We start from the raw sequence: 72089 nt of genomic DNA on the forward strand, positions 1-72089 counted from the left end.
GGCATGGCACAGCTTCAGTCTAGAGGTGTCAGCATTGACTTGGCCATCAAGGGCACACATGACAGAGGAAGAAGGCAGGGAGACCCAGACTGAAGGAGTCCCTGGAGCTTAACTAGAGTTACCTGGATTGTAGATTGGTACGGGTGCTTGAAAATGCTGGATTCTGTCTTCCTCTCTGGAAATGCAGTACTCTGAAAACTAGGCTGCCCACCAGTTGTCTATAGGCCTTATGCAGAAATGAGTTTTGACTTGAGAAACTTTTCCCTGAGCAGCTTAGACTGCCTGTCCACATGGGAACACTCTAAGGAAAGGTAGGGGGTAAATCACTGCAGAATTAGAAGGAGCCGCCTATGCCAAGATGAGATGTTTGTGGCATATACATTATGGGATTACATTGTATCACAGTATAGTGGAATATATTTTAAGCTGATTCTTTTCAAAAGTTATTATTATTCTATTTTATATGTATGAGTGTCTTGCCCACTTGTATATCTGTATGCTATGATGCCCATGGAGGCCAAAAGAGGGTGTCAGATCTACTGGAAGTGGAGTTACAGTTGTGAGCTACCATGTGGATGCTGAGATCTGAACTTGGGTCCTTTGAAAAACAGCCTGTGCTCTTAATCCCTGAGTCATTTCTCCAGTTCCTAAGCTGATTGATCCTCTTTTGATTGAGTTAAAAATTCATGTGTATAGAGAAAAGTAGAAGAAATGATACATGGTAGAAACTTCTGAATGTGGCTTGTCATCAGGAAATTGTCATCTGGTACTCTGGTACTTTCTGATCCAGCACAATCTTTAGCATACCGTAATATTTAAATGAAAATTGGCAAACAAAGTTGTCTGTAGGCTGAAATATTATCTCTGGTGTTTATTTTCTCAGTAGCCTTGTTTATCTAGTTCCCCTCACTTAATCATTTGCCTCTTACTCATAGTGCGTAGCTAAATATGGGTTACCAGCTCAATACATGCAAAGCCAACTGCTGGGCTTCGTTGGAAAGGAGACACAATGGTGGGATGGGTGGAAAGATGGACTTTCTGCGGACCCATCTCTAACTGATCTTCCCATTCTTGTCAGGAACATCTGGTGGACCCTAGGACCTGAAAGTCATGAGATTTTATTTCCCGCTGATTACTTTTTTCTTCCTTTTGTGCCAGTGACTTTGGCAGATTGTCCCTTCTTGGGGCTCTTGGTTAGACTTAAGTAATGAGTAAATCCTGAAGTCCTTGATTATTTTTTAATGGCTGCAAAATGACTCTTCCTCTAAATGAATCCTACCCCACGTCACACTGATTGGGAACTAGTCCTCTCATGCTCGTCATCCTTACAGGCCACCAGATTCGGGCTGCGGCAGTGTGCTCTGCTCTCTACCCCTCCCACTTGGGCCCTCACTTCCTCTGTCACTTAGAGCCTGCCACCTCCAGCTCTGCTTCCTCCATCTCTTTGGAGGCCAGGCCTTGGCCCCAAGGCTCCCCCTGGCTCCTTTCTGCAGCCAGTTCAGAATCTGTTGGTCTTGTCTGACAAGCCCAAGGCTCTTGGATGACCCGCGGTGACTAGTAAGCAAATCCATTCAGCTACCTAATAGTTGGAAGTTTGCCAGAGGCCAAGAGGCTCCCCTTATTTTTGTTTTTTTAAATCTTTGAATAGTTGTTTTGTTGTTTGTTTGTTTTGTACAAAGTGGTGGCTTCATGAAATTTTCAAGTACAGCATGTTCTTAACTTCCCTTTACATCTCCCATCCTGTCCTGCTCCCTCTCCTGCACATCCCCCTCTTTCCCTTAGATTATCCTACTTTTATTTTCGTCTCATGCTCATATTATGTGTGCGTGCACAGGTGTGTGTAACCCAGGTTTCACAAATGCAAAAAAAAAAAAAATGCGCTTGCCTTCCTGAGTATGGCTTATGTCATTTAGCGTGATGCTCTCCAGTTGCTTACATTTCCAACTTAGTTTCACTCTTTATTGCTGAATAAAAGTCCATTGAGTATATACAAACAATATCTTCTTCTCCATTCATTGTGGGTAGACACCTTGGCTGGTTCCATAACTTGGTGATTGTGACCACTGCTTAATAAATAAGGTGAATAGTTATCCCTATGCCTCAGATTCCTCTGGGTATTTTCCCAGAAATGGAATAACCAGATCATACAGTGGATCTATTTTTAGTTTTCTGAAGGGCCTCCATTCTGACTTGCGTATTGGCTTTACCAGTTTATGTTCCCATCAACAATGTAAGAGTCTTCCCTTTCCCATAGCCTTACCAGTGTTTCTTTTGAGTAAATGCTTTCTGCCATCGGTAGAGCAGGAGAAGGACTGTCCGTCTACTGAGGACTTTCTATGGTGTTTCCTGGTGTAGCCTCACCAAAACTCCAAGATCTGGTGCTCCTCTGGCTTCCTGGACCAGAGGTTCTCTGTGTCCCCACTGTTTCCAGTGGTATCTAGGCACATCCATAATCTGCTTCTCTCAACATAGTGTTCAACTTCCCACTCTGTGACCTTGAAGGAGGCTCTCAAGTCAAAGGTATAGTTTTCTATGTCTTTTAAACATTTTAATGTTTATTTATTCACAGGTGTGTGTGTGTGTGTGTGTGTGTGTGTGTGTGTGTGTGTGTGTGTGTGTATACTCCTGTGCCACAGTGCCAAGAGGACAACTTGCTGAAGTTAGTTCTCTACTTCTGCTGTGTGGGTCCTGGGATGGATCCCAGGTCCCCAGGCTTGGCATTATCACAGAAATAAATCACCACCACTATCCCTTTTATATTTAGACTCTTTGATAAACTATCAGTGTTCTGATGGCTTCCTTGCCTTGGTGTTGCAGGATCCCCGTCTGTGGTGCCCATTCCTGATGTTCTCCAGCACTGCCTTCACCTCACAGAGTCCCCCACCATCCCTGTACCAGAGTGGCCACCCCCTGACACACTTCTGCCACCCCAGCCTTAGTCTTTGGAATAATCCTCAACTCCCTCGCCTCCTTTTGTTTCTGAAACTTGATTAGCCCAATCCTTTGTCACATCCCTGGGGATAAGTCATCTGGCCATGTAAACTGAACTCTTGTTAAAGCCATAACAAACCTAAAGGGAGGGCTCAGAACCTCCATATGATCCCGAGTCACTCTTGTTCTCTGATGACACTTTCAAATGTTATACCTTCCTATATCCTCCTTGTACCCCCAGATCATGGCCCCGTCTCACAGATCAGAGAGAAAAGTGGTTTTTCATTGCAAGTGACCTTGTTTTCCCCTCTAACAAACACTCACCCACTGCTGGAGTGACTTGTTTCAGGGAAGAAGGACTGAACTGAATCCATCGGCACCAGATCTTCTTTCTGCTCTTCCAAGACCTCTCCTCTACATGCCCCCTTTTCTTCCTCACTGCTTTCTCCTTCTTTGTAGACAAGGCTTCCTCTAAAAGTAGAGCCTTTGTCTTGACTCTGTCTCCTTCACCAGGCCACCATTTCTATGTCTCACACTGCACCTTCATGTTGCAATTTCACTGTGTCCGGTTCTAGACTCCACTTTCCCTTCAGCCTACACCATGAAGATTTTATCCTTGCATTTTATCCAATGGCTTTTTCAAGCCCATCATCTTATTGAAAGCTCTGGCTCCTCCTCAGTCCTCATAGCACATGGTCTCTCATCAGTACTTAGTGGGGCTGACCCTCTGGGGATGCCCACTCTTCCCTCAAGCTTCGAGACATCCTGCTCTTTGGGTCGCCCCTATATCAGTGATCTCAGTCCCTTTAGTCACTGTGCTCAGTCTTCACTCTCTGGTAGACTCTCATGCCAGAGACTCCAGGGCTTCTGAAGATCATCTGTGCTTTTTTATCTGTATTTGTAAGATGGTGTCCTATACCATCTTCAACATATGACTCCTGAAGTTATATCTCAAGCCATGATGATTGATCTGTTCTCTCTTGTAACATGAATTGCTAAACCATATTATTAAAAAAACAACAACCCAGAGCCAGATATTGGGGTGAAAGCTGAAAGATCAGAGTGATAGAACAAGCCAGCCACAAGTTCTTACCTCTAGGAAATCCTCAGCCCAAGAGAGAGCTACTTCCTGTATACTCACACCTTATATACCTGTCTGTGCCCTGCCATCTTACTTCCTCTCTCCACCCAGCTATATCACTTCCTCTTTCTGTCATTTCCTGTCTGTCTGTACAGACCTCCTGACCTCTATGGTTAACTAGTGCTGGGATTAAAAGCATGAGCCACCATACCTGGCTGTGTTCCTAGTGTGGCCTTGAACTCACAGAGATCCAGATGAATCTCTGCCTCCTGAATGCTAGGATTAAAGGTGTGTGCTACCATTGCCTGACTTCTATGTTTAATATAGTGGTTGGCTTTTTCTTCTGATTCCCCAGATAAACTTTATTGGGGTACACAAATTAAACATCACAAGACTCCCTACAGTGGAAGGCCTCTGTACCTTCATCAGAGCCTCCTGATTCTTGTCTTCTAAGCCCTCACTCCATTCATGCTCAGTCTCCATCCATTCAGTTCCTGAGTCTTCAGCATCCTTTTTGTCATCAGCAGTCAAAGGGATCAGTCATACAATAATTGTCTCTTATACCTTCAGGTGGCTTCCTAAAGTGATGGGAACAAATGTAGGGCTTCACCTGTCCTTGATGAATTACCCGAACTGTAGTGTTCACTAATCTGTAGATACGTAGCCTCTGGTGTTTTCCTCCACTATTCCAAATGGCTCCTCTGCCAGCTATGACCTGTGGGTTCATTTTCCTTCCCCTGAGAAGACCCTAACTCCAAGTGTTCCTTCTACAGATGGTACATGGAATGGCTAGCTTGAACTACCCATCTCCTCTTGCCCTTTCACTCTATTCTGTGTCCCCTTAACTGCTTTCTGGAAATGTCGCTTGATTGGGTTTTCATTAATCACTCCTTTCACTGAAATGTAGCCCCATGAGGGGCAGGTCTTTGTTATTTTGCTCATCTGCACATTGCATCCTTAAAGTTTGATATAGGACTTGGCATTGTTTAGGGACACAACAATGCACATTAACCCATGAACTATCTCTCCTTCATGATGATGACATTGGGTTTGAAGATTTGTAATAACCCTAGAAGGTATGGGGTGTTAATGGAGCTGAGAACTTTGCTAAATCACTAAACATGGACATTATTCTGAGATCAGTAGAAACACCATCTTCAAACAACAACAGAAATAACAGTTACAAATTACAAACAAACTTTAATTTGGAGAAAGTGTTCAATTCCTCCTATTTGTACTGGGAATGTGTAAATTTTAAATTTTGATAGCACCACTATAATTTTGATTAAAATTTACATAGATCCTTGGGACAGCTGCCTCTTAGAAGTCACTCAATGTTTTGAAGTTGGTTTTGACTCCAGGTCTTATTTTCTTATTTTGGAAGCTGAACGATATCATGTCTTGTCAATCTTTCCCAGACTGCCTTGTCCTATCAGTAGTGGCATTATTTACTTATAAAAGCACCTTGCAACACTCTGCTGTCAGCTTGACACTATAAAAGGGGCTCTGGAATTGAACAACGAATTCAGCAGAATGTCACAAACTAAAGGCACTGAGTTAGGCATGGCATTGTGTGGTACAACGTGCCCTTCCAATTTTAGCTAATTCTGTGACATCTGGTAAATTTCCAAGTTATTCTGTATCAGAGAAGCTACCTACAAACTGGAAAAGTATATAAAAATAAATATTTTTGTACCAGAGAGGGCAATAATATAGTTGCTTTATATGCCTGTAATGCCACCATATACATTTGGAAACTACTGTCATTTTCATTGAATTCTGTGTCTTTATAGGGCTTACTGCTGAATGAGTAGCATGTTCCTTATTCATATTTTTAAAAGATATTATAAATTTAGATTGATATGAAGAGCTACCGAGTTTTCTAAAACCTGGCTTGGTTTCAATATATAATGCATTGAGAAACCTCACCTGGTATAAACTTACATGTGTTGTGACTCATGTGGCCAACACCCCAGAGTCACCTCTGAGAAAAGGGGAGGAAGCCAGCTCACCCAATCATTCATTCAAGCTCTCGGTACTTTGTCATTTTTGTTTTTCTAACTTTAATAACAGCACCCACCTTTGTGTTTACCTATTTACCAAAAAAGTAAAATCCTTTTTTTAAAAAAAAAAGATTTCAATTTTGTGCATGTGTGTGCATCTGTGGAAGTGTTTGCCATGGGCTCAGGTGCCCACGGTGGCAAGAAGAAGGTGTTAGAGCTGCAGTTGTGGTAGCTCTGAGCCACCTTACTTGTGTGTCTGGGGCAGAACTAAGGTCCTCTGCAAGGGCAGCAAGTGTTCTTAACTCCTGAGCCAGCTCTCCAGCTCCAAAGAGAAACCGTTTGAGGTGTATATTTTATTTTTGTTTTTATATACATACATACATACATACATACATACATACATACATACATACATATGCATGTAAAATAGTGTTATTTTAATTGCTTTCAAGTGTAAACTCAGTGGCCATTTTTACAACCATGTACTAGGTTGTATACCCATCACTGTCTTCCAAGTCCAGAGCCTTTCACCTCCCAAACAGAGATTATTCTTTCACCACCACCATTTGTTGTCCTTGGCATCCACCCTTCTTCCCTCTGTCCAGTGGACCTGAATGTTCTGGGGGCCTCATGGCGATGGACTTACAGTGCCTCTCACTGTCTGCTTTCCCTCAGCAGCACGGTCCGCTCTGTGGAAGTGTTTATTTTTGTTGCTACGTTAAGAAGATAAGAGTGAAAGGACAGGAATACAGAATGAAGAATGACAGAGATTTAAATCCTCTCGGGGTTTGTGAAAGACTCTTCACAGCCCTTCCTCATGTGAGACATCAGGACAACAACTGAAGTCTCTGCTCCTCCTAACTTTCTCAAAACCTTCCTGTAGCTGTCAAGTGGCTTCACACAGCCCTTCAGCTGTGTGTTCCCAGGGTTGGCTACATCTTTTGTCCTCTTTGAGGGTTTGTTGGGAATGTAAGGTAGCCAGGGAAATCTTTTTTTTGGTTTTTTAAATTTTACAACACCATTCAGTTCCACATAATAGCCACAGATTCCCCTGTTCCCTGTTCTCCCCCTCTCGCCCCCCTCCCCCTCCCCCCAGCCCACCCCCCATTCCCACCTCCTCCAGATCAAGGTCTCCCCCGAGGACCGGGATCGACCTGATAGACTCAGTCCAGGCAGGTCCAGTCCCCTCCTCCCAGATTGAACCAAGCGTCGCTGCATAAGTCCCAGGATTCAAACAGCTAACTCATGCAACGAGCCCAGGACCCGGCACCAACGCACAGCTGCCTCCCAAACAGATCAAGCCAAATGACTGTCTCACCCGTTCAGAGGGCCTGATCCAATTGGGGCCCCTCAGCCTTTGGTTCATAGTTCATGTGTTTCCATTCATTTGGTTATTTGTCCCTGTGCTTTATCCAACCTTGACTTCAACAATTCTCGCTCATATAAACCCTCCTCTTTCTCACTAATTAGACTCCCAGTGCTCCACCAGGGGCCCAGCCGTGGATGTCTGCATCCAGATTCCTCAGTCCTTGGATGGGGTTTCTGGCACAACTATCAGGGTGTTTGGCCATCCCATCACCAGAGTAGGTCAGTTCCTGCCGTCTCTCTACCATTGCCAGCAGTCTTTTGCGGGGGTATCTTTGTGGATCTCCGTGGGCCTCCCTAGCTCTCTGCTTCTTCCCCTTCTCATGTGGTCTTCATTTACCATGGTCTCCTATTCCTTGTTCTCCCTCTCTTTTCTTGATCCAGCTAGGATCTCCCACTCTCTTTCCCTCGACCGACGCCCTTCATTGCTCCCACTCATGACCAGGCTGTTCATGTAGATCTCATCCATTTCTCCGTGTCTTTTTTGGGGTCCCGTTTTCCAGGTAGCCTCACTGGTGATGTGAGTAGCAGCAGTCCAGTCATCCTTGTTCCACATCTAGCATCTTCCTATGAGTGAGTACATACCATATTTGTCTTTTTGAGTCTGGGTTACCTCACTCAGGATGATTTTTTCTAGATCCATCCATTTGCCTGCAAACCACATGATGTCATTGTTTTTCTCTGCTGAGTAGTATTCCATTGTGTATATGTGCCACAATTTATTTATCCATTCTTCAGTTGAAGGGCATCTAGGTTGTTTCCAGGTTTTGGCTATTACAAACAATGCTGATATGAACATAGCTGAGCAAGTGCTCTTGTGGTATGATTGAGCATTTCTTGGGTATATGCCCAGGAGTGGTATAGCTGGATCTTGGGGGAGATTGATTCCCAATTTTCTAAGAAAGCGCCATATTGATTTCCAAAGTGGTTGTACAAGCTTGCATTCTCATCAGCAGTGGAGGAGAGTTCCCCTAGTTCCACATCCTCTCCAGCATAAAGTGTCTTCAGTGTTTTTGATCTTAGCCACTCTGACAGGCGTAAGGTGGTATCTCAGAGTTGTTTTGATTTGCATTTCCCTGATGATTAGGGATGTTGAGCAATTCCTTAAATGTCTTTCAGCCATTTGAGTTTCCTCTATTGAGAATTCTCTGTTTAGTTCTAAAGCCCATTTCTCAATTGGACTGTTGGTCGTTTTGATGTCTAATTTCTTGAGTTCCCTATATATTCTGGATATCAGTCCTCTGTCACATGTGGGGTTGGTGAAGATCTTTTCCCATTCTGTAGGCTGTCGCTTTGCCTTGTTGACCGTATCCTTTGCTCTACAAAGGCTTCTCAGTTTCAAGAGGTCCATTGATTGTTTGTTTGTCTCAGTGTCTGCGCGACTGGTGTTATATTTAGGAAGTGATCTCCTATGCCAATGCGTTCAAGACTACTTCCTACTTTCTCTTCTAGCAGAGCTCCAGTGGCACAATCGGTTAGCGCATGGTACTTATATGCCAGGGAAATCTTAATGCACACAACCTTCAGGCATTCTGGTCTCTACACTAGTCACACAGGTGTATTGTGGAACTCTGTATCTTTAGCTGGAGACTGGACACACAGGTCATAATGGACATGACCGAGCTTCTTGCCCCTGCCTCAGCGCAGTCACCATGACTTTACTGAGCCAACTGGCAGTGCCATTTTGCTCTTTTGGCTTTGCTGATACCAGCTCTCCAGGTGAAGCATCCCTCCCATCCCTCTTCTGGAGATGCACACATGGGACTGGGTTTCTACATCCTTTAAAGAATGAGTCCCTTTTTTCAGTCTGTGGGCTCAGATTCTCTTCCTTTCTTCCTCAACTCCCTGCATCCCCCAAACCGGAGACCCAAGAGTTTGTATTAGTGACTTTTCCGTTACTATGATAAAGCATCGTGGTCAAGGCAGTGAACAAAAGGAAGGGTTCACATGGCTTGCTGTTGTGGGGAGAGGCATGGAGGCTGCCAGCATGCATGGCGGCTGGGGCGGAAAGCTGAGAGCTCATTTCTTAAATCACAAGCAGGAAATGGAAAGAGAACTGGGAACAGCACAAATCTTTCACTCCCAATGCTGCCTCCAGGGACATGTCTCCTCCAACAAGTCCACACTTTCTAAACTTCCCCCAAACAACTGAGGACAGAGTGTTCAAGTGCCCAAGACGAGAGGGAATATTTCTTGTCAAATCACTGCAAGGTTCCTTCTTCCTTTCTATAAAGCAAGGGACAAAAGCCACCTCCAGACTCTCTTCCATCTCTGGTTCCTGGTAGGGCTACCTAGAGTTACCAGGTATATGTTGGGATCTGGCAGGGTAGGGTGGTAGACTCCAGAGAAAGGGAGTCTACTAAGCCCTTGGGTTCCCATGCTTTCCCATGTTCAGCCATTTTAGAAAATGAACCATAGCCAGCCTGCCTACAAGAGAACTCTCTAGAAATAGCACATAGCATCACAGACAGGGCAGATAGGGAAACAGACTGGTGGACTAGACCCAGAGACACGGTCACCAGAAGGCAGGTGGCAGGAATGCTGGACCACAGGATTCCAGACAACTCCTCTCTGATGTTGGGTTTTCAAAATTGATCTACAGAGCAATGCTGACAGTAGATTTTCTGCCAGCAATAAAGGTGGCCTGATTCACAGAATAATTACTGTATGCAAATGAGTGTGATTCTCCTCTCCCCTTTTATGGATGACTCTGCTCTGCCATTCATCAGGGCCACAAATTTCACTTGGGAGGAGATGGATTTAAAGAGACAGGCGCCCCTGGAGCTTTGTGGTGAACTTACTAAATCCACACTAAGTGTCTTCATAAATAGAAGCACATATGCTAGAGACAGGCTGCCAGGCTCTGACATTTTTATCTACGTATTGTTGCTTGGAAAATGGGGAAGCATGCTCCCCTGAGCCTGCTGGTGGAGCAGAATGTGGGGTTCTGTGGGCCCAGGGGGCTTTACCCTTCAGGGGAACCCTCGATGAGAAAAAACACCCAGAAAGAGAGTGTTTTTTCTAACATGGCCGTGGTCCTGACCCAAAAGCATACAGAAAGTTTGGAATAAGTGAGTTTTTCTTGACACTGAATTGTTGTAGATGGAAAACCCAGTAAAGCCAGAAGTGAAAATAAAGCTGTAAAAGCTGGGACTCACCGGGATCAACAATGAGAATTTTTTTTTGCTGCCCTTACATAGAACCAGAGTTCAGTTCACAGCACCCATACCAATCAGTTCCACAGCACCCAATAATCCAGTTCTAAGGGATCATAGGGACCTCTTTTGGAAGTACTAGGCACCTGCATGTACACCCTCCTAAGTACTAATAAAAATAAATCTTTAAAAAATTAAGAACTGGCCGGGCAGTGGTGGCGCACGCCTTTAATCCCAGCACTCGGGAGGCAGAGGCAGGCGGATCTCTGTGAGTTCGAGGCCAGCCTGGGCTACCAAGTGAGTTCCAGGAAAGGCGCAAAGCTACACAGAGAAACCCTGTCTCAAAAAACCAAAAAAAATAAATAAATAAATAAAAAAATAAGAACTGAAAACCATCCCTGAGTTTCTATTTTTGACCTTGACTCTCTGAGACTTCAAGATGACATAACAGATGGATTTCCCTCCAAAGGACTGTTTGCCTACTCCAGTACGCACAAAGCCTAGCCATCCTCGGTGATGGAGTGTACTGTCAGAGCTGATGAGATTGGAACACAGAGACCCCATCTTAGGAACCTGTAGTACATGGCATGTTGTCTTTTCACAGCAGCTTTGCTCCACACACGCCATGTGTACCCACACTTCCAAGGGTGGAAGAAGTATGACTCTCACGGACACATCAGTCCCATCTGTCAGCAGGCTGCCTCGTTACTCACACGGTAACGACATATTGATGTCAGTACATCCCCAACATACTCTCTTCTCCTGTCACTCCCGGAGTAAAGAAGGCACAGCAGTGTTTACATGCTCACATGAAGCGCATACCACTGAAGGCCAACACTCTTTTCCCCAAGTAAATGCCAATTAATATTGAAATTTTCTGAAAGTACCAAACACAGCAACTGAATTTCCAGGAGTTCCTCATGTTCGTGGATGCTTCAAGTCTTCCCCGTGGCTCACTTGAGGAGCGTGGGTTGCTTTGAGATCAAAGAAAACACTGACACTATTTCAATCTTGGCTCAATCCCCAGTTATAACTTTTCAAAGGAAAACTAATCTTCCCGCTCTTCAGAAATTACACAACATGACTAGGTGGCCATTTATTGTATCTCCCGACTTCTCCTCATCTATTGTGACAGAACACAAAAACCAGCATGTTCAAAGGAGAGCCGTTGTGTGAACACAGTGATTTCCAGTTCAGTTTCAAGCTTGTATGGGGCAATGATCATACTCACACATGGTTGATGGGTGAGCGCCTGGGTAAATACTCCCTTTAAGAAAGATCCTCAAGGGGCTTGTAAGCTGGTTCAGCACGTAAAGGTGCTTGACCACCTGAGTTTGATCCCCGAGACCCACAGGTGTGAGGGAAGAACCAACTCTCTCAAGTTGTCCAAACTCCACACTGTTCTTCTGGAGAACTGCTCCTGTCCAGCCAACAGCTGGTCACTGTGCATTAGATGAATACTGTCCATTGTTCTCCCATTTCCAGCCCATGGATGACAGGTATAGGCAGGTGGTATGCTGTTCCGAGAGCCAGTGAGAGCAGGGAAAGGGATGGAGACTTCAGAGCCGAGGGCTACGGACTGCAGCATGTTCTGGAGTTTGAAGGAAGCTGGTCTCCCCAGGAGTGGAAATAGCAGAAAGAAGGATTGATGGGAGAGAAGCTGGGAAACTGGTGGGGAGGAACCCATAGAGCTGCCCCCAACTCTGTTTACCTGTGACCCTCTTTGCTTTCAGGATCCCACACCAGCCCTGAGCTCGCTGCAACTCAACTCTTTCAGGTAAACAGCTCCATGTTTTCATGGCATTAGAAAACCTGTTTTATTTTAATGCTCCTATGGACTAAAAATGTATTTTGAGCAAGTACCTAATTCAGCACCACAAACTGAAGAAGAGTTTGAATGCAAGCCTCAGGGCTTTAGCATGGTACCCAGGGAAAGTTTCCTCTAGACAGGTTTCTGCTAGTTCAAGGTTTACCATCACGCAGGTGACCCAAGAAGTAGGAGTTCTGAAGATAACATTTTGTTTACTTTTACAAATGTGTGTATGTGAGTGTGTATGTTCACATGCATATATGTGGGTGTGTACCCGCCCCTGTATGTGGATGCCAAAGAACAACCTTCAGATTTATAATCCCTGGGTTTTTGTTTGTATGTTTGTCTTGGGAACTAGGTCTCTCCCTGGCCTGGAAGTCATCAAGTAGGCTAGGGTGGCTGGCCAGAAATGCCCAGGAATCCTCATGTCTCTGTTTCTCTGGCCAGCTGCCGTACATGGATCGTGGGTCCTGTCATAAGACAGGAACTTTACCAAATGATCCTTCTCCTGAGGCACAGTAACTTTTTAAAATAAACTCTAGGATGATCATGTGACATTTACTACATCTGTTTTTGTGTTTGACTGGACTGTTGACAAGTTACAGGACTTGTAAACCTTGGTGGCTCTCTTTGACTTCTGCTGCTCCCAAGCCTGGTCTGGCCTGTAGCAATCCTTTGCAAGCCAAGCTCACCACACTATCCTTCAGTTAGTGCAGTAAGCATGCAATGAGGCAGAACCCGAGGATTAAGCGATGGAGATGGCCTGAAATACGTGACTCCATTGCTAAAACTTCTGCAGATACCGGGAGATAGATTATAGCACAGAAGACAGCTGGCGGGCAGATCAGGGATGAGCACAGCTGCCAGAAAGCCTTGCGAATCAGCCCTGAGCCTGGCTCCTGGCTTCTGGGGCCTGGGTAAAGGTGGCGTTTTGATGGGCTAGAGAGGAAGAGAGAGCATGTGATTCTTCTCATCCTCGGAGAGCCAATCTCATGACCTAATGACTTCATCTAACTCTTTAGTCCACTAGTCCAAACCTAAAGTCAACTCATTCATGTGCTACATCAGTCAGAGGGCCCTGACCAGACACTCTAGGGGAGCAGTGTGGTTTACGCTCCTCGCAGTGAAGAATCCAAGAGTTCAGCTTCCCCTCTCAGCCAACAGGTGGCAGCACCAGCCACGCTGTTGCTCAGCTTCCCAGTCCAAGGACTGCCTTTGACATCCTTGGGTGTGTCTAACCCCTGGAGGCATAAGCATGAGAATCCAGCCTGGCACAAAAATCACAATTGTAGAGTGTGTGTGTGTGTGTGTGTGTGTGTGTGTGTGTGTGTGTGTGTGTGTGTGTGTGTGTGTGTGTGTGTGTGTATTTATTAACTCAGTTGTATTCTACAGTGTGTACTTCATAGGTGCAGAATCTTATCACAAAGTCAAAAGGTTGGACACACCTGTTAGATGCCATGTTCACCTCTACCCAGCTTCCCTCTGCCACGTTTGTAGAAAATAACAACATATATCCATCCCTTGATATTAGGTTTCTCCAAGTGACTTGTTTTGACCAGTGAGCCGTGAGCAGAGTAGTGGGCTTTGCTGAGTGTAGAGATGTATGATCCTTCAGGGTCTCCCAGCCCCCCTTTACTTGGCGACCAGCCACACTCCCAGCGAGAGCATCTTACCCCACAAAAGACAAGTTAGTCTTTCGGTGTGACACCAGTGAGAGACTCTCCAGCTGTTGTACAGTCTAGTGTATACCAAAAGACGGACTCCTCTACCCCCCACCCCACCCCACCCCCATGCCATGTCATCCACTTCCTGAACAGGATTTGTTGACTGTACCCCAAGACATGTCCTGACCCTGCCCATCTCTCATGATCTGTTACTCCCAACTCAGCCCTATACCAGTGTGTCTCTGTGTTATTCCAGTAGTCCGTCTCCAGTGCTGATCTCTTTGCTTTTAGTTTGGGCCTCTTCATAATTTTATGCGCATAGATGCCGGAATGACCATGTTAAAATTCAGATCAAGTCCAGTCATCTTGGTGCCCTCCTGTGGCTTCTTATTAAACTTAGACGAAGATTCAAACTTCTGCCCATGGTGCCTGGCACCCCACAGGACCCCCTCTGCCCACCTGTCTCAACTTCCCTTGTGTACTTTGACCCCGTTCGCTACACTCCAGAAATGCCAGCCTCTGTCACTTCCCAGAACCCCAAGCTGTCACCTCTGCCCTCGACCTCTTATCTGGTGGCTCTTAGGGTTCAAATATCTCCTTCTCTGAGAGACTTTTCTTGACCCAGGAACTGAAGGAACTCCCTGTTCATCAGCGTACTGTCACTGTGTTCTCTCAGCCCCATCTCTGTGTCCCTTGCTAGGTGGCTGTTTGTCTCCAGTCTGTTCACTCAAGGATGTCAGCGCAGCAGGTTCTTAGACTCTGTAGTTTATACCTGAGCCTGCCTGGAGCAAAAGAAAGCTGTTGCTGCTTTGATTCGTAGAAATAAAATATTTACCTAAATTTTCATGTTTGTACTCCGTTGCTTTTTTAAAGTATTTTCAAAACATGTAGGAAAATGCATTTAAATATAAGCCTCCATGGGAAGTTCTAAATGTTACTTTGGAAGAGTGGCGTTTCTTAGGATTTAAGTTATTGTTGGGATGTCACTTTGTTCATTGGTGAAGCCATTCATATGCTGCCCATGTTCAGGTAAACATCCTCATATCTGCGCAAACAACTCTAATTCAACTCACCGGGTCACACACAAAAAGAAAGTTATTGCTCAAAACTCGCAGACTGCCTTAATAAAGGAGAGAGTCGGTGTGTGAGTAGATGGGTGAGTCTAACTAGTCAGAAGTCCAGCAGGGCTCCCAGGGGACTCCTGGACAATGCTGGCTTCTGTTGACTTTTGTAGACATCTTTCTTCCTGCCCTAGTTAACTGGTCTTTGAAAACGAAAGCTGCATCAAGAGTTCGGGTCCCTTCCTGAACGGTGCTTTTGCCTTCTGTTTATACACAACGTTAGTGGCTTCTAAGTGTCCTCTGGGGGCAAAGAGCTCCAGGCCACTTTTGGGCACCATAAACCACCAATTCCTACAGGCTGAAGTTCCTCTGGGTTAATTTAAAATAAGATGAATTTATGTTTTGCTACCTTAAATTTCACAGCTTCTTTTTTTTTCTTTAAGTTTGTAATGGTTTGATAGTTCACAATATCTCGTAGTGGCCCGAGATTCTGGGCCCACCAGACTTTCACCTGCCAGCAAAATTACGTCTGAAAAGAAGGCACTGGAGTCGCTCACCCTCTCACTACCACAACCCCTACTGGCTTCTGACTTGGTCTTTGCTGGCACATTCCTGTAAGTTCCAGCACTTGGGAGCTGAGGGAAGGTGATTTGAAGATTACCGGGGAGGGGGAGGGGGGCAGTGAGCCAGAGAGACAGAGCGACACACACATACACAGAGACAGAGATAAAGAGAGATAGAGTAAGAGAGAAAGAGACAGAGAAACAGATAGAGAGGAGAGTTTTGTTGTTGTTATTATTCTTTAATAAAAATCTTCCAGCAAGTTTGAAATCGGAGGTTATTAACATGGAGCAAGATGTTGTCAAAAAGATACCCTAGGAGAAACTGGTTCATTGACTCTCCACCCTTTGTAGCCTGGTAATGCGTTTTATGGGCTACATGGAGATGGGAGGCTGTGAGGTGTGCACTGAGGCAATCATAAAATGCACTGATTAAACGAAGCTTGATCACTCGCAAGTTTATTAAAAGTGAGATTGCTGCTACCGGGACAGAAAACCATGAAGAAAATTATTAGACCCTTGAGACTGTTGGCATTCTACAAGCAAGGTAAACTGAGGCACTGGAAGGAATCCATCGAAAGTGAGCGGGTGTAGCAGGCACTAGTTTCCACGTTCACGTTCACAGGGCCGGCCGGGCTCACGGTCTTCCGGCCAGGTGGTCTAGCTTTCCAGTTTATTTTCCTTTGCTTCTTCCGTTTTGTTTTTAAGAGCAATTTGAAGTGGAGTGGCTGCTGTTTGCCTGAAACTTTCAGGCAAACTGCCAACGTTTTTCTTCACGAATTAGAACTGGCAAAAGCCAGAAGCCTGCTGGTTCTGCTTTGGTCCTGTGTCACATTTCCTCCCGCGGCTTTAGATTGTCTCTGCCTGATCTTTTGCCTTCAGCCTCTGCAACATATGCATTGAAATCCCAGGCCTTTGCACCGTGTAGGTATGCAGTTCCAAAGAATTCCAGGAAACGGAGGTAGAAGGAGATCCAGGAGAATGCTGCAAAAACCCGTGAAATTTCAGGGCTGGAAAACATCTGAGACAATAGATTTTCCCTCTACTGCAGCTCATCTGTCCACCCGGCTCTCCCTATTCTCCCCTCCCCAGTCAAGAAGCTTGCCTTCCGAGCCGGAGTTGCCCTGTCTCCAGTCAAAGATTCCCAGTGTTCCTTAAACTGGTCAAAGGATTTGAAATAAACAAACTGAGACATACCACTGGAGGACAGTTAAAGGGAAACAGAACGTCCCTTCAGTCAAAATCTCGGCAGTGTCTGGGCACACGGCTTCATGACACATGACAGGTAGGAGATGGCATTTCTTATAGCTAGTCAAAAATAAAATCCGTGCTGAGTGTGGACTGCCTTTGGAAAAGAAAGGAACACACACACGCACACGTACACACACACGTACACACACACACACACACACACACAAACATACACACACACACACACACACACACACACACACACGCACGCACGCACGCACGCACGCACGCACACACACATTCCACACAGGCACAAAGACAATACCAATGTCTATTTCAGAGCTACTGGACCTGGAATCCTTAAGACAGTGTCAGTTGGAAGTGGGAAGAGTCTTGGTGGTAGCAATTGTTATTTCTTAGAAATGTGGAATAAGGAACACGTTAAGAAGGGGGAAATCCCTTTGTCACTTTGCTAAACACAGTTTAGCACATTGTATCATTTGCTGAACAATAACTTCTCTTTGCTAGGGGGCCGGGTGCATGAGATTTCCACTGGACAGATGATTTTGCTCCCTTCAGTAGATTACAGAAAGATGTTTATGTGTTGAATGAAGAAATTTAATGAACATATGTTAACATACAAACTATAATCACTCAGCTAGTGATGTCTCCAGTGCAGTACAAGAAGTTTTCATGAAAGGACAATGTGTTAAAATGATGTCCACTATCCTAAAACAGGAAGTTCTGAGGGTGGAAGAAACCACAGAGCTCCTCAGTTCTCACCTCTGTTTGAGTAGTAGTCTTAACTTTTCATTTTTCTGTTTTACCTCTTAGCTTTCAAACACACACACACACACACACACACACACACACACACCTTATTTTTAGTTTTTCTTTTCTTTTTTTCTTTTTGATAGAAGTTGCCCCAAAAGAAACAGTCTCAGCTTGAGGTGGTGCCTGTCACTGCCTTCCCTCACATGCCTGGTAATTAAACTCTGACTGATTTATTGACTGACAGCCAACAAATCCCAACTCGGTTTTTATGATATACACACTTCTTAGGGCTAAATTCGCCCAACCGACGACCCAGTCCAAAAGAGGGAAGGACGGATGAGGGAAGGGGAGGAGGGATGAGGGGAGGGGAGGAGGGCAAAGTCCATGAAAACACACAGGGAAATCAGCCTTCCTCAGTGGAAAGGGAAAGAAAAAAAAGAGTGATGGGGTAGAAAGGACCACGGAAGGGAGGGGTGGGGGAGGGCAGAAGAGAGGAAGCAAGAATGGGAAAAACTCAGGGCAACATCTTTTTCAGATCCAGAGTTCTGGGCGGGCAGCAAAGCTGGTAAACATCATTTCTTCAGCTCTCCTCCCAGAGTCATTGGAAGCGCCTCACGTACAAAGGCGCTCTGAAGGGGAACACGAGACGAGCTTGCAGCTAATATTACAGTCGAGTTGCAATTTTACCTAAGGGAAAGCAGCTTTATTAAAAGTCATGACTGAATTGCATGACAGGTGCCAATATTCTGCACCCTGACAGATGTGTCAGCTTGCGAATGCCATTTCCTGTCAGCCGTCCCTGGATGGAGCTCCCCGCAGCACCATTTGTCTCTCTTCCAGGGAGATCACACATGCCCGCCGTTTGCCTCCAAGCTGCACCGCGCCGCTTGATATGTGGAATCCTCACAATGAGACTTATTAAAAGACAGTCCATTATTTTTATTTAGAGCATTTCCAAAACAAGCAGAGTGTGCGCACACAGATAATTTAAAAACCTCATGGCAGGTCATCTCCAGGCCAGTGTGGCTCAATTTGAAATGCATAAAATTGTGGCATCTCCTGTCTCACCCACAGCCACAGCCGCACACGTGCTCATGTGCGTGCACAACACACACACACACACACACACACACACACACACACACACACACACACACACACACACTGCAGCTCTCAGAGGCTGAATTTGAGTGACATTTAACCCTTGACTAATAGCCCTGGCAGAGCGACATGCTGGTTTTCTCTAAACCAGGGAGGGCTGTTTTCAGCATGAAGGATGAGCCCTGCTCCATCTCTCCCTAAATCTTTTTTCTTTTCTATTTCCTTCTCCCTCTCACTCCTTGCATCCTTCTGGGTCCTTACAGGTGGGCTTTCTCGCTGCAACCATAGATATAAATACTCATGATTGGCTGTATTTATGGGGCCTTTTCAGCCTTCTGTGGGTTCAAATACAAAGAAAAATGGTCTCTCTTGCCGTGCCTGGTCTGATCCGCCAGAGAAGCCATGGCAGACCCTCTCTGAACTCTGACGGAAAAGGATTCCTAGTGGATGTAGTAGGAGAGTTCTGGCTGAAAGAGGACGTTGGCAGCTGTGGCAGGTGGCGGCTTCCGTCACTGGGATCACGGAGGGAAGCACAGGAGAAAACAGCATTCGGGCTGCTGTGCTACATACCATGGTGGAGCCCAGATCTGCTGGCGCTGTCACATCTTTAGGTGGGCCAGGAAGTGGCCTCCTTGTGCCTTTAGCTTACAGAATGACATGACAATGAAATCCTAGCATCAACTTCCACAGCTTTATTCCAGCATATGTAGAGGTGTTCAGCCTCCTCAAGACAGAGGTGATGTGTGGTAGGCAGACTCGCCCTGTGTACTGGGTTCTGGGGAACACAGTGCATTGGAGAAAGAAGTGTTTCTGGTCAACCCAGGCCTGATACACACACCTCGGCAGACACCCAGTAGAGTGGCTGGGGGAAGTTTCCCATGGCCTGTGATTCTGTGTTCATAGATTTCTGGAGCAGCTAGTCTATTATTCCACGAGACCCCAACAATTGTAGCAATGATGAACAGAAAGATCCTCTGGCCTAGGGCTCTCGTCCTAAAACAGCGCATGGGCCTAAGCATGGTCATTAAGAGCAATAATAAAGAGGTCCACAACGTCCACAGGCCCTGGAACTGAAGATGCATCTGGAAAATTTTCTTGCCTTGCTGTGCACTTGTTGAGTGTCTGCTAAGGCGGAGTGCTGAGGGACTTGCAGCCTCAAAGAGGACACCACGATTGTTGAACTAGTAAGGGTACCTTCCATGGAATGACTAATCTTCATCATGAACTTGGCACATATGTGAAGAGGGACCCTCAGCTCCATCAGACTGGCCTGGGAGAATGTCTGGAGGAGCATTTTCTTGTCGCGAATTGATGTAGGAGGGCCCAGCTCACTATGGGCAGTACTATCCTTACGCTGACCAGGTTATATAAGAAAGGAAGCTGAACCAAAACCTGGGGTCAAGCCAGGAAGTATTGTTGCTCTATGGCTTTGGCTTCAGTTCTTGCTCAAATCCCTGCCCTGACTTTCTTTCAGAGTGTGACCTGGAAGTATAAGCCAAATAAACCATTTCTCCCCCTAGTGGCATTTTGTCTGGTGTTTATGACAGCCTCAGAAGGCAGACTAGAATATCCTCCATTGTTTTTCTTAATAGTTACTCTATTTACATGCGGCTTCTGCCAGACCTGTTACATAACTGTTCCATATTTATTCTGCCAGGGAGTCTGTTTCTCTGCTCTTCTCATCATTCTTACCGCACAGCCGTGATGAATCTATTCTCTACTTTTCAGTCTGGCCAATTATTGCAGCATCTCATTACCTCTTCACTCCTCCCTACTTGTGGCTTAACTTCTGTGGGCAGTTTCTAGGAAGTTTACAGCAGATCCTTTGCTGCCCGGGGCCGTGGTTGCACTTCCGGGGATGCATTCTCACATTAGCCGCTGCTTACTGAGGTCACCGGGGAAGAAAACTGCACAAAGCAGCGACCCCCACCTTTGTGTGAAGCGACCACCTTGTGTACGTCCTACCTCCCCTTGCAGCCCCGCTCGTGTACCTTTGGAAGTCCCCTCTCTTGCCCTCGCCACGTCTCTTCTCTGGGCTGTTTTCAAACGCCATGCCTCTCACACCACATCCAACAGGTTACCGCTCTGCTGTGCCATGTCAGCAAGCTCCCAGAGGCAAGGTCCATGTCTATTTAAAAAAAAATTTTTTTAAATATTAAAAAATATAGAGAAGACCTTGTGAGGTTTTGTCAACATTTCCCAACATGCCAGAATCTCCCCACCTCCTTGCCATGCCCAAGCATGAAGTCCACGGCCTTGTAATGACTTCTCAGTGAATTCTTACCCACAGAAGCCATGGCAATTCTCTAGAACTTAGTCTCTGAGTGGAAATTTCAGTTTCCACGTGAAGACTTTCCACTGTCCCCTAATTATATCTCCACTTTTCTTTTTAAAAACATATTTGTAGTTTGTTATGAGTGTTTGCCTGCATGTGTACATACATGTGTACCATGTACAGGCCTGATGCCCCTGGAGGTCAGAAGCGGGCATCAGAGTTACAGATGGTTGTGAGATGTCATGTGGGGGCTGGAAACAAACCTGCTTCCTTCGCAAGGGCAGCAAGTACTCTTGATCACTAAGTTATCCCTCTAATCCCAAGCCTTTTCATCTTAAAATCTTCATTTCTCTCTTTATCAGGGTGTTAGCTTCTGCTTTATAATAGAGTTATATGGGCACATGTTTGATTGTGCTGCTGGATGTAAAATACTGGAAGGTTCATCGTAACCCTTCCGTCTCTCTTGGCTCGCAGCACAACGGTACATCACCTGTCCCACGGCAGGTACACAACACACCTAATGGATAAGTGAATTCTTGAACCAATTGCCTCATTGAAAACAGGGCATTAACATTCCACATTACAGCAAGTGGGACCGCAATTTTTTCCCACTAAATCCCTCTCCTAAAGAAGAGAGAAAAGGTCTTAACTCATTCTCTGCAGCACCTTTCCTAGACTTTCAACAGATCCAAGTCTTTAATTATCCCCAAGTTCCTCCTTTGAGCAATGTGTGAGTACCTAGACCATCAGAGTTATGTAGTTGAAAATCTTAAAGAAAACAACCAATCTAAAAAAGCACTGAAGGAGCGGATCCCCGGGCTAACAGAGGTACACACCGTGGGCAGCCCTGTGGGCTAATTACAAGGGAGTTGTCAAGCAAAGAATTTATCTGAAAAGCTTATGGGCCATTCTGACAGGCTGGAAGCGTGTGAGGACTTACGCTCAGTTTAGCTCACTCAAGCCAATGGATACTATGAGCCAGACAGGCACCTGGGACCCCACTAAACATTGTGACCGAAAGCGAATGATTAACAGTATTTTTGAGCTCCTTCAGGAAGTCATTTTATTCATATTTCAAGAACCACAGGGCATTCAGAATCCACATTCTCTTCTTTCTGTAAGATTTATTCCTTGGCTCTATTTTTAAATCACCTAAAATACTTTTAACTGCTAAAAATGTCTCCTTGCAGGTCACTCACAGAGCTGCATTGGTCTGAAGTTTCTTAGAAGGGAGGAGCTTCGGAACACCCCGACACTTCCATCTCCCACCCAACTTTTCATTTTTCCTCTCCTCCTTCTCCTTCAGAATTTTGAGGAGTCGGTTCTCTTTCTTCTCTCAGAACTGAGAATCCCCATCTGTGTCTCTGTCACAGATGGTCAGGAGGAAGAAGCAATAAGTGGATAAAATTATCTAAAAAGGGAGAAGGTTATTTTCCCTCTGATTGTGTGAGACTTGTGTTCATGAACTAATTCCTAGATCTTATTCAATGTTTATAACATTCTGTGCCAAAGGGTTGGACAAGAGAGGGGCGGGGAGGAGGGAAGGAGAAGAGGCGGGGAGGAGGGAGCGGGAGAAGGAGGGAGGCAGAGAGACAGAAAGAGGCATGTCTGCCCAGGCCCACGAGGTAATCCGGCCCCTCTTGAGGGCCTTCCTACTGAGGACGGGCACAAACGCAGTTGCGTCTGCTCACAGAAATCTTCCGCCTCAGTCTCAGCTCTGACTTGGTGATAATGTGTTAGCAACTGTTGATGGAGCCGCTGCCATACTAGCTTTCACTGCTGAGCGCAGACCCACCATTTATCATCAAATCAAACGGTTCCGTTGCTTCAGCACTGTTCGTTCCTAGAGGCCCCAGTTGTTACCCCAAAGCCAACAAAAAGAACCATTTTTGCCCAGGTCGTTATTCCTTTGAACTGCGTCTGTTGGTAAACATCTTTCGCACTGACTTTGTGAAGTTATAACATATCTAGCACCGTGTTTGCCAACCGAGTTGGCAAAAAGCCGAAGCCTGAGTAATTCTCACACTTAGTTTTGAAAGGAGAAAGTTTGAAAGTTGAACGCAGCACCCCTTCCCCACCGCCGAAAGGCTACAGCACTGTGCTCGGTTATGACGCAGGCTCCTTTCATTTGGAAGGCTTAGCTGCCCCCCCCACTCCTCAGCCTACCCCCATTCCTGGAGGCTTCATCTAGAGCATAGCTCCATAGACTGTGGACTGTGATCCCCAAAGGGGTTTGCAGCTCAATATGGGGGTAGCTACACATTTGAAAACATTGAAAGATTTCTGACTTTGTGCTGACCAAAAATTAGTTCAAATTCAAATGCCTAATAAGCCTGAGGCATTTGTGTGTGTGTGTGTGTGTGTGTGTGTGTGTGTGTGTGTGTGTGTGTGTGTGTGTTACGTACATCTCACAACTTCACTGCTGCCTTGGGTCTAAATACAAAATGTATGTATGCACTTTGTGCTGTACATACCTCCACAACATGCAATATCAGCAAAGCCTGCCTGAAATGCCTAGGCTCAGAATCAAGACTCTGATGTGTCATGAATCGTATATGTACTGTACTCACAGTCTGCTCTTCTAGAAACATAATGCTTTAATTACCCTAAATAAAAACAATAATTTTTCATTTTTTATCAGTTCTCAGCATATGAGCATCAAGTTGGACCATATTTGAAAGTTTGATTTTAAGGACTGCTATTTTAATTGCTGGTTTGAGTTCCATTTTTTAAAAGTTAAGTGGAGTTCGCCTTGGGATTAGGCCAGAATTCCGAACAGTTTATGAAGTGATCCTAAATACACTTCTGCCATTTTGTGAAGTGTCACTCTCAGCGTTGAGAGTTATAAGATGAAAATATTGATCAAGGAGCTGGAGAGAGGACTCTTGCAGTGAGCACTCTTAACCACTGAGTCATCTCTCTAGCCAAATTAATTCTTTGTAAGAAAGTTGACAAGCACATCCATCTCAGCAGTATGTGCTCTAGTTTGCTTTCTGTTGCTGTGTTAAAGACCACGACCAGAAGCATCCTGGGAAGGAAAGGGTCTACTTCACTTGGCAGCTTATCTTCCACCATAAAGGAAAGTCAGGGCAAGAACCTAGAGGCAGGAACTGAAGCAGAGCCCATGGAGGAACTGTTTGCTGGCTTGTTCCCCATGGCTTGCTTAAATTTTTTCTTTACACAACCATTGACCATCTGTTCAGAGGAGGCACTGCCCACTGAGGCCAGGCCCTCCCACATCAGTCATGAATCGAGAAAAAATCCCTGTAGACTTGCCTACACCATGATCCAGATCTTTTCTCAGTTGAGGTTCCCTTTTCCCAGATGACCCTAGGTTGTATCAAGCTAACAAAAAAACTAACCAGAATAATATGCAAATTTGATTTTACCTTAGTAAGTTATAAAATTATATGTATACTTGTATTGGCTAGTTTAATGGCAACTTGACCACAAACTAGAATTATATGAAAGGAGAGAACCTCAGTTCAGAAAATGTTTCCCCAAGACCCAGCTGTAAGGCATTTTCTTAATTAGTGATCAATGGAGGAGGGCCCAGCCCATGGTATATGGTGCCATCCTTGGGGTTGTGGTCCTGGGTTCTATAAGAAAGCAGGCTGAACAAGACATGATGAGCAAGCCTGTAAGCAACACCCTCCATGGCCTCTGCATCAGCTCCTGCCTTCAGATTCCTGTCCTGTTTGAGTTCCTGTCCTGACTTCCCCCAATGATGAACAGTGATATGGGAGTGTAAGCCAAATAAATGCTTTCTTTTCTAACTTGCTTTTGGTCATGGTGTTTTATCACAACAACAGTAACCCTGGCTAGGACAATTATTTTACAGTGAATTTCTTTATAATTTATTTTGAGTAATTTTTACTTGCATACCTATTTTTTAGACCTTTGTACATAGAGTCATGGGAAATTTTCTTGGATGAACAAGAATTGTGAGTGGAAAAGGCTGAAAGCATGCATGCTTTTGAAGACAGGAATGGAAGATTCCCTGGGCATAATTTTCTGTTCCAGTAGAAATGAAGTCTGACTCTGTCCTGAATGCACTTGGTGGGGAAAAAAGAGTTTCATGGTGCCTTCATTGGAAAAAAAATTTCCTTACTTAATAATTATGGAGGCTAGGTAAGCCAGTCCACATGGGTGTATACTCATATTTCTGCAGATGTGCGCGTATGTTTGAACCCATGGTTTCTTTGACACATCTGGACTCATGAAGAGGAAACATCATCACTCCATATTATGATGAAGAACTCCAAATGGAGCAGCCTTGACTGGCGAAGAAGTCTCCAGATCCTCACTGGTCACACCGAGACGCCTCTAGGTTCAGTGGCCCTGGGAGATGCCATGTTTGAGGAAAGGACAAATGAATCCTCTGCAGTCTTTCTTGGAGCACCTTCTTGGAGAGTTACGATGTGAAGTTCTTCATAGTTAATCGTGGTCTTCTGCAAGAACTTTCTTAGTCTAGAATTTCTTCTTTTATGTCAGCTACTTTGGTTACCTGCAAAACCCATAGTGGAAGCCATGAGATCCACAACGTAAAGTAACGAGAAGGAAGTGGGACTATTCGTGGGTGGTAAAGTAGACAGTGTCAGACCAATGTCCTTCCCAGTGTGTCTTGATCTTGGGTCTTCAGAGATGCCACATAACAGAATATCAGTGGCCTTCAACCCTAGCCTTGTGGTCTGTGGAGAAACAGTGCAGAGAAAACTGAACTGAAGAGTAAGCAAGTAGATTAAGTGAAGTTTGAGCTAAACTAATGCTCTCCAGGTACCCAAGGAGTGCTTCAAGGGTGGGTTATGTCATGATAAGTAGAAAACTGCATTGTTGGATAAGGGCTTCTGTCATCTTTTACAAACTCATCTCCCATGTTCTTCCAAGCTTTCAAAGTCCTAAGGACCATGCACAGTTTATTAGAAAACCCCAGATCCTACCTCATGGTGGGAACACAGTGAGCATTTTTTGCCTGGGCCACTGAATCTTGCTTAAATAGGATAATTAAAATGCATACATGTTTTCAAGTAGTTTGATGCCTGGGAAAGAAGATGGCTTGCTTTCTAGATCAATTCTTGTAGATGGAACTGATTAGCATGACCATGATGACATTGACATTGGGTTTCTGCTCCATTCTCTATCTCCCTCCTCTAGCAGCCCTTTAGAAAGGATCCTGTTTAGTGATACACACAGGCATTCCTTGGACATCCTCACACGTTCATTATAGTTTAGGGGTCTAACTCGGGCCATCTGCTCTTTCATAAAAAGTGATAGCTTTTAGATTCCTTTAATGTAGCTACTTATGAAGGATCATAGGTCTGTATAATAATTAGTCTTTTCCTACTAATTGGTGACAACTTGAATCCCCTTTTATCTGAGCATCAAAATGTTTTAAATATTAACTAGGCTTCACAGCCTCTCACAGTGATTTGTGCCATGTATTTGTGGAAGAAACGGGTCAACTGGTCAACTGAAGCAGAACCAGAGAAGAGATTGTGCAGGATTATGGGACCTGTCACTGGCATCCACGTACACAGGTCAGCAGTGCCTAGACCCAAGGCCAACAGAAAGTAGCTGTTTCTAAACTTCAGGATTCTATTCTACAGGAAAATGGCTTGACTCTAAACATGGAAAGTGCTTCATTTGATTTTTAAAAGTCAAGTCATTTAAGCAACTCATTTGGCATTTTGCTGGTAGGATCACACAGTAGACTGTAGTGAGTAAACCACTTCAGTGCTGGGACAATGTTGAATATAGTCACATCATTTGCTTAATTTAAATTTTAAATGAGACACACATCAATTGGTTGAATTTATCAACACATATACCCATGTCTTTGCTTGTAGGAGTAGTTATTATCTTAATAAAACATACCCATGTGCTTATTATGTATATTTATACTCGATTATGTTAACAAGTTATAGTAAAACAATTGTTTAAATTATGTGAAATTAAAATATGATAATTATTAAAATTATATGCATTGAGTATGTAATTTCTATACAATTGTTAGTTGATATAACACATATTTTAAGATGAGGTCACTATTTGCTTAGTGTTTTGTTAACATTTATTGATTGTTTTCTGGTTCACAAGCTTGAGTGAAGTCAACACCAACCATGAATCAGTTTGGGGAAACGCAGAAATCAGCCTGAGAGGATCCACAGAGATGTGTGGATGATGCAAAATGACCCTGTGACATGCATGCTAGGGATGCTACTTCTAGCCTGAAGGTCAGGATACTTTTGCCCTTCTCACAGTACCATTTCAAGACAGGGAAATGTCTCTCCTTCAGGCCCTGGGTTAGCTATGGGATGCCAGGCTGGGTAGCACCTTGTTCTTCTTTTGTGATAGACAACAATAGATCTGCTGTTTGGTCACCTGGAGGGCAAGGCTGGCCTTGAGGTGAGGTTTGAATATACCTGCTGAGATGCAAATGTGTGGTCTGAAGGTGACCCTCTGAACTATCCTCATTAGTCCACAGTCAGTCTGTGAGGGAGGTTCCCAGGGTAGAATGGAAGGGAACTAGGAGAAGCAAGGGCTGATGGGTAGTAGGGTTAGGACAGATGAAAGGCGGAGGTCTCGCTGAGGAACGTCACAGTCAAACACAGGAAGTCAAAGGACAGAGACCACACAAAGCCAGGACATGGGGCAGCACAGAAGGAGCAGCAGGCCTCCTGTGTTGTCCTCACTGCGGAGTGAATGGGGTGTTGGGGTGCAGCTCACCCCCCCTGAGCTGCATAGCTACAGAGATGGACTCTGATACGTGTTTCAAAGGGCAGGCGCTCTTAGCATTGTGCCAAGTATGACTCGAATCACATGACCCCCTCACAGGAAAATAGTTTCAAGGTCTCTCACACCCAGCAAAGATAATTCTGTTACAGAAATGCCACTTCCCACAAAGGAGACATGAAGTGTTCCTAATGTGTGAGAAAACAAGTTCCCAAGAGGAAAGCAAAGGAACTGACAGAGAAGACAGAACCAAGAGGGACAGCAATCCCCACCCAGTTAGCATCACTGTCTTCACACACATCAGTCATGAGCAAAGCCACTTGACACCAAGCTCATGACCTGAGTTTGATTCCCAGGACCAACACGATGGAATGAGAAAACTGACTGCTGCAAACTGTCCTGTGACCTGTAGGTGAGGAATGATTCACAGCCAAAGGCACACACACACACACACACACACACACACACACACACACACACACACACACGCAAACATGCAAACATTCACATGCACACATGGGTACACAAGTAAATAAACAACTGTTTTAAAACATAAGGGAAAAGACCCTCTTGTGCTAAGTAGCTTAATTTTAGGCCACTTTGTCTATATTTCGGATAGGCAGATTTCACTTTGAAGTCTCTTCATTTCTTTCTGTGACTATTGCAATTTCTTTTAAAGTTTCCTCCCACCCTGGCTAGCCACAACTTCTTTTGGGTTGCATCTTGCCTTGTGTGTCTTCCATTTTGTATTTCTCTGGAGAGAAACTTGTCTCCATGCCCAGTTCATCCTCAGTTTTGAACTCTCTTCCCAGTATCAGTTTACACAGAACCAAAGTCAGACAGGAAGTAGTCCATCCAAGCAGTGTGTCTAAAAGGATGACTTCTAGATTCCTGGTGGTTCAGATTCTACCTCCCTGTCTCTCTTGGTTTGGGTTTCTGCAGGCTTTACAGCAAAGCTGATAATAGTATTTATGGGATTTTGTAAAGCATACAGCAAATGTATCTAATTAGGTCCTCTCCAGTCTCCAGGTCTGATGGTCACATGTCAGAGAACCATGCACATCAAGACAATGATGCTGGAAGAGAAATGGGTATGAGCATCCTTTAGACTGAATAAGGATAATGGATTGGTGAGGAAGCATGGTATTAATTTTTGAATGAGAACATATTGCCCATGTAACTGTTTTCTTATCTGACTGCAACCTTTGATAGTTTTATTAAAATCTGTAGGATAGCACTCTTGGACATGGTTGTAGCAAAAGGAAAGGGATATCAACTCAGAAATGGTTTCTGCCCAAGGTTTCAGCCAAGTACACAGGAGGGCCAAGAGAAATCTCCGAGACTCTCTAGAGGAGAGAAAGGCTTAGGGAAGGGAAGAGCCTCCATCCATGGTTGACTCAACTGTCTGCCATCACTATGTTGGTCTCCACAATGACTAGGCAAGGCCTATCTGTGCCAGGCTCCTACTGCAACTATAACACATTGATGGTGAACTCACCGGGTTAAACAGTATATAGCCTGTCTTAGTTAGGTTTCTATTACTGTGTTAAAACACCATAACCAAAGGCAACTTGGGGAGGAAAGAGTTTATTTCATCTTAAAACTCTCAGGTCAGGCCAGGAACTCAGGGCAGGAACTTAGGGGCAGGAACCATGGAGAAGCTCTCTTGGCTTGCTTCCTGTGGTTTGCTCAGCTTTCTTAAACATCCCAGGACCACCTTCCCAGGGATGGCACGGCCCACAGTGAGCCAAGTCCTCCAAATCAATTTTTAATCAAGAAAATGCTCGGTAGCTTGCCTATAGGCCAGTTTTATGGAAATACTCAATTGAGGTTCTCCCTTCCCAGATGTATTTTAGTTTGTATCATGTAAACAAAAACCAATTAGCGTACAGCCATTGACATAGATCCATGCTGTGAAGACTTGGATTCTTCTGTAGACTCTAGGAAGGAGTTCATTGTCCTGCCGCTTGAGTTTCTAAATCCATAGACACGCTTGGACCACGACTCTGCCTTCCATCTTCAAAGCAAGCCGAGTGGCTCCTCCAATTCTCTGTTTTCTTTCTCCTTTATCCTCTTTCTCTCTCTGTCCTTTGTGATGACAATAATCCCATGCACACGGTTTAGTGTGATCTTCCCATCATGGCTTCTTCATCACATCTGTATCCTTTTGATACACACACACAGGTGTCAAGGGTCCCTATGGAGTTCCTTGGGGCATTATTCTGATGATCACATGGTAGGTATCTTGGTGCAGAGTAAATAGGGGGCACTCATTGAGCCCACAGTGAGCCAGTTAGACTCTGAGAGACCCCTTAAAGGATTACACCAAAGAGCAGGAACACAGAAGGCAAGGAGAGGAGAAGGAAAGAAGGACCAGCAGCAAGAGGAGGAGGGACTTCCTCTTAGAGCAGAGCCAGTTTCCTGGCAAGGCTGCAGAACACGCTGCAAGCAACACTGAAATGCCTTATAAAGATAAAGTGATGAGAGGAATGATTCCAGAAACTGACCCGATCCTCGGGTCCCTTAAGACAGCCTCTAAGATGGCAGTATATGACCATCTGAGACATGGAACAAATGCTGTAGACATGTTTGTATAGGTTTGTTATATTTTTTTTATTGGTGTGTATGTGTGTGTTAGTATGTGTTCTATGTACATGTGAATGTGGATATCCTCAGAGGTCAAAGGATGTTAGATATCGGGGGACTAGTGTCACATGTGGTTGTGAGCTGCCCATCGTAGGTCTGGGAGCTGAAATGGGTCCCCAAACTCTGTTTGAGGTGAACAAGGGTTGAATATAGTCTAGAGTTTCCAATATACATGGTTGGCCTTTCAAAGGCCTCCACAAGCCACCACATTGGGCAGGACATCAAGAGGAGATGTAGAAGATGTGTGCAGAGGGGTTGGCTGGGAAAGGCAAGGCTCTGCTTGGCCTGGCATTGGACATCTGCTGGAGGAGCTCACAGCTCACCACTGGGGAAAGGATTCCGCACTCTGTCTCAGGACAAGAACAGCATCAGAGAATTCCTCTCTGCAGATTCCACTCAGAACAAATGTCTCACACAGGACCCCAGAGATAGGCAGTCAGTCGCAAGCACTGCGTGTTAGGGAGGCTGCAGTGGGTGCTGGGTGAACGTGGCGGCTTCGTGCTTCCCACACACAGAAATTCTCCTGCAGACAACTGCTGAGGAAACCCATTTCCCTCTATGATGAACAAAATGTTTCTGTAGTATTGATACAAATTCTTTGTAATAAAAACTTATAAAAACAATGAAATTTAAATGTCCTTAATCAGAAATTATGACTAACCAGAAAATTATATTTCATATAGATGGAAATTATAACAAAATGTTATTCAGTGATTTAAAAAAAATATAAAGGGAGTGGGCTGTGGGGATATGCACCTTTAATCCCAGCACTCAGGAGGCAGAGGAAAGCGGATCTCTGAATTCAAGGCCAGCTTGATCTACATTGGGAGTTATAGATAGGCCAGCCAGGGCTATTTTGTGAGACCCTGTCTCAAAACATAAAATTACAAAATAAAATGAAGGAAAGCCTACAGATGGCAATGTTAGACATGAGGGGACAAGAGGGGGAATTAAGCATGTTAGAGAAAGACTTAGAAAGGAAGTTCACATTTGTAATTTCCCCTCAGCTTAGTGGGTTTGGAACTGACTCAGCATCCACAGAACATATTTGCTGCAAAAATGAAAATGAATTATATGTATTTACACACATGCATGTATATACAAGTGTACAAATATGTGTATATGCATGTTTAAATATGTCTCTATATGTACATATGTGTATATACATATTTATAAATATACATGCTTATGTGTATTCATATGCATGAATATGTCTCTCTAGTTATATGAGCATATGCATATGTGTAAATACATGTGCATATATTATATGTGTCTTTGCCTGTTTCCCATCAAACCACTGTTGGTAATATGGGGGTGGATCTTTTTATGTATATTATTTCAGGGCCCATCACTTGCTATTGGATAACCATAGGGTGGCTCTTCCTTGAGAAGACTATGTTATCCTGTTATTCTCTTTCCTTAATTGCCTGTAGTTCTTTGTCTAGGGTTGAGGCCTTTGTGGTAGCCTGCCCTTCAATATCAGCATGTCTGTTGATGTTGTGCTCATTCAGTCCATGTTGATTAGACTTTGTGGATGTAGCTTCTCTAACACATCTTGGAGACACAACCCCATACCCGACTTCCTGTTCCTCAGGCTCTTGCAATCTTTCTACCTTCTTTTTCCTGATGCTCCCTGAGTCTTAGATGGAATAATTGTGTTGTAGATGTTATCAGTAGGGACTGGGTATTGGGTGATCACCTGTTCTCTGTGTTTGGATCAGTTGTAACTTTCTGTAATGGTCTCCATCTGTCGCAAAGAGATATTTCTTTGATGAGGAGTGGCATCCGTATTTATTTGTGGGTATAAGAATAAATATTTAGAATGTAGTTAGGGATCATGCTGGTTTAGTAACGTGGTGTATTGAGGAATATTTGTTAAATTGTGTAAAGATGTGTTGCTGTTTTACCTCTCCTGCCTAGGGCATCTGATTAGCCTAATAAAAAGCTGAATGGCCAATAACAAGGGGGAGGTATATCAGAACTTCCAGGCAGGGAGAGTAAATAGGAGGAGGAATTGAGGCTTGAGGGAGGAAGAAAGAAGAAAAAAGCAGATGACAGGGAGACTCCAGGGGCCAGATAGACACAGAGGAAGCAGAAAGCAGGACATACAGAACGAAAGAAAAGTAAGAAACCTCAAGGCAAAATATAGATGGATAGAAACAGGTTAAATTAAGTTAAAAGAGCTAGTGGGACAAGCCTAAGCTAAGGTGGAGCATTCATAATTAATAATAAGTCTCCATGTCTTTATTTGGGAAGCTGATTGGCAGCTCAAAGAAAATTTTATCTCCAGCAGTGGCTGTAAGTTCTCCTCTAAGATTCGTGATTTCACCAACACTATGTAGTTGGGTAGGTTTCTAGTACCAGGCATGATTTCCCTCTCATTGAGCAATCTTTAAGTGAAAGACGGGTTACCACCAAGGTATGTCTGTCACTTTCATACCCTTCCGATTATCATGCTATGTTGGTCTTTGTGGTAGTTGATAGGCACCATATTTGTAGATCATAGAACTATTGGTGGGTTTCCTCTATTGATCACTGGCATGGCACCTTCTGGTACCATAAAAACTAGTCCTTGAGGGTGAGGCTTTCAGATCAGAACCAACTCATGTCCTCTGAGTCTTGTGTCCTAAGTGTATGGCATCCTCAGCAACGGATTTTCCAATTTGATGGAGAACAGGTTTTTAAAGTATGTCCTTATGATTCTCTGGTTTTCTTAGGTGCCTGTTGATGTTTTCCTGTGGCAGTTTGAATGTAATTGGCCCCCATAACCTCATAGGGAGTGGCACTATTAGGAGGTGTGGCTTTGTTGAAGTGGACATGGCCTCATTGGAGGAAGTGTGTCACTGTGGGGGCGGGCTTTGAGATGTCCAATGCTCAGGATACCGCCCAGGGTCTCATTTGACTTCCTGTTGCCTGCAAGATGTAATACACTATTTCTCCGGCACCATGCCTGCCTGCATGCTGCCATGCTCCCCACCATGATGACAATGGACTGAACCTCTGAAACTGTAAGTGAGCCACCTCAATTAAATCTTATCCGAGTTGCCATGGTCATGGTGTCTCTTCACAGCAATAGAAACCCTAACTAAGACAGTTCCACTTTTTGTTTCTAATTTTACTAATTTAGACCCTTCATCTCCATTCTTTTAGTTTCATTTGTCTAGGAGTTCATCAATCTGACTGGTGTTTCTCAAAGAACCAACTCTTTATTTTAGTAATTTTTTGTATGTTTCTTTTTCTTGTTTCTGTTTTATTGGTTTCTGCCTGGAGTTTGATTATTTCTTGCTGTCTATTCCTTTTGATGTTATTTTTTTCTTTTTTGTTCTAGAGCTTCCAGGTGTGCTATTAAGTTGATGATATGGGATCTCTCTGATTTTTTATGTAGGTACTTTGTGCTCTGAATTTGCTTCTTTGAATCACCTCCATTGTGTCTAATAGGTTTAGGTGTGTTGTGTTTTCATTTCCTTTCAATTAAAAAGTCTTAATTTCGGTTGACCCGTTTTTTTCATTCAGTAGTGTATTGTTCAGTTTCCATGCGTTTTAAACTTGCTGCTGTTTCTGTGGTTGTTGATACACAGCTTTTTTGTTTGTTTGTTTGTTTTGAGACAGAGTTTCTCTGTGTAGTTTTTGGTGTCTGTCCTGGATCTCGCTCTGTAGACCAGGCTGGCCTTGAACTCACAGAGATCTGCCTGGCTCTGCCTCCCAAGTGCTGGGATTAAAGGCGTGCACCACTGCCTGGCAATACACAGCTTTAATGTATCACATTCAGAGAGGATGCAGGGTGTTATTTTGTTGTGTCTGTGAAGACTTGCTTTGTGTTCAAGTATGTGGTCAGTTTTGTAGAAAGTTCCTTGAACTGCTGAAAAGAAGTTTTATTCTTTCTTACTTGGGTGAAATGTTCTGTAAACATATGCTAGGTCTTTTTGATTTATAACATCATTTAGCTCCAGCATTTCTCTGTTAAATTTTTTGCCTGAGCGACTTTTCTATTGTTGAAAGTGAGGTATTGAAGTAGCCCACTATTACTGTGTGTGGGTGAGTATGTGATTTTAGCTGTAGTACTGTTTGTTTCATGAACTCGGGTGCCCTCGTGTTTGGTGAATAGATATTTAAAATTGTAATATCCTCTTGGTCGATTTTCCCTTTGATTAGTATGGAGTATCTTTCCCCATATCTTCTGATTGGTTTTGGTTTGAAAACTATTTTGTCAGATATTAAAATGGCTACATCAGCTTGCTTTTTGGGTCTGTTTTGGAATATCTTTTTCTATTATTTTATTGTGAGGGGACATCTATCCTTGAGGTTAAGGAGTAGCTTTTTCTTTGTTTTTGGATGCAGCAGTAAGATGGATCATGTTTTCAAATCTAATCTGTTAGCCTGTGTCTTTTTTATTGGTATATTGAGACCACTGATGTTGTGAGATATCAATGAGCATTGTATATTGATTCCTGTCCTTTTGTCCTTATGGTGTGGGTTTAGTAGTCTGGCTGGCACCTATGGTCTCTTCTGGTCAGAGTCTCCATCGAGAAGTCAGATGTTATTCTCCTGGGTCTGCCTTTATATGTTACTCGCTCTTCTCCCTTGCAGCTTCCCAACAGCCTTTTGTGGTGGTGTTCTGTGAGTTTAGTGTCTGACTATTATGTGTAGTAGGGAATTTCTTTTCTGCTCTAGTCTGTGTGGTGTTTTGTGTGCGTTCTTACACCTTGACAGGCACCTCCTCCTTTAGGCTAGGGAAAATTTCTTCTATGATTTACTTGAAAATATTTTCTGTGCCTTTGACCTGGGTTTCTTCTTCTTCCTCTATTCCTGTTATTTGTAGATTTGGTCTTTTCTTAGTTTCTCGGATTTATTGGGTGTTTGTTGCCTGGAGTTTTAAAAATTTAACATTTCCTTTGACTGAGGTATCCATTTCTTCTACTTTGCCTTTGAAGACAGAGAGTCTGTCGTCCATGTTTGTACTCTGCTGGTGAGGCTTACCTCTGAGGTTTTTGTTTGACTTTCTAAAGTTTTCTTTCCAGTTTTATCTCAGCTTGGGTTTTCTTTAGTGATTATATTTCTACTTTCATGTCATGAGCATTTTTCATCATTTCATTCCACTGTTTGCATTTTCATAGACTTCATTAAGGGATTTATTCATATCCTCTTTAAGGTCCTTTAACAAATTCATAACAGCTATTTTGAAGTCATTATTTTGTGGTTCAGCTGTATCGTATTTCTCAGGACCCTGTAGTTGGCTTGCAGGGTTCTGTAGAGACACGATATCTTGTGTGTTAATGAAGATGTCCTTGAACTGGGTGCTTTGGCGTCTGGGTTTGGGAGGACTGTGGTTCTAGGTGTTGACCTAGGTTCTGGGTGTGGTTCTTTGTTCTGGTCCTGTCCTTGTTGAGTGGCTGTTCTGTCCCTTGGTTTCTGTTGCCCACTCTGGATATTAGGAGAGTGTGGTGGCTGTGGGTTACCTATAGGAAACGCTTCTGAGTCCTTTGCCAGGTATGTTCACTGGGGGTCCCAGATAGAATGTGTTTCTAGGTATTTGGAGCTGACAGGAAGGAATAGGGATGGGCTAGAGAGGTGAACTGAGATGGTCCTCAGGAAGCAGGAAAGCTGGGTCCACCACATGGTTTGATAGAGTCCTGAGGGAATGGAGGCAGAGAGAGAAGATAGGCCCCTGCGGGTGCCACTGACTGGGTGCTAAGAACTGAACTCTGTCCAACCATGTCAGAGCTGGCAATGGCATTCTGGCAAACAGAGCATGAGCACTAATCTTATAAATCATGCCATGCTGGCTACAACGCTATGGAGAGCCACAAAGCACACATTTTATGTGCAACTAACCTCCTGTAGGAAGATCTTCTGGTATCTCTCTTTACAATTTTTGTTACATGGTATGTACTTATTTTTCATGTGTGTCTGTGTGTGCACATGTGCATGCCTGGGCATGTGTGTGCCCCAATGTCTGTTTGTCAGTCAGAGGACAACCTGCAGGAATTAATTTTCCCATGCCACCTTGTGATTCCTGGGGATCGAACTCAGATCTTCATGTTTGGTGGCACTCATCATTATCTGCTGAGCCATCTCACCACCTCTTCATGCATTCTCTTCTGTTCTGGAATCAACCTACCTCTTCTTTGCCTCCATGGAACAATGAAGCATTGATCATTACACCCACAGCTAAGATATTAGAAGTTTCTACCTCTGTGACATGAAGGTTCTGTGTTGATAAACACATGTGTAAAATTAATATATTGCAAACCATATTGAGTAATCTCTCAAGGGTGGAGACAAATCTCATAAAGAAGCAGATGTTAAAAAGAAGGCTTGGGTGTAGATATTTAAGTCAGCCTCTGTTCCAACTCTGCATAGGTATAACAGTAGAAATGACCCACTGTCTAATCACAATGCCCTCTGTCACGTTCTGAGAAAACCAGTGAGACACTCTTTAGAAGGCACTAGCACCACATCCAGCTTTCCCGCCCAGACAGATCCTGCACAGTGAGTCTGTGTGGTCCTCTCCTCCTTGCATCCTACCCAAACCCCTGCATCTAGCCCAGGTTCTATACCCAGTGCCTTCACCAAATCTGGCCACTAACCTCCAGGTTCCAACCAGGACCCACACAGCCTACCCACCACCTACAGCCTGCTCCCCATGTCACATCCTACCTCCCAGACAGCCATATCCCACAAAGCCATCACCAGGGTCTAGTCAGTTGACTGAGTGACCCACCCCTCCACACTGCCTCCTCAGCCTTCATATATACCCTAGACTCCAGCTTTTACCACAGAAAATTTCCTGCTTGTTTCCCTGTTATTCTCCTGACCCAAGCAGCTATAAAGTGCTGCTAAGAAAACTCACACACACCATTGGTTGCCGGAGTGTGCGATTTCACAGTTCCTGGGTAAATACCTGGGGGTGGAATCAATAATAATGTACATCTCTCTTTCAGTTTTGAAGAAACTGCCAAACCATGTTCCAGTGTGGATGCAGTCCCAGCACATCATATATGAGCTCTACTTCTTTAGATCTTTGTCAATGACTGTCATATGACTTGTAGTTTACATTCCTTAAGAGTGTGTAAATGATTTTGTGTTGTGATTTTAGTTTGCATCTCCTTGGTGCAACACTGATCGTCTTTTCATACACTTATCTGTTATTTGTGCATCGTTTTTTGTGACGTCTCTGTAGAAATCTGTTGCCCATTCGCTAGTGGGCTGTCGGTCTGTGTATGATTGAGGAGTGAGAGGTTTTGCTTGTGTAGTCTCATCACAAATGTCTTTCTTATCTCACATGCATTTTGCAGACACTTCCCTTTAGTCTCTTCCCCCCCCCACTTAAGCAATGGCATCATAGAAAGGAAAAGCGTTTTTTCTCATGAGGTTCGATGTATATATGCATCCTCATGTTTCTGACGGCATGCATCTTCACCAAACTCACCTGGTCTCCTCACTGTGCAAACTGACACTCTGAGAGCCTGCTGAGCCTCCAGGTCTTCCTGCATTGGTTTGCAATTCTGACTGTCTTTTGCCCCCGGGACACCATCTTGTCTCCTCAACTCAGGGCATTTCAGGCTTCTTTTTGGTTTCTACTCTGTGTCATGTTCTAGAAAGTCTCTATAGACAGGAAGCCAGAGCTGTCCCCGAGATCAGTCCCCAGGCTTCCCTGTCTCTCAGGAAACCGCTCAGAGACAGACAGTTACACCCGATGTCTGTTTTCTTTAGCGCTATCTTAAAGGTGTTTTCCACTCTCTAATTTAATTTACTTTTTCATTATTTCAGGTGAGAAGATAAATCCAGTCTCTGTAACTTCATTGTAGCCTAAAGTGGAGTTGATATCATGGAGCACTCGCTGGCTGAGAGCTAAATGGCAGGAGGAGGGTGTAACAGTCCGTGGTGGTCAAGGGGAAGGCTTCCGGAAGGCTTGACCTCACAAAGGAGCCTTGAGCTGCGATTCAGAAGCAGACCCACGGACTCCAGGCCTGCGATCCTAGAGGGGAGGTTAGAGGAGTTGGGGGGAGGTGCTTAGGGTAAGAGAGCAGATATTTCCTGATTGTTGTGTTAAAGAGCTGGAACTCGCTGAGATCTTAGATGGGATGTACCCATCAGTGTACACCCCATTGTTAACACATTCATGGTGGCAGGTAGGCTGTTGGTCTGCTGGTCCCCACGTGAAGTGCAAGGGGCACGACTCCTGCTCTCTAGCCAGACTTGACCCTGACCTTGTTCCTGGTGCCGCAGGCCCAATGGCTCCATCTAGGCCCTTTGACGTACTTCCTAGATGCTTAGGTTCCCTCACCCTGCCTCTGTGTACTGCTCCTCCTTCCCAGATAACAAAAGCTTCTCAGTACACAGGCATTACTGAACACAGGGAGTCCAGGCTATAACAGAACATAGGCCATGCTCACCCCCACACACCCAGATGCACACTATACACAGTGATGGAGTGGACACACACACACACACACACACACCAATAGAGTCCAGGCTATAACAAAACATCCTCCACACACATACTGGACACACACTATACACAGTGATGGGGTAGACACACAGATTCACACAAATACACACTGGTGGGGACAATTTAGCTTTAGAGAGGGTAGACTAAAGGCCAAACTAATCTAGGAAATCTTTGTTTATCCTCTCCAGAGGAACACTTCAATGGAGAAGCATAAATGCTGTGGTGATTGGAAGGTCCTAATGTGGACAGGTCTGCTTTCCTTCCAAGGACTTTCTATAGTTCCACTAGACGAATAGGGGCATTTGCAAATTTAGAAAGGACTGAAAATATTTATAACCATAGGAATTATTATTATTGTTATTCTAATGCTTGCTTTCTATTACCTCTCCTGGGGAGAAAATTGGTAGGTACTTGGTATGTGGAGCAGAAAGGAACGTACCCTGACAAGGTGTTTTTGTGAGTTTGTTTTCTTTGGTGTGCAATCATGAGGACTGCTCCTTAATGGTCTCCTGATGGGTGACGAGATCTCCAGGCTGTAATTGTGCCGTTACCACCTGGGAGATTTTACCCTTGTCGATTTTGCCCCTTTCGTTATATTTTACTAATAAAAATGTCGATACACGACACTCGCTGTTGTCTTTCTTTTCTGTCCCAAGCTTGCGTCTCATCATTGTTCACAACCGTCTGCTGGAGCTTAGAGACTTGTAGGCCGAGCTCTGTTTCCTGTCTTCAGGTTGGAATAGTCACCAGTAAGGCAGGTCCTGCTGATTCACAATTTCCCAGGGCCGACTGCAAGTCCAAGACAACAGAGATTCCATGTTTTCCAAAACTACAACCTAAAAACCACATCCAAATGCCTAGACATCACAAAGTACACAGTCCATCGTAAACTCAAGAACTCCTAAGTGCAACGTCACCTGCGTTGGAAATGTCCTGATAAAGACCATCAAGTGTACAGCCCCCTCTTTCGAAGCACCGCATCCGCCCTGCTGCTGAGATTGGATGTACGATCCAGGGTCGCACAGACAGAAGCAGAGGATGTGGCTTGCGTGGCATGTCTGCTTCCACGAAACACCTGTATGAGGGGCAGCGACAAGACACGAGAGGAGACAAGGAATGGAGAGTGGGAAAGGAAGGAAGGGGGAGCGACAGTGAGAGCAGAGAGTCATGTCAGCACCATGGAGTCCAGTGGCCTGTGTGCACCGAGAGCCTCCACTCTTGTCCCTCTGGCCGGGGGACGCTCTCTTCCACCTTGGAAAACAGGCTTCTCCCCATTCAATTTACCCAGGCTTGTCCCCGAGAATAACTAAGTTTATAAGGATCCTCCTGCCTCCCGGGCTCTTAATCACAGTAACTGGAATCACCACCCTCCCCTCCCTCCTCACCGCTATGGAAGGCCATTTCTCTCTGCCCCCCAGCAAAGAAGCAGTTTTACATGGCCATCTGTTATAATCCCGTCAATTTCCCTTGGCTGAGCTGAGGCCACTGGCTGTCCATCCTCAGAGGGGTTGATGGGCAAGATTGACTCCTGCGGAGCCTGAGATCCATGCACACCTGTAACCCAGGCTGTGAGCCCTGTGGCCACCTGTTCACTGCTCTGCTCAGCTGCGTTCATTGACAACTTTGGCAGTGGGTGGGTGGTCCTTCTGTGTCCTTTATTTTGTCTCTGTCGATTTCCCGTCCTAACTCGTTTGAGTCTGAGACACTAACGCAATTAACAATCAAAATACTCACAGGTCAACATGTCTGATGGAATCTTGGTCATCCCAATCATGCCAATACTGTAAGTGACCATTTAACTGAGAAGACAGCAGTCGCCTACAATGCAGTTTGCTCCAGAGCCTTCTACATCTGGACATTTCTAGTCTTTCCTTCCTCAGTGACCACAAGAAGTCATGGGCAATCATACAGCCACGAGTTAATTTTTTCATGTGGACCAAGTCTACATGAGGCCAGTAGGCACCTCTTATGTTGAGGAACAGATGTTAATCTTGCAGGGGTCAAGGCCATTCATGGAGTTGTTTAAGCGTCTTCTAACAGGAGACTCTCTGGAGCCCCACCTGGCCTCGTCAGTCATGAAGCCCTGAACCTTCCTGTCCCCCCCCCCATACACTGATTCATCTATGAGGACTTCCTTCAGGCTGAGCAGACACCCTATCATCTTCCTACTGGATGCCTAGAACTCAGCGCTTCGTGTGACATGGACCCATGTTCTCAGTATTGCCTGCCCACATCTCTTCACACCCTTAGCACTATGCAAACTATGTCTGGCCAGCTTTTCCTGGCAGTGCCTGCCATTTGTTCTCTTGGCTGTCATTCTGAAGTCATTTTATGGTACAATATGCTGGTCCATGTCCCCTACCCACCCAGTGACCAAATGCATTACTTTACTTGCACAAAGGGGACTCTGTAGATGTGCTGAAGACCTTGAGATGGGGTGATTACGCTGGATTGTTTAAATTGGCACCATCCAATCCATACGTGAGGCCCGTAGGACACAGGTCAGCTTAAAGGCCAGGTTCAAGTGAGTATATAACAACGTAAATGGAGAAAGAAGGCGCTGTGACAGCAGACAGGGAAGAAGGGAGAAGGGAGAGAGAGGTGAGGATGTGGAGCTGCTGCTCTTGAAGATAAAGGTTTCCAAGCACCCCTGCTGACAGCCAAAGCTTTGGCCCGGGACGCCTGCTCCTCAGAACCCCCTTGCAATGCAACTGTGCATTTTTGTTCATGGTAATATTTACATTGGTCATAGGACACAAGTTCAAACTTCAAATGCTCTCTTCTTCCAGCCTAAGGAAAACTCCCTAGTCTCTCTAGACCATGTATGTCAATTACAGCCTGGAGTGACTGACTTCCCTTGGGAGCAGGTATGTCAGGTACTGACTGCTTCTGAATGGTTAACTGAGAACTAAACCTGCCCCTTCTCTTCACCTGTCCCTGAGTATTCCTTAAACCAAGACCCACCCAACTTTTCCAACAAGCTCTGTGGTCTTCACCTGACTTCACCTGACTGTGGGATGAGAGGCCACAGGTACCTGTTCATCCTGTGAGGAAGACTACAGCAGACCCTGAGTACCAAGTCCTCATCTGTGTCCTCAGTCACATCCTTCTCACCCCCTCCCCAGACATGACATGAGGTAAGTCCCTTTGTCCCTTTACACGGTGGGAATACAGCTTGGCACTGAGGCTTTCTCTCTAAGACAGCTAAGCCAATGAGCGAGTGGGATTCCTCCTGCTTGGCACAGCCTCCTCTGTGCACAGCATCAGCAGCAGGATCTTGAGGAGCCTGGTTCTGAGTGCAAGTTTCTTGGCCCTCATTTCGGTGACTAATATTAATAAATCCTTAGTTTGCTTCCTGAGAAATCTTTAGCCCTTTATTTGAAAGAGAAAGGACATATTGTACTTGGAAGCCCAAAGTATCCAACTTTCCAAGCTCTTTTCTTCGTTAGAGCGATGTCAAAGTGAGAGAGGATGGAGAAAAATAGGCAAATACAATAAAATTGCCCTAATACCTCAAGCAGAATCAAAGAGGAAGAATCAAAGTCCTGTCTGGGTGCCTGTAAAAGTAGTAAGGGCTGTGTAGTTTAACTGACACAGGTGTTGAGTGGCGAACTTCCCACAGAAAGACCACAAAACCAGAACCACAGTTAGCCTAAAATAATTCAATTAAGTGAAACTCACTCTATAAATAAACATATTGGAATGTCCAATGGCACACCAGAGCTGTGATGAATTGAGTGTTTCCATATCAAAATTAACCCAGTTTTAACATGTGCATTATTACAGTATAGACATGTCTGGGGTTCATGCTGCTCATTTTTTTAAAGCATATTAAATATATGTTCCATTAAACAAACTACTATGCATATGCATAGTCTCTGTAGTAATATAATTTATATAGGGGAGAGCATAAAAACATATGCCCTTTTTAGAGTATGTTGATTTAAAAAATGTGTATCACCGTCTCTACACTGAATACATTCATTTATGGACATATAAATTTTCTTTGCTGTTATGGATTTTGCAGGCTCTACAATCTGCACAGAGTTTTCTGGAAATGAAGGGGAAGGGTTTTTGTTTTGTTTTGCTAATTCTTTCTTTGGGGATGGAGGTGGGCAGCAATGTAGTTTGGACTCCTGTCTTTGACAAGTTGCCTCTCTTACTCTGCTGCAGCCCAGGCATCTCTTTTCTATCTTTCATGCCTTTCTGAGGCTCCTCTCTGGCCTTCAATAAGGACACTGTGTGTCGCGGAGCAGCTGTGCAAGGCTTCACAAATGCTGGCTGACGAGAAGTGACAGCCCTGTATATCTCTCACTGGCATTGACAGCTGACAGATGGATACCACTCACACACAGAAGAAAAGCCCCCGGGACGATTCGCCAGCATTACTCTCTGTTCATAGGGCCACATGTGATTGAGTGCTGCTCGGAATAATAAACCCGGTGGATGGCTGCAGCGCGGGGCTCTCATACAATACACAGGGACTTCTCCCCGTCTAAAACACGAACAAATATATACACTGAAGCTCTGTCTTGTGGGTTATTTTCTGTCTGCTTTTGTTTAGAAAAGAAAACAAAAGGCAACGAGAGAGGCAGAAGAAAGGGCAGCGATGCCAGCATTTGCGGGGAGACTGTCCAGAAGAGGGACGTAATCCGCATGGAGCCGCCCAAAGCCCCGTGTGGGCTTTGCTTGATATCGCCATCACCCCCTCCAATCTGCTTGTTATTATCTTTGCGTTGTTTTTATATCTTTCCATAAATCGGCCCATCTTCAAAAGTATGGCTGTTTGGTTTGCTGGAAGATGGCATCATAAAACCGGGTGGAGGCATGTGGATAGGACACACGGAGGAGGTGGGGAGAAGCGAGAGGCAGGGGGTGAGAAGCCGAAAGAAGGGTCCATCTCAGCAGAAAGGGGACCAAGGGAAGAGGGAAGGACAGTCTGGGCACGGAGCGGCAGACCTCAGAAAATATCGCCGTGACTTTCCTGGGTTTGGAGTGGGCGGTCGCTCAGTGTTGGCCATGGCTGTCTGCTGTCTGACCCATAATGCCTCCACTCTGGAGCGTGGCTGTGCTGCGGGGCCATTTCTCCTGGGTGAGAGCTGTCCCTCCCGACTGCCAGAACAGATTGCCACCAGAAGAATGAGGAATCGGAGCAAAGCCCCAGGCGCACAGCATCTGACCCACCTCTTGTCTGAGTGACTCTTAGCATGTCCCAGTGAGGAGGGTGCATTCGCACTTCGCTTCTTAGGTAAAGTGGGCAGAAGCCCCGAAGAGCTTTCAAGTGGTTCACTCCCATGTACAACCTCATGTGGTAACCCACGGATTCCACGGAGGTTCGGAAATCATCCTAGCTCCCAGGATCCTTGGCCGGCTTGGCAGTGAGGTTGTGAGGCTCTCACAACCCTGTCTCCCCGCATGTTGTCCTTGGAGATTATACAGCTGCTCCGTCTGTATCATATGCGTTGGTAACCTGAAGGTTCTGATAGGGAATCAGTAGGGGTGCTGAAGATGACTTACAATCGAGCCTTCTGTGGTTGCCATGGAAACCTCAGGTTAGGCTCCTCATGACTCTGTCTTGCCCTAGTTCCTAGTTCCTGGGGATGAGGAAAAAGGATGAGAAACTGTCGGCGAGTAGAAAGAGGGAGGCTCGCACCATGCACCCGTGGGCTCCCAGCCACCAGTCTGGTCCGGGGTAACTGAACATGGCGGGCAGACTAGGGAGAGATGGCTGCTCAGGTCAGGGGAGGTGAGCAATCCCCACCCAGATGGGATTTCCATCTGCCTCTCCAGAGATAATCTCCCTGAAAGAGTAAGTGTGCAGAGGCGTGGCCCAGCAGGGCTGGCGCAAAGCAAGGACAGAAGATCAGTGTCAGAAGGCAGGTCCTTAGTTGATACACTGGTTAGGGTGACCAAATTTGCAAAAAAAAAAAAAAAAAGAATGTTCATATTTTCAACCTTGAAAATCAGTTCAGCATATTCTATTTGTGCCTAACAGAAAGTCTCTGAAGTAATAAGTCTGATTGTGCATGTTACACACTGGGAGCACTATTTTCTCCCATAAAATACCATTCCCTCTCCACTCTTACATCATGGAGTCTGGTGTCCCCATACAGAGTAGGCCAGAGTGTAACTCGAGTGTGCATGTCTGCTCCCAGCTGCACGGTCCTCACCAGACTGCCTGTTCTAGAACGACCTCTTGATTAAGGATCTGCAAGTGTTTCACCAAACCCCTCCTAGGGAAGGTTCGCAGGGCTCACGAGTCGCAGCATTTATTACTTAAGGTCTGCGCTGTGCTCTTCAAAGCAGCAAATACAACATTCGCTTATTCAAATCACCTCATTTGTCTCTCAACTTCATAAACCGTTCCTGGAACGGAAATTTCCCAAGTGGGTCTTGGCCAGAGGAAGTTTCCAGCAGGGGTAAGCAAGGCAGACAAAGAGAGGGAGGCATACTCTCACTTTACGGCTTCTTTTCCTTTTAATTAAATAAAAGCAATGGCCTGTGCAGAGCTGGAGTTTTGCCATATTAATCAACCTGAGGAGAGAGTGACACAGAGCGGCAACAATCTAAAAACAGGAAGGGTGGATCATTTAGAAGTGGGGACTGTTTCCTCATACAGAGTGTATTTCCTTTCTATAATTCTTCTGAATCGAACTATGAAACCCACCCAGCCTTTGGGATGTGGACTCACACTGTAAATTCCTTCACGGGAGCTTGGCTGAGCTGGGCCCATTCAGCTAGCACTAACGCTTGCTCGGCGTTCTGTAGAGTGCCTCCAGAAGATTTTACCTACACAAATCCATGCTCAGGCTGAAGCGCAGTCATGACACTCTAGGACGATCGTGAAGACTCTGAGTCACTCTTAGGTCCCACAAAGCAATGGCTACTGTGGTCCTCCAGCTTGGAAATGGAGAAACTGAAGCACAGAGAACCCACTTTCCCAGGATTAGTGGGAAATGGCGAAGCATAATATACAGTATTTGTTTCTGTATTAGGCTGGGTTCTTAGAGGAACTGAATCAACAAAAATGTTATTGGTAAGAAAGGATTTACTATAATGACTTACAACCTATAGGGATTGGGCCATCCCAAAATACTTGTAGGTGTATATGGATTTTCTGGAGTATAGGAAAGGGTAATAGAGTCTTAGGAGAAGATAGAACACAGAGTGGACAGGGCAGAAGAGTCAGTGGGGCCCCACTAGACAGAAGAGATGGAGCCAACTCCACAAGCCTGGTCTTCATACAGAGAAAGCTTCGAAGTAGAACAAGATGGCAATGAGGTGGAAATAAGCCCCTTATTGGAGGCAGGCTTGGGGAAAACCACAACATCCTCTGGGGAGAGTGGCTCCTGGTCTCTGATGAGGCTCCAAGCTTGTCCCTAGGCACTGGCTCCTCTTGTCTAATAGGGTATCAGTAGCCATCTCTCCTCACTCTGGAGAAGTCCTGGGTCTTCTGCAAATTTGGTGCCACTGGGATACATCTTGGGAGAAGCAGAGGGAAGCCTTGTAGGTAAAACTTTCTGCAGTAGTCAAGGACATCCTTGGGAAGAGTAGGTGTGGTCCTGGGGAGGGAGAGACCAAGATACATCCCCTAACTCACGCCTTGCGGCATCTCCCCACCTTCCTACTGCAACAGTTCTCATCTTCTGTGACAAGCCCAGCAACGGACAGGCATCTCAGGCCCAGGGAAAGTGGGAATAATGCAAACTTCTTCGGGGAGGCAGCTGAGTTGAGAGGAGAACATATTGCTATGCATTGGGGACATCTAATTAAACAAATGGTTGCAGGGGACTGTCAGGCCTTCATCGTGTTTGTATGCCAGTCTCTGCATACAAGAGAAAGCGCAGCTTCACGTTTATAAGAAACCAAGGGAGGAGATGCCAAGAAGGAGGGGAGTAGGAATCGCTTATGTTCATCAGAAACTGTTTTCCACCCAGTTCACCTTATGTCCAATACTAGCAAAGATATTTTTAAAAATCACAGATCTTTTAAATGGTTGTATGCCCATTTTGCAGTTGGGATTAATCGATCTCAGAGAGAAAGATGGAAGCAATCAGCTCATCTGGGACATCACCCGCTTTCCCCGGACGTGAGGACTGTGATTCCCCCTCACGCACTGTGCAGTGCAGCCAGGAGAGCTCTTTCCTCTAAGGATCCCAGTAGCCAGCTCTCCTTGACTTCCTCCAGTTGCCTTCTCCAGGAAAGACTTCTATGTCAACCAGTCAGAAGCACATGAGCAAACTTATTCTCTGTGGTACCTGCTATAGCAGACCGAGGGGTGAGATGCCAGCCTCTGAAATCCGTGGGAGCAAGGGGTCACCTGCTCTCCATCTGAAGCGTGCTGAACCTACGGCTCTGAGCAGTGTGAGTGAGCAAGGACAGCTATCAAGGTGTGTCTGAAGGCAGGGGCCCAGAAGCCAAGATGCAACTTTTGAGTTTTATAGACTAAGGGCAGGAGAATGAAGTTGTGAGTGCCAAATGGGGACGGGTGTCTTGGTTTATTTTCCTTTCACTGTGGTAAAAATACTGTGACAAAGGCAACCTGAAGGAGAAAGGCCTGCTCTGGCCCACAGCTCAGGAGCACCATCCACGGTGGTGGGGAAGCAAAGGTGACAGGAGCCTGAAGCCACTGGTCACGTGACACCCACAATCAGAAGCAGGGAGTGATGCATGCTGGTGCTTAGCTCCCTTTCTCCATTTACTAGTCCAGGTCCCAGCTCGGGAATGGTGCCGCCCACAGTGGGCATATCTTCTCAAGCCAATGCAATCAAGGCAATCCCTCACAGAAGCCCACATGATTCTAAGATTCTATCAGGTTGACAACTCTTGCTACCATAGTAAGTGGCCATAATACGTAGCTTATAAACCTACATTCTGTGAAATATTCTGCATTTTAAACTGAATGGCATGAAAGACTGAAATAAACTGGAATTTTGCATACATTTGTTCCTACTTAATGTGGATTGAAATGCTCAAAGTGGCTTCCAAAGTTAAAGATGCACTTGAGAAGGGCGACAGAATAGAGATACCCCGAGTCTCACACTGTGTGTGGCAGAGGGTGGCATTCCATCCAAACTAAGGACCACCCAGCTCTGCTGTTTCTTACTTCCTCATATTTCTTTCAAGGCCTCTGCTAGCAGGCAGGGGTGGCTTGAGAATTCTCCAAAAGTTGGCACGAAAATCTCAGTGATGAATTATGTGTTCAACTTCCTCTTTGAATGAAGCAGTGTCATTCATGAGAGGAGAGAGAGCAGAATCCTCAAGTTCTAACCTTCCATGTCTGTGGTGAGATTAAGTGAACTAAAATTAGTCTGTGTGTGGGAAAGTTCTTTGGAAATGGGAAGACTATGCAAATGCCATTATAAATGATATTCAGTGTATTTCTTAAAAAGAATGCTCCAGAAGGAAGGGCCCGTATTCTTTTCTTCGAGTTCCCTAAAGGCCAGGAGAGTGTTTGTAGATAATCATAGATTAATTGTAAACATAAAGAAAGATGTTTAAAAAATATATCAAAGCTGTTGCTTCAGGGCAAACTCAGTGCCACCAAAGCTGCCATGTTTTCTTTTATCCGAGATCCTTTCCCGGCACCTGAATTATTTCTTTCATGTCTGAGACAGAAGAGTGAAGTGGAGGGGCTCCCTGGAGAGGAGCGGTTGCTGCTGTGGTCTTACAGCATATTGGCAGCCAACGTGGCGTCAGGATACACCTGTCACTCACATGCCGCTACCTGCAGATGCGATCGATCTTCCAGCGCGGGCTCCTTCTGCCCTGCCCACCTGGCTCAGGATCCATCCCTCCCTCCACCCCCAAAGAGCCACACCTGCTGGGAGGCATCCCAGTTTACTACGTGGGCAAGGCCAGACGCAGAGCAGATGGCGGCTTGGGAGAGAGGTAGCTGGTGTGTGCCTTTCCCATGGATGAACACTGCACTTCTGGCTGCATGCACATCCTTCTAGGCGCAAGATGGAAGAACAGACCTCCATATTGGGGGAACACTTCCCTAGATCTAGTGCATGCTTACATCAAAGTTACCAGAGACATCGAGAAACCCCCAAGGCTTTTCGTTACTACAAAAAGGCATGTCCAATGTACATCGGTGACTGGATATCAGGAATAGAGTTCTCTGGGCACTGAGCTGCAGAGGGTGGATGCAGCAGGGAGCACTCAAGGAGGGTCTGATCCTTCACTAGCATGTGCTCCAGGGACTTCAGAGTCTGAAATGGATTTGAGTGTATAACGTTTTATTTTTCTAAAAGCATCATCATCGTCATGTAGTGTCAAGGATGGTAGTCAGACTGTGCTAGGCAAGAGCCCTAGCACTGAGCTGTATACTCAGCCTTCCCTTATTATTGTTATGAAGTTATCCAAAATCAATTTTCAAGTTAACAAAATCACTCCACTCTGATACTTCTAAGATTTTTTTTCCCACCAGATCCTCCCCATTATTCTACTTGAAATGTAGGTCTGAGTCCCAGTTAAAACATGCTCAAAGCTTAGAATCAGACCACACCTCTCCTGTACCCTTTCCCCAGGCCCCAGGGGCTGGAGGTTTATGTCCTCTATATGCCTGTGGAAAAATCCAGAAAGGCAGAATGAAAACTACCTATGTTTACTATTTGTTCTGAGAACAAGTAACCTCTCCACTGTCTTCCTGGAGACTGAAACTTCAGGGACACCCAAAACACTGGTCTCTTCACTTATTTTGGACCCATAAAGAAGGATTTTCAGGGTGGAGTGAGTGCCATCCACAAACCTGGTGTGTGTGTGTGTGTGTGTGTGTGTGTGTGTGTGTGTGTGTCTGTTGGGAAAAATTCTGTGTAGATTCAAACAGTAGAGATGAAGATGAGGGGTAGAAGGAGAGAGAGATGGGGGAAGGATTGAAAAGACAGAAGAAGGAAGATAGGGAGGGAGGGAGGGGAGAAAGCACCTTCTAAAATAAATTTTTAATTACATCACTTTCAACCTCACCTTTCATCTCTCCAGCCCCTCCCAAGTTCCTCCCCTCCAACTCTTTGCATGCCTCCCCTCACTCTTAAATTGACAGCCTTCTTTGAATTGAACGTCATTGTTCCATTCATGAATGACTATAAATGTACAAATAGATAAACACAGCGTGCTGAGTGAAGTCTATTTTCTTTGTTTGTATATGTATGGTTTTAGGGCTGACCACTGAGATTGCCTTTCTACATGACTAGCTGTATCAGCCATTCAGTTTTCTTGTTGCTCACTTAAGCTCCATGCTGACCTTGGAAAGTGAGGCATTATGACTCCCAATTCATAGAAGAAAAAAGTTAGTCATACCTTCAGTAAATAATAGAGTTAGTTTGGCAAAACGATGACCTCTAGCCACAAACTGAGATCCATTTGTACTGTAGCTGTTTAATGCAAGTCCAGCCCACTTGGCGAGAATAAACTTTGAAAGCAGCACACATTTGCTACCCTGCTGGTTTGGGCTATGCACAATAGTGACTCATAGGTACCTTTCTTCCATGTCTCTTCCATCACCTTTGAATAATTGGTCTTTCAAAGACTGTGAGTCCTACACCATCACTTCTGCCAGGTTGTTAGGTTGGACAGATACTATTGATGTCTCTTCCCTCACTCGATAAGCTCCTAGAACAGCAGGGCCTAGAGACCATGGCTTTGGGTGACCAGGACCCAGCTGGGAACTGTGTACCCAGATCCGAGCCAGGGATGTCTACTCCATCTCTTTCCACTGCACCAGAACTGTAGCTTTAGGCAGGTCAGACTTAGTGGGAAACAGAAAAGAATTGTGTTTCTCTGACAAAACATCATGACCAAGGCAATGTATAAAAGAAAGAATTTAATTGAGCTTCTAGTTTCAGAAGTTTAGAGTCCATGATGGCAGAGGAAAAGCATGGCTGTAGGAACATCTTAAAACTAGGATCTTGATCTACAGGCAGGAGGCAGAGAGAGAGCCCACTGGGGATGGTGTGAATCTTTTTGGAAACTTTGAAGCCTGTCCCCAGTGACACATCTCCTTCAATATGGCCACACCTCCTAATCCTTCCCAAACAGTTCCACCTACTGGGGACTAAGTATTCAAACATAGGAGCCTCTGGGGGCCATTTTCATTCAAACCACCACAGAAGTGATCCCCCAATGACCTCAAAGAGATAGCTTTACCAACCCTAGTGCTTGCCTGGTGGATTTCACAGCAGACCCCGTTTTCCACCTTTATAATCATGGTGATTGTGACTATACACAAGGTTCACCCTACATGGATGCGCATAATTTCCCAGGGACTGAAAAGATACTCATCATGTTTTGTATGATAGATACAGAACACGAACAAAAAAACAAAAAAACAAAAAAACAAACTAGAAGAACCCTGAGACCAGAGTAACTGTTGTCTCTGTCTGTCCCTGGTAGATAGGACATCACAGTGAACCTCAGTCCCCTCTGCAGGAGCCAAAGCCTAGAGCAGGTTTGCATGTGTAAACTGTGTCCACAGTTGTCCATGCAAGAAGGTTGAAGGTTGAGGTTCAGTCACTGAAAGATACCAATCAAATCCAGCATCTCTGGGCTAGAAAACATGAGAGGGATTTTAGAAAGCCAGGCATAAAGTTGAATTCCTGGGCTGATCTCAAAACAGTATTTTTTTATTAACAGTGTCTTACTTCATCTTTCAGTGTGCAAACGTATCGCTTTACTGAAGCATGTGTCCATTTTTATAAGCTGATTTATGGTGACTGTAATGGGATTCACCCTGTCACCCTGTAAATAAAGGTACCACTTCATTAAACAAGGTAATCAAGTTTAAGCAGCTCCACTTCCCTATTAATAACAGGGACTTCCATGCCTATTGCTCCAGAGATCCGCCTACTATAATGAATGGGGATTCTGAGAGGGAAGTGGCCCACTACTGCAGAGGGCTAGGCAGAGGGAGGGGTGCTTGCTGCTTATGCACGCAATCAACATCAGCATTAATAACAAGCGGCCATTTGCTGTAATGAAGTGTTGTAATGTATGGACTTCTTCCTAAGGTGGGAGGAGAGTCCCTCAGCCCATCAGATTGGAGATGCTGGGGCACCCTGGAGTATCAGTAACCAGGCTAACAGAACACTTCCAAAGGGTGCTTTCAAGAGGGTATTTTTTTTTCATGTTGCTTTTTAATTTCCCATCTGGAGTGACACCACAAACTGGCAGACACAAGATGACCATGAGATGGGTATTTCCACTGTGTCGTGTTAGTTATGGGTTCATCTGGGAATGTGTGCCTTGGAACACCAGGCAGGTAGCTGTGATTATCCAAGCAATGACCTTCTGAGCTAGTTCAAACAATTGTTGATCTGTTGGAGTCAGTCGGCTTGAAGGTGGACCAAAGAAGTACCTCGGAGTAATGCCTGAAGGAGGTCTGTGCAATGCACAAGCTGTGTCCAGGATTCAAGTGGTGGAGGACTCTTCAGTGAACTAGGGCAGGCTCGGTGACAGGTTTTGATCTGAGGATTCACATTTCCAGGGCCTGCTTCCTCCTCGTCACACAACCCGTGAGCACCTTCATGAGGAGCCTCACCACCAGCTGTGACTAAAACTCCAGGAGATCCAACACTCCCTCTGGCTCCTGATTTATTGCAGGTAGCCTAGTGTATTTGACATGGCTTGCATGGTCTGTTGTACAGGTCTAGTGTATTTGGTAGCCTATGTGTGGCCTGTTGCACATGACCTGGTGTATGTAATTGTGGTTGTACGGATTCCTGAACATGAGCTCATATCTATCATTTGGTGTGTGCCTTATTGTACAGGGTAGCATCCTGGTGTTTTTTATGACACTTTCATAGACCTGTTGTCAAGCTCGTATGTCACCCACTCTGTTAGGCAGCTCTTCTGTCTGGGTGCTGTAACATTCAGTTTCCCCAAGAACATCTTCTCTAAGTCCCAGGCTCATACACATGGGGTGGGTTACTTTTAGCACTAAAAACCTCCCTTTCTGGAATCTGCATATTTAGAGTGATTAAGATGTCGTTTTAGGGAGTCTCTTCCCACATTAAGCAGATATTGGGAATATATTACGGTTCAGCACTACTCAGATCCTTTAAAATGTGTCAGGGAAGACGTCAAACCAAACCAGAACAGGAAAATGTTGTCTCCACAGAGCTCGCTTTCTGTGGTGAGGGGAAGCAATACATTATACGCTAATAGTAAACAATAAGACATAGAGGACACAAGCATTTGAAGCTGGAGAGTTTTTTTTTTTTTTTTTTCTTTTTTAGAAAAGAGGCACAATAGGGATCGCATGCATCCAGGGGGCAGGGAGCAATTCAAGGGCTTTGAACATGCAAATTTTGGGGAGGTATTATAATCTGGGGAGTCAGCAATGCAAAGGCCCTGAAAGCATGTGGGCAAACTCAGCAAAAACATGGAGCCAGAGTGAAGACCTATGGGACAGAGACAGAATGAGAGGTGCAAACTGTTGTGGAATGTTATTTTAACTAGGCAAAGATGTGTTACCTTTGTTTATGCTGTGGGATGTTGCTTTAATTGTGTAAAGGTGTGTTACTTTTGTTTATGCTGTATTTGTTTCATTATGTAAAAGATGTGTTGCATTTGCTGTGCCTTGCCCGCCTAAGGCACCTGATTGGTCTAATAAAGAGTTGAATGGCCGATAGCTAGGCAGAGGGAGGATAGACAGGGGCTGGCAGGCAGAGAATAAATAGGAAGAGAAATCTAGGCTGGGGGTGGGGAAGGGAAGAACAAGACAAGGAGGAAGAGAGAATGAGGGAGACACCTGGGGCCAGAAGCCAGGCAGCCCTCAGCCAGCCAGACATAGGGGCAGTGAGAAAGTAAGAAAAGTTAAAAGGCCCCAAACAAAAGGCAGATAAAGAGAAACGGGTTAATATCAGTTAAAGGAGCTAGTCGGAAATGGGCCTAAGCTCGGCTGAACACTCAAAACTAATAATAAGTCTCTGTGTCATGATTTGGGAGCTGGTTGGTGGCCTAAGAGAAAAAGCCTGATACACCCAATCACGAGGACTATAGGGGCCATGACAAAGACCGATGCACATGTGTCGGGAGTCTCATAAAATGGAAGTGAAGAGAGAGGAGGACTCATGGTGGACACTGGTTCGTTTCTAGCTTCAGGTTGAATTTGGAGGAGTGGTTTGCTGATGGTTTGTCTGAGGAATCTCGGAGGAGGAGGAAAGGACTGGAGTGCCCAAGACAGAATGACTGCCTTTGTTGCTTGCTCTGAGGGAAAGTGGAGGACTCTGGCTCGTTACTTGTGAGACACTGTTTGGACATGCAAGCTATTTACGCTAGCATTTCCAGTTAATTGAGGCGTTCAGGAGAGAGATGCGACAGGAGACATGTTGGGAACTCGGACATGCAGGCTGTGTTGGAAGCTCTACCGTGCTGCGAGTTTAGAAAGAGAAAAGAATCAAGAACCGAGTCCTGGGGGCTGGAAAGGTGACTCCGTGGTTAAGAGGAATTACTGCTCTTCCGGAGGATGGAGGCTCGGATCCCGGCACCCACATCAGGAGGCTCACAGCCACCTGTAACTAAGACTTGAGGAGAGCAAACACCCTCTTCTGTGGGCACCTGTGCTCACTGCTCTGCTGCGAAGAGACACCACCGCCACGGCAGCTCCTATAAAGAAAACATTCACTTGGGGACCGGGTTAGAGTTCCAGAGGTTTAGTCTATTAGGGTCACAGAGGAGAGCATGGAAGCATGCTGGAGAAGTTGCTAAGATCCATGCATTCTGATCTGCAGGCAGAAGAGAGAAAGACAGACAGATAGACAGAGAGGGGGGTGTGGGGCAGGGTAGGCCTGGCCTGGTGTAGGCTTCTGAAACCACAAAGTGCACACCACAAAGTGACATGTTTCCCCAGCAAGGCCATCTAATCCTTGTAATCCTTTCAAACAGTTCCACTCTCTGGTGACCAAGAATTCGAATAGATGAGCCTGTGGGGCCATTCTCATTCAAACCGCCACACCCATATAGATACATATATGCATAAACAAAAATAAAGTAATTCGTTCTTTTAAACATGAAACTTGAGCTCCATGGTTTTCCTTTAGAGAGTGGGTAAGTGGGAAGAGATTAGCAAGGAAAAGATGCCTGTTCATGATTTTTTTCCTTAACAGTACATTGTACAGAAGTCCTCAACATATAACCATAGAAATTATTACTTTTTGAACCCTTTCCATGGAGTCCCTGAGATACCAGTCAGGAATTTTCCCATTGGGCCAGAAAGTGGCCCGGCCCATTGAGGATAGGGAAGACTATATCTGGAAGTGACTAGATGTGTTGCTTGAAACTGATTGTGTTTGTGTGTGCTTGTATGTGTGTATGTGTGTGTATGCATAAGTGTGTTTGTGGGGGGCACATGTTTTTACGTGTTTTAATGTGCACATGTATGTGTGTGAGCATGTGTGTGTGTGTGTGTGTGTGTGTGTGTCTATGTGTGTGAGCATGTGTGTGTGTGTGTGTGTGTGTGTGTGTGTGTGTGTGTGTGTGTGTTTTCCTTCGAGAAATCCTGGTTTGAGAGAGTGGAAGAAAGTAGGAATAAAAATGATTTGTGGGTGAGAAAATATTACCAAGCCATGCAAAGGAAGCCTGTCTTTCCCACACGGAGCCCCCAAACCTCAGTGATATCACATAGCGGCTTCTCAGAAGCATTCTCACTGTTGACAGTTCTCCACATGTGCTGCGGGTAAAGAATCTGAGCCATGTGGTGTGTCACTGTGTCTAAGTGTTTGTCACAAACCACCTTAGCATCTGAAGTTTCCATTCCTTCTTCGCTTTCCAGTGGCTGCCACGTGACACTTCCTCCTGTTCCTCCTGGACCAAGGGATGGATAACGCAAGGAGGCGTGCAGGCAGTTCAAGGGCCACGGCAGATGCCGCGTTTAGGGCGACATTTCTACTACAGCGGAATGCTTCAGACCAGGCAGTTGCCAGGGAAGACACGCTTGTCTTTCACACTCCTTCCCTAGGAGTGTGGGCCTAGTAAGCACTGCACACAAAAGAACTTAGGGCACAGGGACCAGATCAGTGGACACAATGATGGCTGAGCAAGTATGAGGACCTGGGTTTAGATTCCAGAACCCTCGAAAAGCTGGGCACAGCAGCACGTCTGTAACCTCAGCAATGGCAGAGGTACAGATCAGCTGGCTCCAGGGCCTCACCGGGAGCCAGCCTGGTGCAAACGGTGTCAGCCAGTCTGATGGAAACAGTGAGGCTCGGGGTTAGGGAGGTTCTCTGTCTCAAGTGAGGCTCAGGGTTAGGGAGGGTCTCTGTCTCAAGTGAGGCTCAGGGTTAGGGAGGGTCTCTGTTTCAAAGGACAGCAACAAAAAAGAAGTGATCAAAAAGAGGAATGCCGACCTCAGCCTTTGCCTCTGTGACTGTGAGCATCCGCTCAACACACATATGTGAGCATTCACTCATCCACACTCCCCCTCCACAAAGATTTTATATATATATATATGTGTGTGTGTGTGTGTGTGTGTGTGTGTGTGTGTGTGTGTGTGTGTGTATAAGAGAGAGGGAGAGAGGGAGGGAAGGAGAGAGGGAGGGAAGGAGGGAGGGAGGGAGGGAGGGAGAATGGAGGTGTTTGGAATGCACATGAAATCCCTAATTAAAATAATTTCCTGCCACATGGCTTGGGGTGAGGCAGAAGCCCTAGATGGTAAACCAGGATCATTAGTGACCCAGTGCTAGTGATGAGGTATGAGGTGCATAAGGGAGTGGAACCCATCACTACTTTTGGGAATTTGAGAAGTTATCACAGGGTACACAAGTTCTAACCTCAAATCTTCCTTCCATGATTACAGAGATGGTCGCTTCATGAACAGACAAGTGCATCAGGATTTTAACAAGCTTTTTTTATTATAAATTTCATACATCATTTAGAATATTATACTAAAATATGCTTAAAAAGAAGGAAAATAACTCCTGGGTCTGTCATCATGAGATATGTAGTTCCAGTTATTTGGAGTTTTTCTTCTTTTTTCTAGTGCACATAGTATACATTAATACATTGTGTATAGCTACATACAATGCTTAACTTTAATATTATCTTGATCCATGTTTTCTATGATTTTTATATTCAGGAGGATTTGAGTATAAAATATTTCTTTTAGTCAGGTTTTACCACCATTTTTTTTCACATTTATCCCACTTCTGAAACACATTGCATGGGTAGACTTCTTGGACAACATCTTTCCCAATGGAGATCAAAGTTAGAATTTATCATCCACGTGCCTCTACAAGCTTTGACCTTTCCCCTTTACATTGGAAAAACAATAGGAACTAATTTTACTCACAGATACAAAGACATAAATATTGGATATATTTTCAAACCATGGGCTCAGCATCCTCCCACACTAGACCGGAATACATCCCTGGACAGGTGATACAGTATCACAGTTAGCAATGAACGCAACAGACACTATTGGACATTTTTTTTCTTTTTTAAATAAGATTTTCAACAGTTGCAATATCAACATGCCTATAATACAGTTAACTGATTCTCTCTGGCTGAACCTTTAATCTCATTAAGGAACACACTTTTGACATTTCCCAAGTAGACACTGCCACAGGGGGATTTCTGGTTTTGCCCAGAGCAAAAGAGGTTGATGTGTCACAACATAAGTAAAGAACATCACCCTCTTCCCAAAATCAATCCAGACTTGATGTTGAATGTGAACCATTGTGTCACATCCCTTCTGGAGCCCTTTTGATTAAGACCCCTCTTTGCTTATCCTTCCTGCTCCATCTTAGATAGATGGGGTAGGTAGCAGTCTATTATGCCCAAAATAAGATAAAAAGAAATTGCCATTGTATGTAACAATGAAGCTTCTAATTTCCCCCTGGGTAAATTAATACAATGGATGGGGGCCCGTGATTCCAGCTGCACACGCACACTCACACTCCTGGTGGTTGGATACTCGTCCCGTTTCACTAATTTGAGATGCTATTTTTTATCACACCTCACTCTCCCTGTACCGTCGCATGTAGAATTACTTGCATGGTTTCATCTACAGCCAGCTCTTAGGGCTGCTCTGAGTGCACAGTGACGCCTACATGGGAACACAAGAAGGTGGGGAACCCGACTTCCTGAAAGCTACTTACTATAAATGCCACTGATGGAAAGGTTCTCTAGAAAGCAGCAGAAGCCTTTTCTTGGCTGTGGCAGCCATCTTCTAGTGATTTTTCAAAATGACAAGCACAAAGTAAAAGAGAAGCCCCTGGTACACATTCTCTAGGCCTCTCAGGAAACATGGAGTTGTTCCTTTGGTCAAACACACAGATCTACAAGAAGGGTGAAATTGTAGACATTCAGGAAAAGACTCATCAAAAACGGGAAGAGGATGCAAGGTCTCTCAGCATGGGCGTCATTGTAAACAAGCAGATTAAGGGTAGGATCCTTGCCAAGAGTATTAGTGTGCTGTGCTGGCTAGTTTTATGTCAACTTGACACAAACTGTGGTCATCTCTGGGAAGAGGAAAACTCAATTGAGAAAATGCATCTACAAGATTGGTCTGTGGGCAAGGCTGTGGTGCATTTTCTTAATTAGTAATTGATTAGAAAGGGCCAGCCCATTGTGGGTAGGGCCACCCCTAGCCTTGTGATCCTGGGTTCTATAAGAAAGCAAGTTGAGCAAGCCACAAGGAGTGAGCCAGAAGCAGCACCCCTCCATGGGCCTCTGCATCAGCTCCTGCCTCCAGGTTCCAGATGTTTGAGTTCCTGTCCTGATTTCCTTTGATGTTGGACTGTGGTGTGAAACTGTAAGCAGAAATAAGCCCATCTCTTCCCAAGATGTTTATAGCCATGGTGTCTTTATCACTGTACTAGAAATGCTAAGATACACATGTTGAGCATTGTGAGCGCTCTGAAAGCCAAGATGGCTTCCTGAAACAGGTAAAGGAAAGGATGCCAAAGAGAAGGCACCTGGGTTAAACTGCAGCCCCTGATGCACCTAGAGAAGCATACTTCATTCTTGCCTGTGCTACTGGAGCACATTCACTATAAACTCATAGCCCATGGGAAAAAAATAGTAGTAAAAGATATAGACTGGACCTAAACAAACAAACAAACAAACAAACAAACAAATAATAACCACATGAATCTTCATTTGGAGGAACCATAAATGCTAAACTCGAAACAAAAGGGGAATGTGATGTCATTTTTTTCTCATCACTGGGACAAATACCTGACCAGGGAAACTCAAGGAGGGAGCGTTTATTTTAACTTACAGTTTGAGAATGTGGTCCCTTGTGGTGAGGGATCTTGGGGTAGATGTCTCTTTGCAGCTGCAGTCAGGAGACAGAAAGAGATGAAAGCTGGTACTCAACTCAGCCCCCAGCCCCCGGGACCCCAGCCACCAGGACCCCAGCCTCTAGAATGGTGACTCCCACTTCAATTAACCAATCGAGAAATTTCCTCAAACACAGGCTCCGAGCTTTGTCACCTAGGTAATTCTAGACCCTTGTTGAGCTGACAATCAGCATTAACCATCACAGAGAACTGATAGAGGATGCTGCCTGGGGAAGAGTAGGTCTGTCTGTCCAGTCCCCCAGCACAACTTGTTTCATATGATAATCTCTGAAGTTCAAGGACATCAGCAGCTGCCCTACCTCATCTACCTGATGCTTATTCATCAAAAATCTGGTTTTTAAGTTTCCACTTATTTCCATCGTGTGAGCACCTTGACCAGAGCTTGAGAAACAGTGTCAGTTTGAGCCTTTAGGAATTTTAACTCATCTACTTGATTTCCCCGTGTTGTTTGAACAAACCCTGCTTGGTGATGAGTCTTGGGGGGCTGAGTAGATGGCTCAGTTGGTAGACTACTTGCCACACAGCATGAGACCTGCGTTTGATCACAAAACCCATGTATGAACAGTTAAGCATGGAGGTGTATGGCTGTAATCCCAGGCCTGTGCATAAAAGACAGGGGGTCAGTGGGACTTGTTGGTGGTCTGGCCCCACCAATCAGTGAGTTCCAGGGTCAGTGAGAGACTCTGGCTCAAAAAACAAAGTGAAGTAGCTACTGAGGATGATTGGCACCCACATACATTTACACACATATGCATATACATGTGGGTACCACATAAACATTACACACAGGCACATGCAAGAATGATTCTTATAAGTATTATTTATTTCATTTTTAAAGGCTTAAGTGAGAGCTCAGTCTATATTTACAAATGATTATGAAATTATTTCTCTCTGAGTTTTAATTTTCAACTGAGTGATACAAATTACATTCTATATTTAGGAAAGAAATTGAGCATCTATCCTGTTTACTGTGGATGTATAGGTAAACATGCCTGGTTATTCATTTATTAATGGTGTAGAAGGCCTTACTGTTAGGCCTTTTACTTAAGGCTTGAGTTTGCTCAGCTGTTTTAGTTCATGTGTTTAAAAGTTTAAAAAAATCCTTTTAAGATTATGATTCATTGAAATGACCATGTTTCCTGAGTACACTGCTATACTTGGGGGATGCTGGATGATTTTATCAGCACTTGTTTGTCCTCACACGTGGTTAGTAGTCTAGTAGGTTTAGAGTCCTAGGTGGGAAGTAATTTGCTCCAGAAATATTTGGAAATTTTTGCTCATTACTTTTGGTGGCACCAGATCCCGTGGCATGCCCAATGGTAATCCTGCTCTTACCTTTTGTGTGACTTGCTTTGTGATTTTCTGTGGTTGTGTGAAGTTTTCCCATTGTGCCCATTTCTCTGAAAGCTACCATACCATGTCTTGTAACGCTATTTCCACTCATTGCGGTAGGATATTACATTCGATCACTGAACTTATTTTTCTTCTGGGTGTTTAAGTTCTTATTTTCTGGACCTCCATTGCATAACTCAGGAGAATTCCCTGGGGTACTGGTGCTCCTGGGGTACTGGGGCTCCTGGGGTACTGAAGCTCCTGGGGTACCAGTGCTCCTGGGGTACTGGTGCTCCTGGGGCACTGATACTCCTGGGGTACTGATGCTCCTGGGGTACTGATGCTCCTGGGGTACTGATACTCCTGGGGTACTGGTGCTCCTGGGGTACTGGAGCTCCTGGGGTACTGGTGCTCCTGGGGTACTGATGCTCCTGGGGTACTGGTGCTCCTGGGGTACTGGTGCTCCTGGGGTACTGGAGCTCCTGGGGTACTGGTGCTCCTGGGGTACTGGAGCTCCTGGAACTGCCCTCTCATTCCCTCTTCCTTAATTCTGGGACTGTTTGTTTGTTCTGCTCCTTTCAGAATTCTGCGGATACTGTTTCAGTCTGGGTGATAATTTCTGAATTATCACGGCCGTATTTTAGGTTTTCAGTGGGTGTTTCTGACCTCTTCACACCCTATCTTTACAGGGTCTGATTGAAGATACAGCATCTGACTCCACCTCCATGGGTATCAGTGGACATTTAAACTTCCTTCAAACTTAATCTTTTTTTTTCAAGATGACTTTAGCCTTTTGTTCATCTTGGATTTTGTTCTTCATATTGAATGATTTTTTTTGAGTTTCTGCTAATTATTAGCTCAAATTGAAGAGTGGAGTCCTGGTACCACCATGCTATTCTCAGCCCACAGGACCTCTCTGCTCAGCACAGTTTTCCTGGGTGTATCATTACTGGGTCTCCCCTCCTACTTATTTTATTTTGTTTTGTTCTTTTTTTTTTAAACAATTCTTTTCTGGTTCAGCTAGACATCTTATTACATCTGAGACTTCCATTTCTTGATTCCTCGTTATGAATTCCCCTCTTGATCAGTGGCTCAAATCATTTCTGGCTGATGTCAACTCTGGCCTTTCCCACCCACTGTATAATTGCCATCCTTGCATTGTTGGGATGCACGAGACGCCGAAGCCCCTTACACTCATTTGTTTTCCTGGAGAAATAGACCTTAGCATCTGCTGTTTCTCTTCTAGTCATGATATCCTCGTTCTCTTCTCCTGCAGGCATGTGCACCCCACCCCACACACTTCCTCACCCGCTTTTCACAAATGATCTCAATCTACATGCCCTACTTGTACCTGTGACCACTTGGGTGTGTGTCCTTGTCCTTAGCTCCACAGTGGGTCCCTGCAGAGTGACTTGAGATTCTATCAATTAAGTTTACCCATCAATGTGTCCTTTAACTGTTTCAATTCTAGCGCAGCCAGCAGAATGTTACCCCAAAGCTCTTGTATGCACTGTAGAGCCTTTGCTCTTGGGAAGAGTTTCAGTGTGCTTGCTTTCCCCTTCACCACAGGCATTTAGTGGGAGTACAGGGCTGCTATGCCAGGACATTTTAACAGATGCCATTTGCAAGGGAAGCTGAACAGGCCTTTCCCTGCCCCAAATCTGCTTCTCAATTTCCCAAAGCCCACTGTTTTGTAAAGTCTGCCACAGTGCATAGCAATCCTCAATTTCTTAAGAAAATAATGTGTGTGTATGTTTGCCCTTTCCACCGGTTAAGCAATTTCACATACAACTTCTGCACTTGGCTTTTGTGCTCAGCAATCCAGTGATTGGCTCTGTTCCATGTCTCACTGATGATGAGAAATGTGGACCTAGGTTGACTGAATGTGCACGCTGCTGAGAGCCGCATGGCGGCATTGATATTGCCATTATTTATTATTTACATATTTAACGACCTTATTGATATTATGTGCTGTTAGCACTACTAATTATAACACAATAAACATAATTTATAAACACAGTGCACGGTGATATACATAATCAAGCATGAGAGACACTACCTGGAGCAGCTGCATCCTCCCCGCCGGGGAGGCTATCCTGTGAGAGCAAGCTATCAGCCCACAGAGCCTTTAAAGTAAAATAAAAATATTTTAATGAATTAGAAACAGATTGTGGGTAACGTGTGATGCTGCCTCAAAATAAATCCAAATGATCGTTTTATGAGAGTGGCGTGCTTCCCTGTCCTTGGAACGTCACAAGACATTCATAGAGATTCTCCAATCTAACTTCACAGTGAGATTTATTGTGTAGGTCACCTTAGGAGCAGAGAGGATCCCAGGAAGATGGCATGGTCCCAAGGAAGAGAAGATGGTGTAACTGGGACCCCACTTGTCCTTGAAGCCTGGAAAATGTGGTACTAAGGCATGAAAACACTAGAAACAGAGAATTCAGAAGTAGGTGTATGAGAAAACACATTACCAGGCAAAGCACATTTCAGGTCATCCATCCAAAGGAGTAAAAAGAGTACTTTGACCTGCTCCTCCACAATCACTAGGAATTCAGAGGCGTGACAGAATTTGGCAACAGAAAGATGTCCTAACTCTCTTCATTACAGATGCTCATGATGTGTGAAACATATTCATAACTCACTAATATCACCAAGGTGTTGATGATGTCTATAAAATGCTATTCATGTTTTCATACTGGCAGGTTTTTAAATAATGTTGATTTCCAATTGCTAATCAAGACTTTAATATAACTCATATTATTTTGCATATTATAGATATCTTCTAGAATGATGTCTAGTGCTCAGTCAGTCACTCCACCTAATTAGACCTCTTAATGGGTTCACTTCAGGGCACCTGAGCATCAAGAAGACAAACAGCTATGCCTGCTCTTCTCCATCTATTGTGCTGGGAAATCATCATCGCCAGCTCGACTGGGTTTAGATCTCCCAGGAAATACTCTGAGTGTGTCTTCCAGGGTGCTTCCCGGTAGAACTAATAAACTTCCCTGAGCGTGGGTGGCATCAGAGTCCTGGACTGAATGGAAAGGGGAGAAGGAGGAAGCCTTGAACACTAGCATGCTCCTTTCTCTGGTTCCTGACACAGCCAGATGTGAGCAAGTGCCTGCTGCCACAGCCACAGCTGCTGCTGCTGCCACCTCCATGCCTTCCCTTCCATGGGACTGCATCCTCAAACTGGGAGCAAAACCAAACTCTTCCTCCTCTCCTTCCGTAGAGGAAGGTTGAGCACTGCATCTGTTCCGTGCTGTATCTTTCTGGTGGAGAACCTCCACCCTCTGTGCACACACACAGAACATTTCAAGTCTCTTTCTCATTGCTCTCCCCCGGGTCAGGTCCTTACCTCCTGTTTCACCACAGTGCTCCTCAAACCTCTGGTCTTTCTGTATACAACTCTTTCACCTCCATTCCTCAGAGGCTTGAAGGACAGCAGCTGCCTTCAAGTTTTAAATTAATGTGATTTCTAGCAGTAAGACACATTTCTCCCAGGAAGCATTTTCTTGGTAGAAGAGTGTGAAATTTCCCTCAATGCGTATATACCAGTGTGTGCTGCTCCTTTGTCTATTAATCTTATTCCAAACGTCATTGTTATTTTACTTAATTTTATAATTCCCCACTTGAAAATGCTTGCTCGGCTAAATTGCATCTTTATTAATGGGAACTTTTGTTCTTTAAGGTTTTAAATCTTTAAAAATTGTATATGTGTTTATCCTCATGTGTGTGTGTACACCTCATGAGTACAGGTCTGGAGAGGCCAGAAGAGGGTTTCTGATCCTCTAGAACTAGAGTTATAGATAGTTGTGAGCTGTGATGTCTGTGCTGGGAACTAAAACCAGGTCCTTTGCAGGATCAGCGGGTGCTCCTAATCACCGAGCCAGCTCTCAAGGCCCAAAGTTTCTGAGTTCTTTAGGTATTCTAGATGTTGGTGCCCTACCTGAGATGAACGCCTGGAAGATCCCTTCTCCTTCTGTGGTCTTGGTCTTTACTGTGTCGTTTGCTATGCAGAGCTTTCTCTGATTCTCCTTCAGTAACAGGGTCTGAGCATCGAGCCTTGTGCACAATGAGCAAGCGCTCTGTCACTGGGCTCCATCCTTGACCACCTTATTTCCACTCATCAGTTTTGAAACAAGAACTCACTAAGTCACCCATGTAGGTCTTGAACTTGCAATCTTCCTACCTTCCTACCTGTATGGCTAGGGTTTTAGGTCTGTATACCCAGGGCCTGCTCAGAAGTTCTGACTTGATCCAATCTCATTTGTCTATTCATATTTCCTATGCTGGCAGAATCCTATCCAGAAAGTCAAATTATCCCTGTTAATAGACTATATGATCCTGTACAGCAAAGACCTGAAAGAATCTACCTTAGTTAGGTTTTTTATTGTTGTGAAGAGGCACCATGACCACGGCAACTCTTATAAAGAAAACATTTAATTAGGGTGGCTCACTTAAATTTTTGGAGGTTAGTCCATTATCATCATGGTGGAACATGGCCGTATGCAGGCAGACATGGTATTGGAGAGGTAGCTGAGAGTCCTACATCTTACAGGCAACAGGAAGTCAATTGAGACACTGGGAGGTATCCTGAGCATAGGAAACCTCAAAGCCCGACTGCACAGTGACACATTTCCTCTAACAAGGCCATACCCACTCCAGCATAGCCTCATCTACTAATAGTGCCACTCCCTATGAGATTATGGGGGATTTATATTCAAACTACCACATTATCTATCTGAAGACTCTGTAATCTGATGAGCATTTTTAGCCAAGTAGCAGGGTAAAATATCAGCACACAAAAATCAATAGCCTTTCTCTACGCCCATAACAAACCTGTTGAGAAATAAACCATGGAGAAAAATCCCATTCCTAATAACTACATTCTTCATTAAAAAAACCTAAGTATCTAGTAATAAACATAATCTAACTGAGGAGAGGAAAACCTCTACAAAGAAAACCTTAAGATATCAAATTAAGAAATAATAGAAGACTCTAGGATATGAAATGACCTCCCGTGCTCATGGATTGGCAGAATAAATGCTATGAAATGGCCACGTCACTAAATAGGACACACCATTTTGATACAATTCCAGTCAACAGTCCAAATGACCTTCTTCACAGAAGTAGAAAAAAACAACTCTAAAATTCACATGGAAGCATAAATATGCTGCATTAGCTAAATCAACGCTTGAGTGTAAGTACTAACACTGGAGGTATTACAATATCTAACCTCAAACTATACTACAGAGCTATAATGATGAAAACAGCTTGGAACAGGCAAAAAAATAGATACAGATCCAACAGAATATACTAGAGAACCTAGGAACAAACCCATACAAGTACAGCTACCTAATCTTTGACAAAAGTATCAACTCCTTCAGTGGGGAACAGAGAGGACCTCTTCAAGTGTTACTGAATATCCAGTTGTAGAAAAGTAAAACTAGATCCTATCTCTCACCCTGTACCAAAGTCAACTCAAAATGCATCATAGATCTTAATGTAAGAACTAAAACTTTGATGCTACTGTAGAAGAACAGATGTGTCCCCAAACGCCTAATTAACAGGTTTATTCCACTAGACTGAATGGTGCCCTGGAATTTCTAGGATTCTCCAAAAGAATGATAAACATGATTCTCCCATGCAAACATTCACACCCAACCTCCTCATGGGGGCAGTGACGAAGCCATGGCTCTTCCTGGACTCAGTACACATATGCAATGCATGTGCTTAGCTTTCCTTCTACGCTCCTTGTTCCTTAGACACAAGCAGAATGGAGCATGGAGAAGACTTCATTCACCATATTTCATCAGTATTCCTAATTTGAAAAGGGGGAAATTTTACTTTGCTTTCATGACGAAGTAGTCATGAGTTCATCTAGTAACTCTGAATGGATCTCTTAAGAAACATTTTCCAGCTAGAATGTTCAAAATGTAAGGTGACAGTCTATAAAATACACAGTCAGAGTGTGACTATCCTCTTACCAACAGGCATTGCATCCCCTATCTGTAGAAAGTTCCTCATGGGTAAGGTACCAGCACATCCACAACACCTTATAGAACTGCTAATACTAGGTAATATTGTTACATACAATTTTATATGGCTTAGTCTAATATCAAAACACCAGAGGGGCTTTCTAGACACAATAAATTTTATTCCACACACCTAAGCAAATAGGAAGTGCTGGGTGACCAGTTAAGTGGCTTAAATAGCAGACCAGCTTTTTATAGTTGTAGATTTATGAGTCTCTCAAAAAGCTTATTTGGCTCTCTGGAATACTGGTCCTCTTCCCCAGAGAAGGGAGTACAGTCCCTGGCAACAAGGCCAGGTATACTAAATAAGTTGCAGTCGAAGAGCCACAACGCTTGTCCTGTGCACCATTACTCACTGGCACCATCTCTACGCAGTGACCCCGAAGACATTTGCAAGTTAGAACACGGCTCAGGATGTACTTTACATGCCTTTACTTTAGGTCGCTTCCCCTAGCTAAAAGCAGAAATAGACAACTGCTGCAGGAACAGGAAATGGAACCAACCAGATGTGCCTAAGATAGATTACTTCTTATGTACCCTAGAGAATTGCATTGGCAATGTATTAAAATGAAATTATCTTTAAAATGAGCATGATTAATAACAACATGTAAAGTGAGCCAGGATTTCTATGGTAGAAGAGAACCGCAAAGACTCTGCCTGTGGTGGAGTTAGTCTCGGGATACCCACATGGCCCATTTGTCAGCACCTGCGGGATCTAGTTAGGGAGAATAGGATTTTCCATGGGACTGGCTCAAGTACCTCCAGTATGGCTTAGAGAGTGGTGGGATAAAGAATTGAAATATTCACAGAATAATATTTCCTGTTCCTCATCTTTAGGGATTGTCATGGTGGGGAATAATGACATTTTTCTTGGACCCAGAACTGGGGGTTTGTGGTTGGACATGTTACTGGGCATCTGCTAATATGGAAAGTCTCACTAACACCAATGCCTTCTGTGTCCTGGGTTTCCTTTAATAGATAAATGGTTTCTTTTTTCTTTCCTTTTTTTTTCTTTTTTGGTTTTTTTCGAGGCAGGGTTTCTCTGTGTAGTTTTGGTGCCTGTCCTGGATCTTGCTCTGTAGACCAGGCTGGCCTCGAACTCACAGAGATCTGCCTGGCTCTCCTGAGTGCTGGGATTAAAGGCGTGTGCCATCACTGCCTGGCATGGTTTCTTAAACACAAAATTCCAAGTAAGCCGTGCTTTGTCCAAATATGATCACAAAGCACCATGTGACACTACCATCTAATTAAATTGTAAGAGCATGCAGATATGTGTCTTCATAGGTGGAAAGTGAAAGTTTGTGGGGTAATTACCTAATGACAATGATCTACATAATGAGAAATTGGGTATCTTTTGGCATCATATGGACCTAGCATTTTGGTGAAACAAATTCGTGGCACAGCACCTTCATAGTTGTTTAAATTTTAGTTGTAGACTGTTCATTGTCATTGTTTATATTCCACATAAACAGTCTTTTGTGGATCACCACAAAAGCAGAGAGGGGAGGTTTCAGTGGAAAGAGACAGCACAAGGTATGACAGTGGGTAATCCAAGTGCTGGCCTCACAGCAGATTCCAATGTCTTAGTTCCTATACTCCAAAGAAAACTAGCTAGTATTATCTGTGATGAATTTATCAGATGACATGATTCCTAGAAAAGTAGACACTCAGAAACCCATTTCAGTATGAGAACTTCCACAAACACCCTAGGAGAGTTGAAACAGAAAGATGCAGAAGCTGTGAGCAAACACATCGAAGAAGATGCAGAAATAGACACATGCAAGATGCTCCCGTCAGTAATCATCAGGGAAACACAGACCAAAGCTGCTACACAGTGTCACCCCTTAACCGCTAGGATGGCTGCTGCCAAAGGTGAGCAGGTAAATGTTGTCAAAGGTCTGGAAAAAAGACAACCAGCCCTTGAATGCTATCAATGTGAATGCAGATTGGAGCGGTCCTTTTGGAAAACTATGAAAAATTAAAAGCAGAGTTCTCCCCTGACTCAGCCATCCCACGAAAACAGTCTATTCCCAGAGGAAATGAACTCACCACCCTCGCAAGGCATCTATGCGCCCCTGGGCGTTACAACACTATTCATGGCAGCCAGGACGCAAACGCAACCTCATGGTCTCTCGGGGCACAGATGGGCAAAGACACGCGTGCATTATACGATATAGTCAGTCTTCAGAGAATGAGCTCACACCATTACTACAGTGCGGAGGAAACTGGAGCGCTTCAGCCTGGACTGTGAGAAGACAGACACAGAAGAAAACATTGCGTGTGGTCTCTTCTGTGTAGAACCACAAACCCCAACTCAGATACACAGGGATACACAACAAAGCAATGGTCACCAGGGCAGGGGCTAGGGAGGCCTATGAAAGTGACAAATCAAGACACACACCGGATAAAGATTACTGGTAGGAATAAGCCATACGCCACGGGATTTGTGATAAATAAGTAGATTTTAGCTCTTCTTGTACAACTAAAAAGGTCAGCTGTTTGAGATGAATATGTTGATTTCCTTGAATGCTAGTAACCGCCTTGTCAGTAGGTATCCTACAAGATACACTGTAGATCTTGGAAATGTAGAAAAAGGGGGTATGGAGAAGTTCAATGGGTAAAAACCCTGCTGAACAAGGTCCTGAATTAGATCCTTAGAACCCACATAAAATGCCAGGTGTGGTCACTTACTTGCTCATCCGTAACCCCAGAGCTGTGTGGAGTGGAGGGGGGATCACTGGCGCTCGTTGGCGGTCAGACTATGAGAAAGTCAAGCTCCAGGTTCAAGGAGAGACCCCTTGTCAATGGGATGAGATTTATGCTGATGGAGCACCTGACATCCTCATCTGGTCTCCCTATATGATACACTGTCATGGGCATGTGCACCCACATTCCCACATGCACAGGTCCCATGCACTATGGACACACAGATTCAAAAATACAGAATAAAATTTAACTTAAAGGTACTAAAATAAGAAGCTCTATGCTTGATGTGAAATTATTTGTATAAAGATCAAATCCCCTTGGGCAGCCTCATAGGGGCAATTTTAATCTGTGTCTGATAAAATCAGTGAATAGGAAAGCAATTCTCTAGGTAGTTGTAAGAATAGTTACCTCAGCATGCTAGACACACAATGGTAATTCCTCACAGAATTGTGAACCCAAGGGACGAGGCTAGGGTGCGAAATGGGGTGGCAAAGCAGCATGACGAGTATGACGATGGTGAATGAATGGTGTGGACTCTGTGAGCCCCAACCGTGCCTCATCTCATCCTCTGGTCATGCACCAGGTGAGGAGGGCTGAGGAGCAGACAGCAGCACTCCTCAGAAGCTGACATGGCTCCCGTTACTCAGAGTGCCATCAGATGTTTGGAAAGCAGTTCCGCGTTCTCTCCCTGATAGCCCATTGAGCCTCCCTGGCCCAAACAGTTCCAATCAACTTCCAGAGGAAGCATGGACAGCTGCGGTCTGGGTCCAGTGGCTGCACAGTCCAAGATGTGCATCAGCGTTAGAGTTAAAAAAAATTGGTGTTCATTGACATGGAATAGATGGGGACGAGAAAGCAGAGATGGGAAACAACCAAGTGAAAGTGCAGGAAAGGGAAGGGAACCCACAGAGAAAAGGAAATGAGTCAAAAGTTCTTTAAAGTGTGTTTGGAAAGGAAATTAGAGAGAAGATATGTAGATGAGAGGCAGACTGCTAACATCCAGGCCAAGCTGACACAGCTCAGGGATATCCCCCAGACTCAGGGGACCCACTCCTGCCCTTTCCCGGTTGGGGCAGCCCATGGAGTCCCTCCCCACCCAGCATAGCTGTTCCTGGCTCTACGTGGCCCTGACAGTTCCTGGCTCTACAGTGGTCCACAACTGTCATGCCAAGACTTATCTCAAGCCATCCACCTGAGCAAGGAAAATGAACTGTGTGGACTCTTCCCTCGAAAGTGGCTGCCATGTCCACCACTGCCTGTAGGGCTCTGGTCACTTTTCCCTCAGCTCCTTTTGTTAAGTCCCATATTTTGCCCTCCTCACCCTTTCAGACACATGGCTCATTGAGGAGGTACATGGAGCATCCTTCCTGGGACCACTCTGGATCTGGCATTGGTTCCTTGACATCCTTCATATAATCACTAAGTGTCCATCTCCATGTGATCCTGATATTACCAGAGACATTTTATTGCACAGACCTCACAGCCTGCTCAGTCTAGGCTGCAAACAAACCAGCGTAGGAGGTTCATTTCTGTGGCATAATGGTTCAAAGAATTACATCAAAAATTAATTGTCACAGACAAAAAATTACTAAAATGTGATGGAGTTAGAATCAGATGGTTTCTCTGAACTATTGTAGTTCCAGTATCCTAATTTTTCCCGGCATAATTTTAAAGATTAACACTCTTTCCCCTCCCCACCCCCAAGGAGAGCTGATCACTTACAGAGATTTATGTCCATCATCTTCAGGAGCAGCTCCGAGTCAGGGTGGATATTTTTTACATAAGTGTAATTATATGTAAGTGCTATAATTTAATTACCATGATTCCATCCCTATTGATTTCAGATACTCACTTAGAGCCCACAGACATGGCTGTGTGAGGCTGACAGACAGGATCATCTGTTCCAATGCCCACAGTTGCAGATGGGATATGGAAAAGACTACTGGTTAAAGAACCTTGGTGGGGGTGGGGTAGGGGACAGTGTTCTCCTACAAGATGTTATGGCAGGGGATTTTCAATTAAGGGCTGATTTTCAGGTAGGGAGGACAAAATACAGTGTGGTTGTAGAAGGCTAAAAGGCAACATTTGAGGAAAATACATGTAGAAGGTTAAATACACAGATAGAAATTAAATATCAAGATGCTAATAGATGCAAAAACCTCAGCACTGGAGAAAAGTGTGCTAGCAGCAGTGGCTCACAAATGTGGGTATCGGTGTGGAGGAAACAAAGATTCTGAATGTCAGGGTGAACACTAACATGCTCTTCCTGCCTCCGAAGGAAACTACTGGGCTAAGAATTTAACCTCACATTATCTTTCAGTTGGAAAAAGTGGTCCCGGGAGCAACTCTCTCAAGAGAAAGTCCCACCACACAACTGTGGGGTGTTCTTGAAACCTGGACAGCCCCCGAAACGGTATATTTCAGAACTGGTAAGCTTTGAGATCATTCTTTTAAGCTTGAAAAGCACCCCAGGCTGGTAGGGGCAAGGCAGGATTTTTCACAAGATACAAATGCTGCTGCTGTGGGGTAGATAGCCTTTCACTGCCCGAACTGGGGCACCTGAGTACAAGGGTTCTTGTGCCCGCTGCTAAAGTCCCAAGGTCAAAATAAAATAAATATATTGCTGAATGCGGTGGTCATGCCTTTTAATCTCAGCACTTGCAAGGCAGAATTTGTAGGTTTCAGGCCAGTGTGGTCTACATAGTGAGCTCCAGGACAGACAGGACTACATAGAGAGGTCCTAGCCCTCAATAGATAGACAGACAGACAGACAGACAGACAGATATTAGTACCAATACCTAATCACTTTCTGAAATAGAAGAAAAACAGGTAAAACTTATGTCAAAGACACAGATGGGGTGCTGTGGATATCACTCTATAGAAATAAAACCTGATGGCCAGTGACC

The 72089-nt window shown here is 44.7% G+C and overlaps 1 long non-coding RNA gene across 1 annotated transcript; it reads right to left on the minus strand.

Moving 5' to 3' along the window:
* Positions 1-24801: 24801 nt before the first annotated feature.
* LOC121823987 (uncharacterized) lies at positions 24802-38252 on the minus strand. The gene is made up of 3 exons (XR_013046210.1): positions 37779-38252; positions 32049-36557; positions 24802-25478 (listed from the first exon to the last, which is right to left on the minus strand). It is a non-coding gene; the product is annotated as an uncharacterized LOC121823987 (long non-coding RNA).
* Positions 38253-72089: the final 33837 nt, after the last annotated feature.

Source organism: Peromyscus maniculatus, chromosome 19, assembly GCF_049852395.1.
Source record: "Peromyscus maniculatus bairdii isolate BWxNUB_F1_BW_parent chromosome 19, HU_Pman_BW_mat_3.1, whole genome shotgun sequence".
Taxonomy (NCBI): domain Eukaryota; kingdom Metazoa; phylum Chordata; class Mammalia; order Rodentia; family Cricetidae; genus Peromyscus; species Peromyscus maniculatus.